The sequence below is a fragment of the Lathyrus oleraceus genome, chromosome 3 (assembly GCF_024323335.1).
Source record: "Lathyrus oleraceus cultivar Zhongwan6 chromosome 3, CAAS_Psat_ZW6_1.0, whole genome shotgun sequence".
Taxonomy (NCBI): domain Eukaryota; kingdom Viridiplantae; phylum Streptophyta; class Magnoliopsida; order Fabales; family Fabaceae; genus Lathyrus; species Lathyrus oleraceus.
This window is the reverse complement of record NC_066581.1, coordinates 281,546,961-281,619,049: the sequence shown is the minus strand read 5'-3', so window position 1 is coordinate 281,619,049 and position 72,089 is coordinate 281,546,961.

Here is a 72,089-nt window from a genome sequence, read left to right as displayed (position 1 = left end):
AATAGAGTGGCTTATATTGCAGAATCTACTTGTTGTGATCAGTTTGCTATGTATGTTCTCCCCAAGTGGAGTGGTCCGTTGCAGAATCTACTTGTTTGATCTGTCCTCCCTCAGTGGTTTGTTCCCCAAGAGAGTAGCCGACAGCTTTTTCCCCAATAGAGTTGCCTATGCAGTTAGATTCTATTTGGATGATATCATTCTCCCTCAGTGGGTTGTTCCCCAACGGAGTTATTTGGTTTTGCTTCTACAGCAGTTCGTGCTTGTGCAAGTGCACCTCTTTGTTCCTCAGTTGACACTGGGATCCCCTGCAGATACCTTGGGACTTCTCTTGTTCCCCTACAGATTTGTCTTGGTGGCTGTTTTGCCTGTTGTGACTTTCTGTACCTGGATTGGTTTGTTTCCTGATATCTCTGATCCTCTGTTTCTTCAGCAGTACCCGCAGATCTTTGCTTTACAGCATGAAGATCTCCGCAGATTGGCTCTCCAGCTGGTTGTTCCCCTGGAAGTATAATACCGGACGTTTGATTCCTGGACCTGTTTGTGTTAGAATTGTCTGTTTTGTCAGCATGCATCAAACATAAATCACGCATATTCATGCATATTCATAAAACATTCAGATATTCAGGTCGCATTTCTTGCCATGTATCTTTTGTTGTCGTGTCTCCTGCTATGGTGATATAGATCTCTTTATTGATCTCCCCAAGCAGATGTCGGGTGTTTAAAATCTCTCCATATAGTGTCAGCCCATAAGCAGAAAATGTGTCTGTCTTTCCTTCTGCAGTTCCCCACTGAGATATATCCTCGTGGATGACGGTTTCTTCCGTTTCCTCCCAACACATATATTGGGATGGATTTTCCTATTTGAGTTATATCCTCATTAGGACGTGTCTTGATTCAGTCCGTCTTTTCGGATAATTCCCGAATTGGCTATTTGTCAAATGTCTTGTGCTTCCCAGTGGGTTGTTCCCCAGCGGAATGTTTTTGGGCCTCTACCCTCATACCGGTAGTTATAAGTCCTACTTTTCCTGGCTTTCTTGACAGAATTTGTGGTTATACACCTTTTATTCTCCAGCCAGAGTTGTTGGTTTTCTACCCTCATACCGGTAGTTGTAAATCCTATTTTCCTGCTCTTCAGCAGTTTGTGGTTTGTTATAAACCCTATTTTGGTTTCCCGTGCGGATTTGTGATTTATTCTATCCCCACGCGGAGTTGTTGGTCTTCTACCCCGAAGTCGATAGATATAAACCCTAATTTTGTGGTCACCTCCACTCTTTTGGCCCTCTGCCTACAAACCAGCAGTCGTAAGTCCTATCTTTGCGGTTTTTTCTACCTGGTTACCGGTAGTCGTAAACCCTGTTTTCTCCACTTGCAGAGTTAACTTTGTTGTTCATCCCAACCGATGACAATTTTTTCCTTATGATTATCTTCATCTAGTTCTTGATGTTGATTTTCCTTTGCTTGGATAAGTTGCTCAGATCCGCACTTATATCCCTAGCAAGTCCTTTGTGGATAATTGCCGTATGCTAGCAATTTTATCCCCAACGGGTCCTTTCACCTTGTGTCAGTGATTGTGTTCCCCGGATCATTGATTTACATCAATGCATCCTCAGCAGGTCGCCTTTCATTCACCCTCTTGTTGGTAATGTCTGTTGCTCCTTTTGATTGGTCATCATTATATACCTATTCTGGTATCCCGATGCCTTTCTTTTCGGATTTTATCCTATAAACAACCTACAACCCGGTTAAGGATAATCTTCCATGCGAGGTTATTATTCACGTTTTGACGGCTATGAATAATATATCTCATGCGCTCTTTAGTTGGAATCCTTTGTTGATCTTCCCCAGTCGAGCAAGATTCGTATTCCTTGCGGAATCGGATGCCCATCCTATAAACAAGTCTGCTGTTCTAGCTTTCTTCAGGATGATGAGTGTCTTGGAACACAAACCAATTCACGTTGTCGGATTTTATCCTATAAACAACCTACAACCCGGTTCAGGATAATCTTCCTTTGTGAGTATTCTATCCACGTTCTGACGGAAATGGATATTATATCTCGTTCACTCTTGGGTCAATCTCTTGATTGTTTTCTCCGCAGAGTAAGATTCATATTCCTTGTGGAATTGAATGTCCATCCTACAAACAAGTCTGCTGTTCTAGCTTTCTTCAGGGTGATGAGTGTCTTGGAACACAAACCAATTCACGATTTCGGATCTTATCCTATAAACAACTTACAACCCGGTTCAGGATAATTTTCCATGCGAGTATATTATCTACGTTTTGACGGCTATAGATAATATATCTCATGCACTCTTGTGTCAAACACTTTGTTTGTTTCCCCAACTAAGTAAGATTTGCATTCTTTACAGAATCAAATATCCATCCTATAAACAAGCTTGCTTTCGCTCTCTTCAGGATGATGAGTGTTTTGGAACACACACCAATTCACGTCTTTGGTCGGTCACCTGTTACATACCTACAACCCGGTATCCTTGGTGTTCCTCCCTGAGTTTGTTACCCTTATACCGGTAACATCTCATTTCTTTGGTGCTTCCTCAGTGAAGATTTCTTGTTGCTTCTCACCAGGAGTCAGCTTGTGTCTCTCCAATGGATTTATTTTCCTTTGGAATTTCTCTTTTCCCCAGTGTGAGTCCTTCACTCCCCAGTGAGGTTTCCAGTCTGTTTTCTGTTATTCCCTGATCAGAGTCGTGTCTTGTTCACGCTGTGTCAGTTTTGTCTTTCCCAACTAGAGTCTTGTAGAGTCTCTGTTCCTGGTGAGTGTATCACTCCGATGGATCGTCTTTTCTTCTGTGTGAATCATATTCCCCACAGAATTTGTGTCTTTTGCATGCATACATTTGCATCATGAGGTCTCTTAGGGACCAAAATTTGTCTCATTACTGTTATTTAAGCCCATTCTACCGCGTCGAGATGAAGATTTCTAAACTTCACTTCTCCGGCTAGAATGACCTTAAATAGGGGCATCTGTAAGACCCCAATTTTGGCCCTAAGATCCCTCATGGCCCATATCATATCATACCATGGCCTCAAGGATCATTGCATGCCCTAGCTTCCCTCCTAGTGGGTAGGTTGCCTTGTGAGTGTGATTCTTGATCACCAAGCATGTTTTGCATTTGTATATCTTTGCTTTTTCATATGTTTACTAACCAAAAAGTACAAAAATATTGTCAGCTAACCTTGTTACTTGCAGCTGAAGCAATCATCAGCAATTAGGTCAAAATCAGTCAAAGTCAGTCATTGCAGTGGATGGTGGCCATTCTTGCAGAATTTGGGCACCATGATCAATAATCAAGAGTTCATATGACTTATGACATCATTTGGAATCAGGATATCAAGGAATTAGGGTTTGGAATTCATCAGAAGGTGCTTCAGTCATCCAAAACCCTAGAAAGTCAAACTTGGTCAACTGTCCATTTAATCAGGGATTTGATGATGGGATTTGGTCTGAGAGGTCTCATTCATGCCTATACAAGCTTCATATATCATGTCAAGCATCCACAGTGAAGAAAATAAAGTCAGACAGGAAATTTCCAGAAATAGAAAGTTGACCTGTAATTCAAATTTGCCAAAAATGGAAACTTCTTGATCTTAAACTTACATCATGATACAAGCTTCAAATGAATTTTTGCCCAACATGAAAGTTGAAGATCTTGTTCTTCCATTTCCAAAAAGTCCAAGAACACTCAATTCCCATGTATGGTTGGCAAGTTATGATCAATTCAATCTCAAAAATTCTTGAACTTCAAAAGGCCATATCTCTCAAACCATTTGGCCAAATTGGGTGGGGTTTTTTCCAACAAGTCACATTTGATCCCCTCTTTCCAAAAATGTCATCATCATGCACCAAAACATTACAAATCAAAATGGCCTTTTTGGACTTGCATAATTTATTTTCAAGTGAGGGTGAAAAGTGAATTTTTAAATTAACCAATTCCAATCCATTTTTCCATTTGGATAAGTTCTGAATTGACATTTTTGACATGTTACAAAGCACATTTCGTGCAGACTTACACCCCATTGCCAAGTTGGTGAAATTTAGCAAAATGACAAAAAATGATTCATTTGAGATAATTGTGTTTAGCACTCCACTTAGTAACCTTAAACAGCAAATATATAGCACCTTTTCTGTCAATTGGAACCCTAGCAGCCTCATTTCCAACAAAAAAAACCTTTGCTCTCAAAAAACACCTTCTTCATTTTTTTCGAAATCCCTCAAAAAACACCAAAGAACCCATTCATTTATTGTTTGTTCATTCACATACAAACCATTTGGAGGCCTTTGCAAGCACCATTCGCCAACTGGAACAACATTTTCGTGTTCTGTTTTTCCAAGTTTCAACAATGGCAAATCACGATTTGGACTATTTCAAGGAGAGCTGAACTTTAAACCTTCCTTCATTCACCTCCTGGACACCTCTTGAACATCTGTTTGAGCTTACAACATCCAAACAACACTGTTTCATTGAGTTCTTCAAATCAAGTGAGTTTTTCGACTTCTTTATTTTTCCAAATCTTGCTATACATCATGTAGGTCTTACTTAGCTGGTTGTTTTAAGCTTTGAATCATGTCAAATGGTTGGCTATTTAGGAAGATATGCTGTTTGTAAGTTTGGTGTATGAACTTGTTCTTGCTCGATTTGCCTTGCTTGAAATGATTTAGTGAAATTGGATGCTACATTCTTGTTGTATGTGGTTTGCTGACTCTATTGGTATGGCTAATTTCAAATTCTGGGCGATTTAATTTTTCATGATTGAATGAAAGTGATGAAGTTATACTGTGGCTGTTGAAACCCTAAGAACCATTTTCCAGATTTCCTTTAAATCATGTTTGGTCTTTGCTTTGGAATGATGTTGCATGAATCTATTGTTTCATTGCCATGCTGTTTATGAAGTTCTGGTTGAAATTTGTTTTATGATGATTTGAATGAACAAGATGAAGGTGCTGTTCTAAAACCCTAAAGTTGCCCAGAATTCGTGAATGCTGTTGGCTGTTGTTGGTATCGTGTGTGCATGAAATCTACTGTTCCATTCGCATGAGACCATTCCCAGCGTGCCACATTACTAGACAATACTCACCGTTTCATTTAATTGGTAGCATATTTACCATATTGCCACCGTGCCTAATTGTTTTTAATTAATCATATGCTATTTCATTTATTTCTTTTTCAATAATCATTCATTTTATTACTCAACTTCTAAAAATCATAATTCACTCAATTCAATTCCAAAATTCATGAAAATTTTTGCACCATGCTCATGTGAATGTCTACTATTTTATCATGATTTTTAATGATTTTTTGGATGGCTGGATTTTTAATGGCATTAGGGTTCTTGACATGTATGCATATTTTGTACCTTTTGCCAATTCAATTGTGAAATGATGAGGATATATCCAATGACCCTGAAATTTTTTGTGGTTAATCTACACTCATTCATGTTTATTTTGATATAGAGTTCTTGAATTTATCTTATCTGGTTGCTGAGTTATGAATTTTTGAAGTAGGGTGTGACAATGTGTGTCACACCAATGATATGCAATTTCATGATTTTTGTTGACATGCTTCCTGACCTCCAATTGATGTGAAATTTTGCATGAACCTTCTCTTATATGTCTAGTTGACTTGTGATTTTTCTTGGAATTAATTATGCCATTTCCTAATTGTTTGAGATTTTTCTCCCCTGTCTAGTCAAATGTTGACTTTGTGTGACACATCTTGCCATTCCATTTGGGAAATTCTCATACTTTATTGGATGATCATGAAACTTTACATGTGCATACTAGACATCTTAAGCTTTGCCATGGTGTTGATCCCATTCATTTCTCATATGTTATCACTGAGTTATGAATTTTTGAAGTTGATACATGTTTGGTTGACTTCTTTGAGCATGCTTAAGCTTGCCTTGCCTTTCTGATTTTCATGGACCATCTTCCCATGATCCAAATGAGCTGAAATTTTATATGCATGTCATGTTATGGATTGTGATTGACCATGATTTATTTGCTGATTTTTGGAATTGCCTATGATTGGTTTTGAGCTAAGTCTTGCTGTTGACTTCTATGAGCTTTCATTTTCCATGCTTTGACTTCCTTTGCTTATGAAATCATGATGATGAATGATATGAATGTGGGACCAATTGAGTTTGCTTCTTGATTGTTTAAACTTGATTTTGGTTAACTATCCCTTGCTGTTTTGACTTTCTCGTTTCATTTTGACCCTAGGCTTGTCCTAGTGGTCTTGTTGCTTATGTTTGAGCTCATTGTTTCAGGTTAAGCAACAATGCTCCAAAGAAATCATACAAATTTGATTAAGCTTGATTGTTTATCATGAGCTAACCTTTGTTTTGTAGGTGGCTTGACTCATATGATTTGAGTCTTGTGCTTTGCACATTTGCCTGTCTGTTTTGATTGTTGGTTTCTACCTCCTTCTGATTTAAACTGTTGAACCGTGTACTGATTTGTTTGACTATTTCAGGTACCATTAGTTGCTTAGTTCTTTGAACTTGCTTTGCTTTGCTTTAATAGCAATTTGCTTTGAGGTATAATCCCTTTTTCTTCATGTAGTCTGGAAGACCTGGACTGTTACTTGGCCAGGCAACTGTCTGAAGTCCTCCTTAAGAGGCAATGCTTGTGTGTGTTTACATTTGTCCCAAGCAGGAAAAGCCCCTTCAAATAAGGCAATTGGTAGATCAAAGAGATAAGCAACCTATCTCCTACTATTCTGTGAGTCTTCTCCTTGCTCCCATTACATGGTTGTAGCATTGAGATCCAAGCCCAAGATCAATCGAGTCAATAATTTGTGGAGAGAGTTCCTACTTTCTGAACTCCCACACCTTCTGATATTCAAATGCTCTCCCTGATCAGGGATAAGAGCAATGAGGCACACCCCTCATATCCTTTCATCTGCTTCACCTTAGCCCCTCAATGGCAAGGTTAAGAGCACCTGTGACCCTATTCCAGTTGGCTTCAATGCCTAACCCTTTTGTATGAGCCTCCTTGTTTGGTTATAGTGTGTGCTGATTGATTGCATTGTTTGATCACTTATTTCATATACACATGTCTGCTTGCATGCTTTGTGCACTCATCATCATTTATTGCTCATTAATGCATAACCATCTCATTTGTCTTTATGACTTATCATTGTTGTTTACCCATTGAGGACAATTGTAAGACCATCCATTGGCCATTGCTCCTAGGATATGGAAGTGAGTATAAGACCATCTCATTGGCCACTCATTTTATCTTTGCTTGTTGCCTTGTTTGATTGTATGTGAGGATGCAATTATAAGTCCCTGTAAGTTGGCATTTGCTTTCCTATGATCACATGTTGCATTGTTTGATTGTATGCGAGGATGCAATTATAAGTCCCTGTAAGTTGGCATTTGCTTTCCTATGATCATATGTTGCATTGATTGATTGTATGCGAGGATACAATTGTAAGTCCCTGCAAGTTGGCATTTGTATTCCTAGGACCATACTGTGGAGGTTAGAGTAAGCCCAGACAGATTGGCATCTGACATCCATGTTTGCTTTTCTTTGTTTATGTGAGGATGCAATTGTAAGTCCCTGCAAGTTGGCATTTGCTTTCCTAGGATCATATGTTGGATATTGGTATAAGTCAAGACAGATTGGCATCCGGTATCCAAGTTTCATTTTGTTAGGAGATTAATATAAGTCCATTGAGTGGCCTCTGATATCCATTTCTGTTTCAGGAGACTGGTGTAAATCCATCTATTGGTATCCGGTATCCACCTTTTATTTCTTTGTTTGAGGAGATTAGTGTAAGACCATTGAGTGGCCTCTGATATCCCGTTCTGTTTTAGGAGATTGGTATAAGCCCAGTGATTGGCATCCGGTATCCGCTTTTCTTTCTTCTTTGTTTGTTTGTTATTATCCATTGCTTATTCCAAAGGACACACTTGAATCATCTTCTATATGATTTCAAGAGGTGAACCTTCTAAGAAGTTTTACAATCCATCTTCATCCATTCATCCTCATTATGTCCTAAACCTTTTCACACATTGATTTCAAACTTGACATAGATATTGTGCAAACATCTTCATGTTTTCAAACTAAAAACCTGGACCTCAAGTCCTTGACTTTTTTTCAAACTCCATTTCATAACACTTCTTTTGAATCAATCTTAATCATACTTTGACTCCACTTTCATAATCACAATCAATTAACTTCACCCATTCACTTGTTTTGGCTTTGTCCATTGTTAATCTTTTCATGCATTAGCCATAGGTTTCAATTATCATTGTGGTTGATGTAAACCTCACTCTATCCTTAGTGAGTCGACAGTAAGACTTCCGTACTGAAAACAGGGTTAACCCCTCTAGTACGTCGAAGCTATCCTCGCATGGTGGATGTTGGTTTTGGTCGAGTGTTCTCCCATTGATAATGAAAAGCCTCAGTGCTTGTGTTTAAAATTGAATCCACCAACTTTTGGAAATCTTTTAGCCGAACTACGGCGTTTTGATCCTTACCTTTGATGGAAGGTACGTAGGCAACGGGTTCATTCGTTCAAACCCAATAAAAATTGTATATTCTTTTCTCATCATCCCAATCATGTTTGCACAATACTTATGTCATAACAAATAACAATTTTTATACAACAAGTGTGAAAAGGGCTCCCTAGGAGTACCTAGGACGTAGTGGGTGCCTAACACCTTCCCATTGCGTAATTTACCCCTTACCCAGACTCTCTGATCTTTTTATTAGTTTTCTACGTGTAAAACTTCTTAGGCTTTTGTTCGCTTTTTAGCCAGTCCTTTGGATAAATAAAAGTGCGGTGGCGACTCGAAAATTCATTGTATCCCTTGCTTATGATTTAATCGATAGATCATATAGCGACGAATACACCGCTACAAGGGTAAATTCAGAAAGGATATAGATCGTAGGACCAAGAATCACCTTGAGGTAGTGTATTCGAATGTGTGTGAACCGATGCAAGTATTTTCCATTGGTGGCAATAGGTACTTTGTCATATTTATCGACGATCATAGTAGAGATATGGACATACCTAATCAAGAGAAAGGATTGGGTATTTTAAGTGTTTAATAAGTTCAAGTCCATTACTGAAAGGAAAAATGTCCAAAAACTCAAAGTGCTCAAAATGGATGGTGGAGGCGAATATGTCTCAAATGACTTTGGGAAGTTTTGTGATCAAAAAGGGATTATACATGAGGCAGTACCACCCTATACACCACAGTAAAATGGTGTAGCAGAAAGAAAGAATCGATCGATCATGAACATGGTAAGAAGCTTGCTAAAGAGGAAGAAGTTTCCGAAAGAGTTATGGGGAGAAGCAGTATCTACAACTGCCTATTTGTTGAATATGTGCCCTACAAAGAAGCTTTAGAATGTGACATCGAAGGAAGCATGGTCGGGATTCAAATCGAATTTGAACCATTTGAGAGTCTTTGGTTCCATAGCCTAGCGACATGTTCCAGACAACTTAGGAAGAAGCTGGATGACAAACGTTAACCAGTTACATGCATGCATTAACCAGTTACTAGAAAGTTGTAATCAGTTACAACTTCAAAATTTCCAATTCTGAAGAAAGTGGAAGAGCAGAGCAACCTATCATCGAAGCCTGAAATGAAGCAAATGTCAGAAGGTCAATAAGGCAACGGGGTTTGCCTCAAAGATTCCAAAATTGTGAGTTGTTCTGAGACAATAAAGTCAATGATAATGGTGATTTCGTCCATTTTGTACTTATGGCCGAATCCAAACCTGTTAATATGGAAGAGGCCTTAAGTAATCCGAATTGGATTTGTGCAATGAATGAAGAGCTGTAATGCATTGAGAAGAATAGTACTTGGGAGTTGGTTGATATACCAAAAGAAAATAAGCCAATTGGTGTGAAGTGGGTGTTCAAAGTGAAAGCAATTCCCAAGGAGCAAGTCCTCTTCCTCTAACCTAACCTGGATTTAAGCCTCATGAACTTTCTCAAAGTCGTTCATGGAGGCAAGCTGCTGGATAAGGAGGAAATGAATTCTCTGGAGCTTCAGAATCAAGCCTTCTCTAAGAATTCTCAGAGCAATGGTGAGGTGAAGGAGGGTAGTGAGATTGGAGACCCTTAGCCATAGAGTGATGTTGAGAAGGAGATGCCTCAAGAGGAAGAATGATTTTTGGTTTTCCCATCCCCTAGTGGCTTTATGTTTCTCTTCCCCTTTTTGGGATATCTATTTACTTATTTTCCCCTTCGGGGTCGTCTATAATTGTAATAAAGGGGTTCCTTTTAATGTTAAGTTCCGTTATCGCTATCTTCTTCTATAATTATATGTGATTTAACCCTTTAGCGCTTAACTGGGGGTGTATATCATTATCGCACCCTTTATAACAATTTGACTGCTCGTTAGGGGATTTAACAAGGATCAATCCTTAAGGATCTAATATTGTGACTACCTCTAAGGGCGGTAGCGATTACACTTAAGTATTCGTAGATTTTTATCATTTCTATAGGATGCAAGGATCCTATGTAAGGATCCATCTAAATTTATTGCCTCAATGGGCGGAAATGACCTCACATAGAGATCTAGTGATTGGTCACCTCAATGTGCGCTAGGGATCCCTCTTGAGGATCCAACTATTTGATTGCCTCTATGGGTGGAAAATATACCACTTAAGGATCCAACAAAATTAATCGCCTCCATGGGAGGCTATGACCTGACATAGAGATTTAGTGATTGATCGCCTCAATGAATGATAAGGATCCCACTCAATGATCCATCAAAATTGATCACCTCCATGGGAGACAAGGACCTTGCATAGATATTCAGCGATTGATCGCCTCAATGGATGGTAATGATCCCACTTAAAGATCCACCATAATTAATCGCCTCTATGGGTGGAAGGGACCTCACATAGAGATCCAGCGGTTGATCTCCTCAATGGGAGGTAAGGATCCCACTTAAGGCTCCAAGAAAATTAATCGCCTACATGGGAGGCATGGACCTCACATAGAGATCCCGTGATTGATTGCCTCACTGGACGACAAGGATCCAACAAAATTGATCGGCTCAATGGGAGGCAAGGATCTCACATAGAGATCCAGCGACTGAACACCTCAATGGACGGTGGATCCCTCTTAAGGGTCCAGCTATTTGATCGTATCAATGGCGATCTTCTCTAGGGATTTTAAGTTTCCTGCAAAGAAAAGAGTAGGCAAACATATGGATTCTCTAAAATAATGAAAAATGAGGTGACTTATTAAAACCCCCCGCCCTATGCAAAAGTGCAGAGGAAAAATAGTGCACCCCATGAAACAACTTGCCTTTACAATCGGTAGAGATGCAATACTCGCCTATAAAATTTTTCAATAAAGTAATCAAACACTAATAATGAAAAATACACGACAACTATGCCGATGTCTCCCGGTGTCATCCCTTATGGGCCTTCAACCTTTAATCTCCTCAAAGGTTGGGGTGGAAGCCTTCTATCATTTGCATATTTCTCCTAGTGGCATTATTTCGGGACTCATCCTTCTGACTTTCCCTCCTAGAGTGTAGATCATCTTCTACTTTAGGCTTTATGTGTAACACTTCATGGAAATTTCCCGATCTCTTTGTATAACTTCCACCCGTCCATTAGGGAGTGGTTTTCAGTACTTCATCACATTTACTGATGATTTCAATAGATAAGGTTATGTGTATTTAATGAAACACAAATCAGAGTCCTTTGAAAAGTTCAAGGAATTCAAGAATGAAGTACAAAAACAACTAGGTAAGAATATTAAAACTCTTCGATCAGATCGAGGTGGTGAGTATTTAAGCCTAGAGTTTGATGACCATCTGAAAGAGTGTGGGATCCTATCCCAGCTTACTCCTCTGGGAACACCCCAATGGAATGGTGTATATGAGAGAAGAAATCGAACCCTGTTAGACATGGTCCGATCCATGATTAGTCACGTCGATCTTCCAAACTCCTTTTGGGGACATGCACTATTGACATCATCTTACACACTTAATCGTGTTCCATCCAAAAAGGTTGAGAAGACACCATATGAGATATGGAGTGGTAAGAAACCACATATGTCTTACATGAAGATTTGGGGTTGCGAAGTTTATGTGAAACGATAAATTTCAACTAAGCTTGAGCCTAAATCTGAGAAATGCTTATTTGTGGGGTATCCTAAAGAAACAAGAGGGTATTACTTCTACAATCCTTCTGAGGGCAAGGTGTTTGTCGCTCGAACTGGAGTTTTCCTAGAAAAGGATTTTATTTCCAAAGGAATCAATCAGAGGAAAGTAGAGCTTGAAGAAATTCAAGAATCACAAAGCATTGATACACATATGGAGGAATTATAGCCGGAAACACAAGTAGTTGTGGAAGAGCAACCTGCTCAAGTAGAACAAGACCATCGTAGGTCAAGCAGGATGCGTCACCTACCTAAGAGATATGGATATCTCATAACTGATCAAGGTGATGTATTACTCATGTATCAAGATGAGATTGTGACCTACCAAGAGGCTATAACTGGTCCCGAGTCTGAGAAGTGGCTAGAAGCCATGAAATTTGAAATGGATTCCATGTACACAAACCAAGTTTGGACCTTGGTAGAGCCTCCTGTAGGAGTTAACCTTATAGGATGCACGTGGGTCTTCAAAAAGAAGACTGACATGTATGGTAAGGTGCATACCTATAAGGCAAGACTGGTTGCAAAAGGATATAAACAAATTCATGGGGTTGACTATGATGAAACCTTTTCACTAGTTGCAATGCTTAATTTTGTTCGGATTTTACTTGCTATCGATGCATATCATGATTATGAAATATGGCAGATGGATGTCAAAACTGCTTTCCTTAATGGGAATCTTCTTGAGGATGTGTACATGACATAGCCTGAAGGATTTGACATACCAGAAAAACCCAAAAGATATGTAAGTTACAAAGATCAATCTATGGATTGAAGCAAGCTCCCAGAAGTTGGAATCTTCCATTTGATGAAACAATAAAACAATATGGATTCATCAAGAACGAAGATGAGCCTTGTGTCTACAAGAAGGTTAATGGGAGCATGATTGTTTTCCTGGTATTATATGTAGATGACATATTACTCATTGGAAATGATGTCCCTACCCTACAACAAGTAAAGTCTTGGTTGGGGAAATGCTTTTCTATGAAGGACCTGAAGCAGCCTATATATTAGGAATCAGGATCTATAGAGATAGATCACAAAAATTGCTTGGCCTAAGTCAGAGTACATACATAGACAAAGTGCTGAGACGCTTTAATATGCATGATTCCAAGAAAGGATTCATACCTATGCAACATGGCCTGTATCTATCAAAAACACAATCCCCTTCAACTAAGGAAGAAAGGGATCACATGAATAAGATTCCATATGTATCTGCAATAGGATCTATCATGTATGCCATGTTATGTACTCGATCAGATGTCTCGTATGCTTTAAGTGCAACGAGTAGGTACCAATCTCGTCCTGATGATGCTCATTGGGTAGATGTCAAGAATATCCTTAAGTATTTGAGAAGGACTAAGGACTCATTCTTGATATATGGAGGTCAGGAAGAGCTTGCTGTAATTAGATACACCGATGCTAGCTTCCAAATAGATAAGGATGACTTTAGATCACAATCTGGTTATGTGTTTTGCTTAAACGGTGGCGTTGTGAGTTGGAAAAGTTCAAAGCAAGATACATTTGCTGATTCTACAACTGAGGCCGAGTATATTGCTGCCTCAAATGCTACAAAGGAAGTTGTTTGGATCAAAAAGTTCATTAGTGAATTTGGCATAGTTCCTAGCATTATGGATCCCATTGGTCTCTATTGTGATAACAATGGTGCTATCGCACAAGCTAAGGAGCCTAGATCTCACCAACGATTTAGGTGTTATCACCTCATTCGAGAGATAATAAATAGAGGAGATGTGAAAATATGCAGAGTACCTACACTTGGCAATATTGCTGACCCACTGACAAAGCCTCTTGCGCAGCAGAAGCATGATGGTCATACTAGACCTATGGCCATTAGGAATATGCCTGATTGGCTCTAGTGCTATTGGGAGATTGTTGGTGTAAGCCCTAGAGGCCAATACTTTTGATACTTATATAGAATTATTTATTAATAATAAAAAAGGCATTTTCTTTATTATGTTTGTTTAATAAAGTCCCTAGAATAGCTAGTCCCTTTAATGTATCAAGTACGACTTAATCATGAGATCACATTAAACATAAGGACATTATTCTTAAAGTATCCATAGTCGAGCTTTATTGTGAAGTGGGATAACATTAGAACATTAAGACTATTATGTATATAGACTGATGATCACATCTCATGGATCATGGATAAGGAGTTATCAAGTCTTAAACATAGGTATGAATATTAAGAGTAATATTTATACTGGATTGACTCGCTATGAGAATACTATATAGAATGTTATGCAAAGTGTCATAAGTTATTCTCACGGTGATAATGGTGTATACCACCCTTCGACCTGAAACAACTATGAATCCTCGATGTAGAGTCGAGTGCCTTATTGCTGATCAAACATTGTCCGTAACTGGGTGACCATAAAGACAGTTGATGCGTACTCCACGAAGCATGCTGAGGGACATGAGTGATCTAGATGGAATTTTCCATCCTGCGTAACAGGATAAATGTCTATAGGCCCAATATTAAACTGGACAAGGATGACACGGTCTATGCCTTGTGTTCGATATAGACATAAGGGCAAAAGGGTAATTGTACACATAAGTATTATCACAAAAGGATTTGTCAGATCACATGACATTTTCGTGTCTTGGGTAGCAGTGATGTGTTGCTAGATACCACTCACTATTTATTATGTTAAATATGTGATTTAATATAATTCCCAATACCGCGAAAACCTACAGGGTCACACCCAAAAGGACGGATTAATGAGAGATAGAGTAACTAAGGAACACCGTAAGGTACGGTGCATTTAAGTGAATTGTAGAACATCGTAAGGTACGGTATACTTAAGTAGAATACGAAATATGGTAAGGTATCTTGCGCTTAAGTGATTTTGGCATATTATAAGATATGGGCCACATACACTTAAGTGGGCTTTTTAGCTTACAGCCCACACAAGTGGTTCTATAAATAGAACCCTTGTGCAGAAGCATTTGTGCAGTTGCAATTTCATTTCTCTCTCTCTCTCTCTCACACACACACACACACACTCAAAGCCTTCATTCATAGCAGCTAGCACTGAGATTGAAGGAATCTGTTTGTGTGGACTGGGTAAAGGCGTTGTCACCGTTCAACATTCGTGATCGCTCTGTAGATCTGCATCAGAGGTTTCAATCGCCACAAGAGGTAACGATTCTATCACTGATCATGCCCATTCGTAAGTATCACTAAAGAAGATTTCTTTTTTAAAATTCCGCTGCGTTTTGGATCGCCCTTCTCCTTCAACCAGGCTCGACTTATTATCAAAGGTTTTACTGAAAAATGATATTCATTATAAATAAACACTTTCACCAATTTTCAAGAAAGATTCAATAATAATTTTTATGACAATTGTAGCTCATTATCACCTTAACTTACATCAAATGAATATAAAGAATCTTCTTATGAATGGAAATTTAGAGGAATATGTTTATATGGATCAACTTGTTGGATTTATCAAAAAGTGAAAAGAATGCATGGTGTGCCAATGAAGAAGTCAATATATGGTCATAAGCAAGGTTCACGCCAATGATATATCAAGTTTAATGATACCATTATGTCCTTTGTGTCTAATGAAACATTGTTGATTGATGTATATATCTAAAGGTTAGTGAGAGTAAGATTATTGTTTTAGTTTTATATGTTAATGACATTTTGATTACAACTAATGATCTAAGTATTACTTAAAACTAATAGTTTCATGCAATTTCCAAATAATAAATTGAAACAAAATTAGATGGAAATGCATTTTTTGTTTCGATTTTGATTACACGTTCAAACATGTGCGAGATTAAATATCAGTTTTGTAGTGTGTATGCTAGATAGATACCCAAATTACCCAAGGATGAATCATTGGAAAGATGCAAAGTAAAGATTAAGATATTTCCAAGGTACAAAAGATTGCATGCTTACTTATAGGAAATGTGATCATCTTGATGAAATTGGATATTCATATTTGGGTTTCGTTGGCTGTGTAGATACAAGAAAGTCAATATTTGGTTATATGTATCTTTTGACTAAAGGATTGATATCATGGAAGAATGTGCAACAACCTGACATTACTACATCCACTATGAAGGCTAAAATTTTGGCATGTTTTGAGATCATAGTTCTGGCTATTTATTTACATAAATTTATTTTAGGATTTGGAATTGTTGATAGTATATCTAGGACACTAAAAATTTATTATGAGAATTTTGCAGGAATTTTATTCTCTAAAAATGATAAATATTCTAAGGGCGCCAAACATATGGAATTGAAATACTTTTCCATTGAAGAAAATGATTAGAAATCTTATGATTGTTGACCTTTTTACAAAAGAGTTACCACCTAAAGTATTTGGTGGCAACCATGTAGAAAACATGAGTATTATACTTATTAATGAATTATTATATTTTATTATTATATGTTGACACTTTGAACTCATTGATGTAATGTATATGATCTTGTTTTCTACTTATGTATTCATTCAATTTCACTATGTGTTGTAATGGTATGAACTTCCGATGCAGCAGAGAGAAAAGTTGATCTGCAAGGTAAGCACTCTAGCGCTTAAGTTAGTAAGAGAATGAGAGATAATGTTTGAATGTAAAAGGATTTGAATACTTAAATAATGACGTGTTTTCCTCTTAAATTAAGGGTGATGGTTGGTAACTACATGTGTGTGAGATGCAGCCAGTCGCTGGATTGGTCTAGAAGATTTCCATGGTATCCTTATGAAGGATACTCTGCAAAGTAGAGGGAAAATAGTTCACCTATTCTTCATGTGGTAGCTTCTTACCTAGCTACCTGGAATTTGCTTCTCAAGCCTTACAGCTAGCCCAAACCAGTTGCCCCCAAGCCTTTATCTCTACTTTGTAGGACGAGGTTTTGTGACATATGATGTGACCTGGATATAAGATCTTAGGCCATGTAAATATCGGATGGAACTTCACTAGTCTCGTGAATAAGCACATTAAGTTCTTATTTCAAGAGTTACAACGTGACACTAGGAGTGTGATACATGCTTTTAATTGCTAGCTAGGATGATGTTTTTCCTTTTTTAAAGGGCTATAATGCTTCTAGACTTTTTTGAGAAGATCCTGACCGTTGGTAATGCCTAGTAGATCATACAGTTTCTGGTGCCTTAATAGAGCATAAAGGGTTTCGAAAGTTCCCTTTTGCCTTTTTTTGTCGCAAGTTATCTATGAAGAGAGTGTTTTTATTTCCTATATCGTTATTCCTTAAGAGTTCTTTGTTTTGGTGTTTAGCAAAACTAACAATTTTGCTTGTCGTTGTTGGATTTGCAAGCTACATCAAGCCTTTCTTTTGTGCTTGAAGTCTAGGTACTTTAAAGTACCCGAGTTTCACTCAAACTTTACTGCATATGCATTGATGCCGTTGGCAATACATATTGTTTAATCATGGTGTAATGTCAATTTCGACATAGAAAGATAATAAGGATATTTCAGGCGATTGAGTGGACCCCAACATACTAGGTGTAGCGATGTATTCGTCACTTTATGATTTATTGATTAAATCAAAAGCAAAGCATACAATGAATCGAGTCGCCACCACACTTCTATTTATCCAAAGGAATGGCTAGAAAGCGAACAAAAGCCTAAGAAGTTTTACACAAAGAAAACTAATAAAAGATCAAAGATCTGGGTAATGGGTTGGTTACACAATGGGAAGGTGTTAGGCACCCAAAACGTCATAGGTACTCCTAGGGAGCCCTTTTCACAACTTGTTGTATAAAATTATTTGTTTATGAAATATTTATTGTGCAAACATTGATTGGGAGGATGAGAGAAGAATGTACAAATTTATTTACATTTTTGTGTTTGGATGGAAGAATCCATTGCCTACGTACCTTTACAGGATCAAAACCTCGTAGTTCGGCTAAAAGATTTCAAAAAAAGTAAGTGGATTGATTTTAAACAAACGCCCTAAGGTCTTTCATTATCCACGGGAGAAAACTCAACCTATACAACCACAAGTCCACCACGTGAGAACATCTTCAACTTGCTAGTGAGGGACCATGCCCTATAATAAGCAAGGAAGTCTTACAATTCAATCACTAAGGACAAAAGGTGAGATTCACATCAACCACTAAGATAATTCAGATCTATAGCTAATGCATGAAAACTTATCAAGAAGTGGACAAAAGCCACCAAAAGCAATTGAGTGAGTGAAATTAACCATTTAGGAGTATTCACAAAAGATAGTCAAAGTTAACATTAAATTCAATTCAGAAGAAGTATTGTGAAAATGAAGTTTAAAAATCAGAGGCTTAAGGCCTAGGTTTCTAGTTTTGAAAACAGGTGAAAATGTTTGCACAAAGTTTTCTGGTTTGGGTTAACATGCAAATGGAGGTTGTAAGGAAACAAAAGGTGGGCGGGTGAGGAAGCAAAACTTCTTAGGTGTTCACCTCTTGAGATCATATGTAGATGATCCAAGTGATTCCTTTGGAAATAGGCAACAAGCAAAGCAAACAAGCAAAGTTCAAAAAGAAATAAAGATGGAAACAGATGGCCAATAAATGGTCTTATATCCAACTCCGCAACAAGAAACAAAATAGGAAACAAGTTGCCAATCAATGGTCTTATACCTGACTCCACAAAATGATCATAGGAAACAGATAGCCAATCAATGGTCTTACATCTGACTCCTCACAAGACAAAATAAAATAGGAAATGGAGTGCCAATCAATGGTCTTATGTCCACCTCCACAAAACAAAGATGGAAACCAGATGCCAATCAATGGACTTACACTAGCCTCACAAAGCAAAGAAAACAAATGCAATAAGCAAGAGGAAACAAGTTGCCAATAAATGGTCTTACACTCGACTCCAAGGAAAAGGAATGCCAATCAATGGTCTTAGTTCCGACTCCTACCAGATCACAGGAAACAAATGCCAATAACTGGACTTACAATTGACTCCTCAATGGACAACATAAAATGTCACAAAGTATGAACAATGATCATGAAATGACATACAATTAATGCTCAAAGATGAAAATGATGCACAGAGGCACACACAAACAATTATGCACAGATGAACAAATAAGCAAACAATCAGTCAGTTATCACACACTATACACAAGCAATGGGCTCAAGCAAGGTTGGGCTTTAGTCAAGGGGTCATATCGACCTTGACAAACAAGCCAAATACTGGAATGGGTAGTCAGGCTCTTAACCTCTAACATTGAGAGTTAGGGTGAGCAGATGAAATGGAGATGAGGGTTATGCCTCATAGCTCTTAACCCGGGCCTGGGTGAACTTGAATTAATAGAAGGTGTGGGAGTCCAGAATGGGGAACTCTAATCCACAAATGACTGACTCTATGTACAAGATTTTTGGTTTTTATTCAAAGTGCATCAACACATGGTGTGAGCAAGATGAAGGACTCAACAGAATAGCAGGGGATGGATTACACATCCCTTGTATCTGCCAATTGCCTCCTAAGAGGACTTAACCTGCTTGGCACAAAATTAAACAAACAAAAGACATGGCCTCTTAAGGAGGGCTTCAGACAGGTGCCTGCCAACATAACATGACAGGTCTTCCAGACTACATGGAGATCAAGGAAAATACCTAAGTGGTATGCCAACCACAAGCAAAGCAAAGCAACTCAAATAATGAGTTAAAGCGGCTAAAGTACCTGTAAGAAAAGCTAAACCAGTCAATATTTACATTCAAACAAGCTAAACAACCAATAACAGTCAGACAACCAATTATCAGACAACAATGGTGCAAGGCATAAGATGCAAGCAAACTAAATTGATTCACCATCCACAAGACCTACGAAATAGCAAGGTTAGTCAACCAAAATAACTTGTATCTCAAGTGATGAGATCATATCAACCAATGTGGCTAATTGCTTTGAAACCTGAAATGCACAGCTCAAAATGTGAGATCAAACCACTAGCTCAAAGGCTAGGGTAAAAAATGAAGCTAAAAGCCAAAACAGAAGCTAAACCTCAACATGAATCATCTTTAATCAATCATGAACATGTCCTAAAAAGGACGAAATCAAAATCATCAAGCAAGGCCATTTCATGTGCAAGAGAAGGCAAAGGCAAATTCAAAGCACATATTTGATCATTGAGAATGAAAATTCCAAATCAAAATAGAAATGATTCAAACAATTCTAGAAATTTTTGTGAGCATACAACATATCCAAACCAATCATCATACCAAAAATCATAAACAGAGAAGCTCATTTGATATGGAAATAAAATTGCACAAGCAAGACATCCAATTGTGTGACACACATTGTCACACCATGCAATCATGTGTATAAAACAGAAATGGCAAATGAGAAAAACGCACAATCAAGCCTCAAGCATCCATCAACATGTCAAGAATCATCATGCAAAATTTCATGGCATTTGGATCAATATCAAGAATTTCTCAATGGAAAGAACAAGGCAATGTCACAAAAGCATACATGTTCAATCATCCTAACATAATTCAAAATCCAGCCATGCACAACTTCAGAAATTTGCATCAAAAAATAGAAGACATTCCAAGGATCAAGTAGCAAAAAACCTGGAATTATTTGGATCATTTTTCAATTTATTATGCATTTTTAAAGTTGGCAAAAAAAAGTTGAATTAAAATGACTAATGCACATGGAATAATGGAGGGAAAGTGAATTGGTGAAATTAATTTGAAAAAGTGGTGCACGCTGGAATCGAAGCCGGTCACAATTCAGAAACGCGCCTAATACGCTGCGTTTCATTAAGTCTAGGTGGCGCTTAGTGGCAGTCCAAGGCTTATGTGGCGAGGGTCAAAGCAACGGAGACCAATCATTTGGACAAATATGCGCTCGCGTGGAAAATACATGGGACCAAGCCCTAGCCGCGTCAGCACGAACCAGGCGGCGGTCCTAGCGGCTGAAACAACCGTCTTCCTCGCGAAGACGGCGGTTGCACAGTAGCATCCAACCAAATTTTTTCCAGAACTTAATAAAACCTATACCGTTCGAAAGCTTATGCAATGGAGATTACAGATCAACCAACATCTAATCCTAATTCATCATGGACAGAGAGAATCGAGCAAAAGAAGTTTGATGCACAAAACTTTAATCACACGTATCTCACTCAATAATGCACCAAATCACATGAATTTTAGCTCAAAATTATCAGCAAGGAAAGATCTACATGAACATGTTAATGAATTGAATAATCATGAGATTCAAAAACTGAACCTCTTGAAGATCAACTTCTGGAAATGCACGATCCAAGGCTTGGCAAGCTTCAAATCTACTCCAGAACACTTGTTATGAAGATTGATGAAGGAATTAAGGCTTGAAACAGCTTAGATCTTGCTTAACAATCAACTTCCATTCTTGAGTTCTTGAGCTTGCACCACACAATTCTTGGCCAAATTCTGCAATTGAGAGCTTGATCCACACCAAATCCAAGTCACAGAACCAGAATATGCAATAAAATTGCAAGGTTATGTGAAGATTTTTGAATTTTTGATTAGGAGAAAATTTTGGAGGGAGAGAGAATTTGGATCTAGAAATGGTCCAAATCCCCAAATTCTGTTATGATTATGGTATTTATATGCTGTACTAATCATGCTGAAAAGGTTAATTAGCAATGGTTAATGGTGATTAGCAAAAATAAGGTGTTTTGCAAAAATATGAAAATTGGTGGTGTGTGAAGCATGCATACGTGAACAGTGCCAATTGCATGGTTAAATGCACTTAAAATCCTTTTTTCAACACAATGGCAATGGTGATTTGTTCCCATGATGCACCAATTTCAAAATTTTCAAGTTTCCCTCCAAAACGGGCATGGAATAGCAAATGATCATGTGATGCAATTCATGCAATGTGATGAATGTTTTGAAAAGTTCATGTCATGAGAAGCATTTTAGAAAAAGAGGCACCAAATTTGGAGTTATGAATCAAAAGTTATGGCCTTTTGAAGTTCCATGCACCCTTGGCAATGATTGGACCATATCTCCTCAATCATTCATCAGATGCTCATGATCTTGGACTTTTTGGAAATGGGAGAGAAATATCTTCAACTTTCATGTTGGACAAAATTCATTTGAAGCTTCTTTGATGTTGGAAAGTTGAGTTGAAGTTGGTCCAAAAACTTTTCATTTTTGGAAACTTGAAATTATAGGTCACTTTCCATTTTTGGAAACTTTTGATTTGACTTCAAATTCTTCAACATTGATGTTTGAAATGATGAATAAGCCTTGTTTGGACATGAATGAGATGAAGAAACTCAATTCCCACACTCAAAGCCTTCAGTTGACTTTCAGCTGACTGCATTGGCCCTTAGTTGACCTGAAAATGTTCTGATGAACTTGAGCTTCAACCACTTGGGGAATTTGCTCCAAAATGAACCTATAGCTCACATAAGCTCCATAAAATGATCAAATGATTCATATCTCAATGGAAACTTCATCTCTTGCACAAAGAATTCACTTGAATTGCCTTGACCTGTTGATTGCTTAAGCTGCAAGTAATAAAGGTTAATGACATATTTTTGTACATTTTTTGTTAGTGATTAAAAGAAAAGCAATGATATACAAATGCAAGTAATGCTTGGTGATCAAGAATCACTCTCACAAAGATATCTCACCCACAGGGAATGAAGCAAGGTGTCCAATGATCCTTGAGGCCATGAGAGATCTTAGGGACAAAATTGGGGTCTTACACTAGGGACTACTTTTGCCTTTGCTCGTGAAGGTGCCTCTGGTCGGGATTTTACTAATGTAGGTCCCAAAATCGATTGGGGGAATCTTTACCCCGGGTAAAGATAAGAGGATATGCAACCAACATAGTAGGTGTGATATCCCTTTTTATAGGAATGCTTATTCTCCATCATAGGGTATTGTCTCCCTTTTAACGAATATAAATTTAGAATATTGAACCATTTGTTGATCGCCTCATCACAGTTACATCATGTGAGTTAGGAATTTATCAAAGTCTTTAAACAGTGGTTGAGTATAAATAAGGTTAGGCATTTGTGACACTATTTTCCCATCTTTTTAAGATTAAAAACTGTAAGAACAAAAATTGTTCTACAACAGATTCCTTGATTTTGATGATAACAAAGGATGAAACCAAAAATGGCACCCTAACGAAAAGTTTCTAAGTGTGCAGGGTTCTAAAGAAAGAAGAAATAAATCTGATGATGTCATCAGATGCACAACAAGATCAGATACAAATTATCAAGTATCAGAAGCATCTAAAGTGGAATCTCGTTTCAAGAAGCTCTGACTCTGGACAAAACTGCAAAGTATCAGAAGCATCTAAACATGAAGTAAAGTCTAGAAGCTCTGACTCTGAACAAATGCCTTCTGTAAACTCTGAAATTTATCAGCGCTATCTGAACTCTCAAGAAATAACATCAGAAGCCAGATCCCAAGATTCTCCAGATACATAAAGACTCTAATCAGATTTGTTAATCATGATGAAGTAACGTTTAAGCCAAGTTAAAGTTCTGCAAATGGATTTCCTCAATTAGAAAGAGACGTTAATCTCCTCTTCCAAGAGAGAAGATACTACTTGTGGTAAGTAGTCACTTCTAAAAGAAAAAGTCTCCTGCAGAAGCTATTTATGGAATGGCGTAATTACATCTCATTATCCAGCAGATTTAACTCTACTTCAACTCCTATATAAATAGAGAAGAAATCAACATTCAGTAAGCAAGAAATCAACTAGCCAAAACTATACTGAATTATTTCACGCTCAAGAAAATCATCTTTGCTCTCAAAGAATTTCACTAAGCTTTTGCTTATTAAGTGAAAAATTTGTTCTTAAGTTTGTAATACTTGCTTTCCTAGAAGCACTCTAGATTACATATCTTGTATCTTTTATTTGATTGATTTCCTCAAGTGACTTTGTGTGGTCTGTAGACTTGAGAGGACTAAGAGATTTTCTTCTCTCTTAGGGGTTGTTTGTAATCTTTCAAGATTAGTGGATTAAGTCCTTGTTGAAGGCGAAATCACCTTGGCCGGGTGGACTGGAGTAGCTTTGTGTTATAAGCGAACCAGTATAAAATCATTGTGTGATTTTCATTTTGGAAAAGCGCTTATTTTTCAAACAATTCAAACCCCCCCTTTCTTGTTTTTCTCACCTTCAATTGGTATCAGAGCTCCGGCTCTGTTATTGATTTTCAAATCAAACACTTAACCGTGTAGAGAGATCCAGTGCGAGAAAAACAAATGGCTCACTCAAATGAAAGAGATTCTTACAATGCTAAACCTCCTGTTTTTGATGGAGAAAAATTTGATTACTGGAAAGACAGAATCGAAAGTTTCTTTCTGGGTTATGATGCTGACCTCTGGGACATTGTCACAGATGGATACAAACCTCCAGTCTCAAATGGAGCTGAAGTTCCCAGAAGCAAAATGTCAGAAGATCAGAAACGTGATTTCAAAAATCACCACAAGGCCAGAACAATACTTCTAAATGCTATATCATACAACGAATACGAAAAGATCACCAACAGAGAGACGGCTAAAGATATACTTGACTCTCTGAAGATGACCCATGAAGGAAACTCCCAAGTCAAGGAGACGAAGGCTCTGGCGCTGATCCAGAAATATGAAGCCTTCAAGATGGAAGATGACGAAGCTATAGAAGCTATGTTTTCCAGATTCCAAACTCTCATTGCAGGTCTTAAAGTGCTAGACAAAGGATACACGACTGCAGATCATGTTAAGAAGATTGTCAGAAGTCTGCCAAAGAAATGGAGACCAATGGTTACTACTCTGAAGTTATCAAAGGATCTGAACAATATCAGCCTTGAAGAACTTGTTAGTTCTCTCAGAAGCCATGAGATAGAACTAGAGGAGGATGAGCCTCAGAAAAGGAACAAGTCAGTGGCGCTGAAGTCCAGACCTGAAAGACGGAAGTCAGACAGAACCAAAGCCCTTCAAGCAGAAACTGCAGACACTGATGACTCTGAATCTGAAGACTCTGATGATGAAGAAGAACTGTCCCTACTAACCAGAAGAGTTAAGCAACTCTGGAAAAGGAGGAACAACAACAACTTCAGAAGATCAAGACCCAGAGGGGATCGATCAGAGTCAACTTCAAAAGGTAAACCTAACAAAGATATTACCTGTTTTGAATGTAAAGAAACAGGTCATTACAGAAATGAATGCCCCAAGCTGAAGAGAGATAACTCTAAGAAAGAAAGCTTCAAGAAAAATACTTTCAGAACAAAGAAGGGATTAATGGCCACCTGGGACGATAGTGAATCCGAATCATCAGAATCTGACTCTGATGAACAGGCCAACGTAGCTCTTATGGCTACCACATCCAGCAGCTCAGATGAAGAATCTGAAGAGGTATTTTCTGAACTTTCTAGATCTGACTTAGAATCATGTTTATCAGAAACTCTTACCTCTCTTCAGAAATTAAAACAAAAAGTTAAAGACATTAAAGGCCTTCTTAAAGCAAAATCTGAAGTATGTAGTAAACTTGAGACAACAATTCTAGCACGAGAAGATACAATCAGATCTTTAACGTTAGAAAGAGATGGAGCTAGAACAAAAAGCTTAGAATTAGAAAAAGCGTTGTCTCAAGCACCACAAACTTCAAACGAAACTATTTATAAATATGAAGAAGCTTTTCAAAAATTTCTGAAGAATGGAATAGATAGGAGTATTATGGCATCCATGATTTATGGAGTAAGTCAGAATAATAAAAGGGGAATTGGGTATGATTCTGAGGAAAATAAAACCTCTACCAGTAACCAGCTTAAATCTCCTTTTTCATATCACTACACACACACACAAGAAAACAAGTTTAAAAATGCTAGAAGACCCAAAGTTATGAGAAACTCTGGGAAAACTAATCTAAAAGGACCCAAGAGATTCTGGGTACCGAAAGATAAGATTATCTATGTTGCAGATATCCTATGCAGCAAAGTTCAGACACCAGTCATGGTACCTGGACTCTGGATGCTCGCGACATATGACGGGAAGAAAGTCTATGTTCCAAAGCCTGGAACTTAAAGACGCTGGATTTGTAGGCTTCGGAGGAGATCAGAAAGGAAGGATCAGAGGCTCCGGAACTATTGGTAATGGTACTCTTCCCTCTATATCTGATGTTCTTTATGTAGAAGGATTAATGCATAACTTGTTATCCATAAGTCAATTAAGTGATAACGGTTATGATGTAATCTTTAATCAAAAAACGTGTAAAGCCATTAGTCAGAACGATGGCTCTGTCCTTTTCACAGGCAAGAGGAAAAACAACATTTATAAAATAAATCTTTCTGATTTAAAAGATCAAAATGTTAAATGTTTAATGTCAGTTCACAAAGAGCAATGGGTATGGCATAGACGCTTAGGCCACATTAGCATGAGAAAGCTTTCTCAGCTAACTAAACTTGAGTTAGTCAGAGGCTTACCTAAACTGAAGTTCTCTTCAGATGCTCTGTGTGAAGCTTGTCAGAAAGGAAAGTTTTCAAAAACATCTTTTAAAAAGAAAAATGTTGTTTCTACCTCTAAGCCTCTGGAGCTTCTTCACATTGACTTATTTGGTCCTGTGAAAACAGCATCAGTCAATGGAAAGAAGTATGGACTAGTAATCGTTGATGATTACAGCCGCTGGACATGGGTAAAATTCCTAAAGCACAAGAGTGAGTCTCACTCTGTATTCACCAGTTTCTGTTCTAAAGTGCAAAAAGAATTTGACTCTAAAATTGTTAGAGTCAGAAGTGATCATGGTGGAGAATTTGAAAATAAAGATTTTGAAGAATTATTTGACTCTAATGGAATATCCCATGATTTCTCCTGCCCTAGAACTCCACAACAAAATGGAGTTGTAGAGAGGAAGAATAGGACACTCCAAGAAATGGCCAGAACCATGATCAATGAAACAAATGTAGCAAAGCACTTTTGGGCAGAAGCTGTAAATACAGCGTGTTATATTCAGAATAGAATCTCTATTAGACCTATTCTGGAAAAGACTCCCTATGAACTGTGTAAGGGAAGAAAACCCAACATTTCATATTTTCATCCTTTTGGATGCATTTGTTTTATATTAAATACTAAAGAACATCTGAACAAGTTTGATTCCAAAGCACAGAAAGGTATTATGTTAGGATACTCAGAACGCTCTAAAGGCTATAGAGTATACAACACAGAAACCAAAATTGTGGAGGAATCAATTCATGTTAGATTTGATGATAAGCTTGACCCTGAAAAGTCAAAGCTAGTTGAAAAGTTTGCAGATTTAGAGATCACTCTGGTAGAATCTGAGAAAACTCCAGAAGCAACTGTCACTCCAGACTCTGAAGAAATTAAATCTCCAGAAATTCCAAGGAAAGTTAAAAGTCGTATTAACGTATCTGAAGATTTGATTTTGGGAAACAAAGATGAACCTGTTAGAACCAGATCTACCTTCAGAACTTCTGAAGATATTCCTCTGGGACTAGTGTCTCTGATTGAGCCTACGTCCTGTGATGAAGCTCTTCAAGATAACGATTGGGTGGCAGCTATGCAAGAAGAGTTAGATCAATTCTCCAAGAATGATGTCTGGGATCTCGTTCCTAAACCTAGAGGCACTCATGTCATTGGAACCAGATGGGTTTTCAGAAACAAACTGAACGAGAAAGGAGAAGTTGTCAGAAACAAGGCTCGACTGGTAGCTCAAGGTTATAGTCAACAAGAAGGTATTGATTATAATGAAACTTTTGCTCCAGTCGCGAGGTTAGAATCTATTCGTCTTCTTGTATCTTTTGCTATTAATCATTCTATCAAATTATACCAAATGGATGTCAAGAGTGCATTTCTTAATGGTTATATTTCAGAAGAAGTGTATGTAAATCAACCTCCAGGTTTTGAAAATTCAAACTTTCCAGAACATGTTTTCAAACTTAAAAAATCTTTATATGGACTAAAACAAGCCCCCAGAGCTTGGTATGAACGTCTAAGCAATTTTCTTCTGGAACAAAATTTTATTAGAGGGAAAGTTGATTCTACACTCTTCTGTAAAAACCATAAAAATGATCTCGTGATATGCCAGATTTATGTTGATGACATTATTTTTGGTTCTGCTAATATCTCTGTTTGCCAAGAATTTTCTAAGTTAATGCAGGCAGAATTTGAAATGAGTTTAATGCAAGAACTAAAGTTCTTTCTGGGAATTCAAATTAATCAAACTCCAGAAGTCACATACATTCATCAAAGCAAGTACATTAAAGACGTTCTGAAGAAGTTTGATATGTCTGAATGCAACTCTGCAAAAACTCCTATGCACCCAACTTGCATTCTGGAAAAGGAAGAGGTAAGCAACAAGGTTTGTCAGAAGCTCTATCGAGGTATGATAGGCTCTCTTCTCTATCTGACTGCTACTCGTCCTGATATTCTCTTTAGCGTCTGTCTGTGTGCCAGATTCCAACCAGATCCTAGAGAATCTCATTTAACAGCTGTTAAGAGAATTCTTAAGTATCTGAAAGGAACTCCTAACCTGGGCCTGATGTATGAGAAAACATCAGAGTATAGGCTTTCTGGTTATTGTGATGCAGATTATGCAGGAGATAGAATAGAACGAAAAAGCACATCTGGAAATTGCCAGCTTCTGGGAAACAATTTGATCTCCTGGGCTAGCAAAAGACAGTCAACTATCGCTCTATCAACTGCAGAAGCAGAGTATATCTCAGCATCACTGTGCACAACTCAGATGCTCTGGATGAAGCATCAGCTAGAAGATCTTCAGATATTTGAGAGTAACATTCCTATCCTTTGTGATAATACTGCTGCTATTTGTTTGAGTAAGAATCCTATTTTACATTCCAGAGCCAAACACATAGAAATTAAACATCATTTTATTAGAGACTATGTTCAGAAAGGGATAGTAACGCTGAAGTTCATTGATACAGAACATCAATGGGCAGATATCTTTACTAAGCCTCTAGCTGAAGATAGATTTCTTTTCATCTTAGAAAATCTGAACATTAAAAATTGTCCTGAATGAAGTATGGCTCTGAAAAATATAAAATAAGATTCTGATAAAAACAAATATGATTCTGCCTCTGACTCTGATACTTCTACATTGTTAAGAAGATATCTGAGTTAGAAATCTTCAGAACCAATCTCTTGGTATTCCTGAAGATCAGATACATTAAACACGTGGAGCTCTGAGCGTCAAACCTTAGAACTTCTAGACAGCTGTCAAGAAATTCAAAAGGCAGACGTTTGAGTTTTCCTCGAGCAGTGTGCAAACTGTGGGATTAGACATTCATTTATGAGCTGTAATCATTTTTCCCCCCAAGCGTGCCATTTTGAGTTTTGTGTCTAACGCTTTCTGAGGTGTCGTTTTGCATGTGTTTACTTAGAGTATATAAACACTTTCTCTCACATTTCACACTTATCACTCTCACTCACTCTAAAACCCTAAACCCTCTCTCGAAGTTTTCTCTGCAACTCTTTCAAATCTTCATCTTCTTCATCTCAATGGATGCTCAACAACAACAACTGTTCAACTACTCACAGCAAATGGAGTCAAGTTCCACCGCTCAAACATCTTCTGTTCCAACTCCAACCGTCACCGGTGTTTCTATAACCCCCGTTTATCAAGAACCTCACATTTTGGACCGTGAACGCCATATTCATCTTGCAACCCCCTTTGAAAGTTTGGATGTACTGTGTGAATCGCTGGTAGATTTTGAAAACTTGAAAAGAAACGGTGTTGATCTTACTGAAGATCTTCGCAAGCAAGGTTGGGAAAACTACTTCAACAGGCTTTATGGTCCCATTTACCCTCTTCTTGTCAAAGAATTCTGGAGACATGCAGATGCAGATGACCAGTTCATTGTTTCTTTTGTTCTGGGAGTGAAGATTGTAATCACTGAAGCTTCAATTGCCTCCCTGCTGAACATGGAGACTACTGGAGGAAAGAGGATTTACAACATTCCTCCTAGGTCAAAACGCATCACTGAGGTTATCAACCCAACTATCTTCAAGCCAAACGCTGAGGGAAACCCTTCTAAGAACAAGGAATTGCATCAGAACCTCCGAGTATGGTTGAAAATAATTCTGGGAACCATTCACCATCGCCCAGCCTCCAACTCCTCTGATTATATAAATGCTGATCAGAAATGCATTTTATATTGCATTCAGAAGGGTATCAAGATCAATCTCCCTGTTCTTCTTTTCAAATATCTGAGGGATTCTGTCAAAGACACCAGAAACAGTTTGAAGCCAAGATCTTATATTCCTCTGGGGAGATTGCTTTCTGACATCTTCATTGAGCATGGCTTGGTAGATGATCTGGAGAAGACCAGATGTATGGATGATCTGGCAATCGATGTAGGGAAGGCTTTAAATGCCAGAAACCTCAAGAGCATGGGAATCATCAAAGAGATTAGAGTCAAGCCAACTTTGATTACATCTTGGGAATCTTTGAAGGATCAGAGGAAGATGCCTCATGGCCTTGACAGGTTCTTCAAGAATGAACCCAGAGATGCCATTGCTATCTACCTTCAGCGTCTGCTGGATGAAGGTATTGATGTTTCTGACTTCAGAATTGAAGACTGTCTGGATTCAGAAGAAGATCTTGTCAGATACAAGAGAGGTCTTTCTGAGAGGAAGATAGCTGATGAAGCAAGAAAGGCAAAGAAAGCCAGACTTGGAGAAACCTCTGGAAACAAATCTCCAGCTCCTCTGCAAATTTCCTCTTCTGGTAAGTCTTTTCCTCCCGCTACTTCTGTACCTATAATGGCTTCTTCTACTCCTCTCCCAACACCTCCCATCTTTACAACCTCTGACATTCCTCCTTCAACCATCAGAACCTCACAACCTCCACCTATTTTAAAAATTGCACGTAATTTTATACCACCCTCTGAACCTAAACAACTATATCACCACAGCCCTTCCTCTTCATCATCCTCAGCACCAGAATCACCCCCATACAATAGTGTTTCATCATCATCATCAGAACCTTCTGACCCTAAATCCCCAACAATAGCTGAAATTTATGCTAGAAAATTCGCCCCACAAACTCAAACACAATCTGAAGTAACCTCAACCCTCCGAACTTCTCTTCCACAACAAACAACCACCATCTCCCTTGAAAATCAAACTTCCCTTCCACCACAAACAACCACCATACCCTCTGAAACTCAACCATCTGATCCCTTCACCTCTAATATCACTCCACCAATTATTCCCGCTGTACCTGGACCAGACTCTGACCCATTAGACCTAAACCCACTCTATGCTTCATCCCCCAGTCTTCAACCAGAAGCAGATTCTGAACTTCAAGCAGAATCTGAACCTCAACCAGAATCAGAAACTGAACCTCCCTCTCTAAATCTCAGCCCTCAAAACTCTCCACCTCATTCACCTGAACCTGAACCTGATCTTACCATACCTACCCTTGAGGAGGCCATTATACAGGTTGCAGAAGCTTCAGTCCAGAAGGTCAAGTCTCTGGCTAAAAACTCTGAAGTTAGTGATGATCCTAAATCTGTTAGGACACACTGGAACAGAGTCATTAGTTGGATGACCTCTGAGTCTTATAGGCTGAAGAGTATCTCTGAACAAGTCAGAAATGGCTACATCAGAGATGCTGAGGAACGGCTCCAAGAGAGATTGGCCAGAGAAGCTGAGGCCAGAAGATTAGAGGAAGAAAGATTGGCTAGGGAAGCTGAAGAAGAAGCAAGAAGGCTAGAAGAAGAAAGACTGGCAAAGGAAGCAGAACTTCTAAGGCTTAAGGAAGCTGAAGCCAAGGCTCAGGCGGATGCAGAAGCCCAAGCTGCTGCTGAAGCTGAAGCTCAGCAGGCTCTGACTCGGGGGGAGTCTTCCTCTGCGATCCCTATGATTCTTCATGCTCTGAAAGAGATCAAGCAAGATCAGAAAGAAATCAAGCAAGATCAGAATGAGCTCCGTGCCAGGATGGACAAGCAAGATGCTTTGAATGAAAACATCCAGAACATGTTTGCCATGTTGCTTCAGAGACTTCCTCAACCTCCAAACCCTTAGGCACTTAGGATTTCTTTTGTTTGCTTGCCTAGTGTCTTTGCTTCTGTCTTTTTTAGCTCTGATATTCTCTTGGATTTGATGTTTTGAATGCCTTTGTGCCTTTGTGCTTCTGATTAATGAAATGTTTTTCTCTTTATTATCTTGTTATTTTTTTTTATATCTACCTTTTTGATTCTGACAAAAAGGGGGAGAAATCATTAAATAGCTCTGATGAAAATTTGTCTAAAACCTTAAGCACTCTGCAACATTTGTAGAAATAGCTCTGATAAAAATAGCTCTGATTAAATAACTCTAACATTAAATTTAAGAATTTGCAGAAAGTTTCAGAAATCTCATTACTTGAAAAGCTCTGGTAAGAACTTCTGAACTCCCTAGCACTAACTCAGGGGGAGCTTCTGTCTATCTGATCTTATTTTATTCATGTTTCATCTGCTATTTTAAGTTGTTTTGTCATCATCAAAAAGGGGGAGATTGTAAGAACAAAAATTGTTCTACAACAGATTCCTTGATTTTGATGATAACAAAGGATGAAACCAAAAATGGCACCCTAACGAAAAGTTTCTAAGTGTGCAGGGTTCTAAAGAAAGAAGAAATAAATCTGATGATGTCATCAGATGCACAACAAGATCAGATACAAATTATCAAGTATCAGAAGCATCTAAAGTGGAATCTCGTTTCAAGAAGCTCTGACTCTGGACAAAACTGCAAAGTATCAGAAGCATCTAAACATGAAGTAAAGTCTAGAAGCTCTGACTCTGAACAAATGCCTTCTGTAAACTCTGAAATTTATCAGCGCTATCTGAACTCTCAAGAAATAACATCAGAAGCCAGATCCCAAGATTCTCCAGATACATAAAGACTCTAATCAGATTTGTTAATCATGATGAAGTAACGTTTAAGCCAAGTTAAAGTTCTGCAAATGGATTTCCTCAATTAGAAAGAGACGTTAATCTCCTCTTCCAAGAGAGAAGATACTACTTGTGGTAAGTAGTCACTTCTAAAAGAAAAAGTCTCCTGCAGAAGCTATTTATGGAATGGCGTAATTACATCTCATTATCCAGCAGATTTAACTCTACTTCAACTCCTATATAAATAGAGAAGAAATCAACATTCAGTAAGCAAGAAATCAACTAGCCAAAACTATACTGAATTATTTCACGCTCAAGAAAATCATCTTTGCTCTCAAAGAATTTCACTAAGCTTTTGCTTATTAAGTGAAAAATCTGTTCTTAAGTTTGTAATACTTGCTTTCCTAGAAGCACTCTAGATTACATATCTTGTATCTTTTATTTGATTGATTTCCTCAAGTGACTTTGTGTGGTCTGTAGACTTGAGAGGACTAAGAGATTTTCTTCTCTCTTAGGGGTTGTTTGTAATCTTTCAAGATTAGTGGATTAAGTCCTTGTTGAAGGCGAAATCACCTTGGCCGGGTGGACTGGAGTAGCTTTGTGTTATAAGCGAACCAGTATAAAATCATTGTGTGATTTTCATTTTGGAAAAGCGCTTATTTTTCAAACAATTCAAACCCCCCCTTTCTTGTTTTTCTCACCTTCAAAAACATCCCTAAATATGAACATTGTTCTGGTTTGTTTTCCTTGAGGTAACCTATCTAGTATTTTGAGGCTTATTATGAAAGAATGAAGTTTTTGACAGTATTCTTTTCCTAGTTACTCCTTTGATCAAGGAAGCACACACGAAGATCTTCCTCTTGGTCTTAGATTCTCCCTCTTCTTTCTCAGATACCTTCCATAAGTATTGGACTCAAATACATTACCTGACGGGGGTTGCTTTGTATACTTACGAGGAAGATGACCTATCCTTAAAGGAGTTGTACATAAAAAGTCAATTGTTGGTTTTCTACAAGGAGCTTAGTTGTGTCTGTGGTGCTTCAAGAAACTATCTAAAGAAGTGCATATAGGCTAGGTGGATGATGGATGCCAAATCATATGGAAAGAGGAAAATAATCTTTAGTGAGTGGTGCTAGGATCTTATTTTCCTTGTTCCTTTTTTCTTGAACCTCTGTTGATGCTTATTTTCTTTAGTGCAAATGTGATGAAGAATAAGGACTCCATGCGATAATTGAGGAAAGAGATTCGAGTAACTACTAGTTTGGTAGAAATCCCAAATACCCATTTTGTTGGGGGAGCCTGTACCTTAGGCATGCCTAACTGAACACCTTCGGGAAGTTACTCCTTCCTCTCGAGCGGAGTTCGAGATTTCTCTGCTCGAAAAGCGGTTGGAAGGTTTTTTCCTGTTGGTGTAAGCCCTAGAGGCCAATACTTTTGGTACTTGTATCAAATTATTTATTAATAATAAAAGCCTTTTTCTTTATTATGTTTGTTTAATAAAGTCCCCAGAATAGTTAGTCTGTTTAATATATCAAGTGTGACTTAATCATGAGATCCCATTGAACATAAGGACATTATTCTTAAAGTATCCGTAGTCGAAATTTATTGTGAAATGGGATAACATTAAAGCATTAAGACTATTATGTATATAGACTGATGATCACATCTCATGGATCATGGATAAGGAGTTATCAAGTCTTAAACATAGGTATGAATATTAAGAGTAATATTTATACTGGATTGACCCGCTATGAGAATACTATATAGAATTTTACGCAAAGTGTCATAAGTTATTCTCATGGTGATAATGATGTATACCACCCTTCGACCTGAAACCATTATGGACCCTAGATGTAGAGTCGAGTGCCTTATTGCTGATCAAATGTTGTCTATAACTGGATGACCATAAAGACAGTTGATGGGTACTCCACGAAGCATGCTGAAGGACATGAGTGACCTAAATGGAATTTGCCCATCCTACGTAACAGGATAAATATCTATGGGCCCAATATTGAACTGGACAAGGATGACACAGTCTATGCCTTGTGTTCAATATAGACATAAGGGCAAAAGGGTAATTGTACACATAAGTATTATCACAAAAGGATTTGTTAGATCACATGACATTTTCGTGTCTTGGGTAGCAGTGATGTGTTGCTAGATACCGCCCATTGTTTATTATGTTAAATACATGATTTAATATAGTTGCCAATGCCGCGAAAACCTACAGGGTCACACACAAAAGGACGGATTGATGAGAGATAGAGCAACTAAGGAACACCGTAAGGTACAGTGCACTTAAGTGAATTGAAGAATATCATAAGGTACAGTGTACTTAAGTAGAATATGAAATATGGTAAGGTACCATGCGCTTAAGTGATTTTGGCATATTATCAGATATGGGCCACATATACTTAAGTGGGCTTTTTAGCTTGCAGCCCACACAAGTGGTTCTATAAATAGAACCCTTGTGCAGAAGCATTCGTGCAGTTGTAATTTCGTTTCTCTCTCTCTCTCTCTTTCTCTCTCTCTCTCTCTCTCTCTCTCTCACACACACACACACACACACACACACACACACACACACACACACACACACACACACACACACACACACACTCAAAGCCTTCATCCGTAGCAGCTAGCACTAATATTAAAGGAATCCTTTCGTGTGGATTGAGTAGAGGCATTGTCACCATTCAACGTTCGTGATCATTCCGTAGATCTGCATCAAAGGTTTCAATTTCCACAAGAGGTAACGATTCTATCACTGATCATGCCCATTCGTAAGGATCACTAAAGGAGAAATTTTTTAAATTCCGATGCGTTTTGGATCGCAATTCTCCTTCAGTGGTATCAGAGCCACTTACGAAACCATGCATCTGATAGCTGTTTATTTTCTGTATTTTCTGTATTAATAAGATTAAAAGACGGAATGAATCAAAGAATAAACGAGTAATTAAACTTGGCATCATGTGTGTATGATTTGGATGATTGATGTTGACTATGCTTCGGAATCCGATGTTAGTATGGTGAAGCAACGATACATCGATCGTCCATAAGTTACGTAATTGAGATCGATCAAGTTATATATATGATATAAGTAAGCTTGATGCAAAATATTGTATATATGATATATTGTTTTTGTTTCGTTCATTCAAACACTTAATGGTTGTTTTCCTTTGAGCAATCAATGGTCATTTGCTTCTTGATCCGACATTAGTATGGTGAAGCAATGACATATTGATCAATCATACTGAATTAACAATCGAGATGTGTTTGACGGTCTGAAATTGGTGCATTAGGGTTCATGATGGCACAAGGGTTGTGCTGTCAAAGAGTTATGCGATTAGGGTTGTGACTGCGCAAGAGTTGTGCTTTAAAGTATCAAGTGTTGATGCGAAAAATGACTTTGATCTCAAATGAATTGTTCATTAAAATTTTGCCTTAGTTTGGTCGCCGAAATTTAATTTGTTTTTAATTAATTAACAGAATTTAAATTAATAATAATAATGTGTTTATTATTATTGTCTTGTGGTGATCGATTATGGCCTTAGTTTTCCTTTATTTTGTTTTGGGATTTTAAAATACGACCTGCGTGTCGTTCCTCTCTTTTAATCTCTTAATGTGACTTCTTTTCTCATATCACTCCCTCGTATGTAAAACGAGTTTTTTTATGTAATGTAATATTATGAAGAAAGAGAAGAATACAATATCAAAGGAGGACAACCTTGAAGATCTTGCTTGGAGAAGCTTAGATCGTTATTAGGTTAGCTCAAGTTCTCTCCTTGGCTTGGGAGAACAATTGCGCTAGGGGCCATAACTGTTTCATTATGTATGTTGATGCATGTGAATGTATGTTGATGCATGTGAGAGACGAATTATATGATAAATAAACCGGTGAGATCAGAATAATTGCAAATTCTCTCAAATTAAATATTAAGTTTATGGTTTCCATGTTTTAGCACTCATCAAAACTAGTATCGAATAATGTAGGTTTCGCCTACGCGAGGTGCATATTCTATATTAGTAAGGTGCGATGGGATAATTGTAATATCCAATTGCTAAAACAATGGGTCAAACTTAACTAAACAAATTATAATAAGATTATATTTGTTTAGAAGCAAGAGTTGAAAATGATCCATGTGATGGATTGGAATAAGGAGTTATTCACCTAACTAAAATATTCGAGAGTTGTATTAGATACAATTGGAAAGAGTTCCTACCTAAATAACCTAGTTTTGTGTAATCCGCCTACGCGGACTTAAAACAAAGTGAAATGTGGATCTCGATCCACTAGAAAATCTTCCAATGGGATTTTCCTAATCAAATGGTGAGGGTCATTTGTTTTGAGTAAAATAGTGGGAGCATATTTAATTAAAGGCCTAATTAAATATGTTATTGATACTTATATTTTCATTATTTTCATGTAGATTACCATGACAACAAACACCTCTAACAACATTTTACGATCAATCCTTGACAAGTAAAAAATGTCCGGGACAAATTTTCTGGATTGACACCGAAATCTGAGGATTATCTTCAAACATGATAGAAAGATGTATGTCTTGGAGAAACCTATTCCTGAAGAGGAACCTCCTAGTTCTGCACCTAAGGCAGAAAGAGATGCTTATAAGAAGTATGTTGATGATGCCAATGAAACTGCTTGCCTCATGCTAGCTACCATGAACTCAGAGTTGCAAAAGCAACATGAGAACATGACAGCGTTCGATATGATCGAACACCTGAAGATGCTCTATCAAGAGCAAGCAGGGCATGAAAGGTTTGAAGTTTCAAAAGCCCTTTTTCAAGGCAAGTTAGCTGAGGGAGCCCTGTCATACCCCAATTTTGTCCGAGCATATTTAAATTTTCGTAAAAATTGATTTCATTTTTATTTTGCATCATATGCACAGCGTGACATGCATTCCATCATGAATAACCTGAAATATCAGTCGGAATAAATTATTGAAAATACAGACAATCAGTTAAATAATTTCTAAAAAAAACGTGCAAAACTCAGCGAGTAAAAAGTTTCAAAACTAAAATTGTAGACGCCAGTATTATTAATCTACGGTTCACGTAGTTTAACCTGGTGTGCTCGTCATATTTTTTAGTGATTGTTTCAGTTGCGTTTTGACCCGCCTGAGTCTTTTAACCGATGAAAATTTATTTCAAAATTTAAAGAAACGCTGTATTTTTTCAATAAGTATATTTTGTGCTGATTATTTTAAAGCGTCCGATTTAATTTTTTGATCAAAATTAGCGCCTGACTTTTATGCACATTTAGTTGTTTTAGTTTTTGTTTCTTTGTCTAAATATTCAAATATTATTAATTAGGATTTTTTATTATGTAGTGTGAATATTGATTAGGGTTTTAAATAAACATACTTTCTTTGATAAATAAAATAATAAATAGTAGTTTCAAAATAAAGGAAATAAAAAAAACTCTCTAAAGATTCCACCCAACGGTCATACTCTCACACTAACGCCACACTCTCTTTCAAAAACCCACGCGTCTCCCTCGGAGACGTTTCCCTCGTCTCCCACTTGCTCTCTCTCACAGGAGGTACAAAAAAGCAAGAGAAAAAATCATAAAAATCTCCACACTTCACTCACGTCTCCCACCCACCCCTCTTTTAATAACCTCTCATGTCTCTCTCTCTCCCACTCTCACTGACTGACACCAATCCTCTCTCATCTTACAATCCCCTCACACACGTCACTCAGAAAATCTCTCTCACCTTACCTATCTTCACTCTCAATCTCTGTAACAAAAAAGAAAAATAGAAAACGAAAGAGGAGGATTTCTCCTTCACTCCCTCTCACGCCGTCATCACCATCTCTCCACCACCAAATAACAACCAACACCCACTGCCGTTTCTCTCATTGTCTTCTCCACCCTCTTCACGTACACCCAAATCCTCAACCACCTCCGGCGCACTCTGTCACAATCACTGGTGACACCTGCTTAACCGCTGCATCTCCGACCTTCACCGTTCCTCCTCCGCGCCCTCAATCACCAAGCTCTCCACCTTCGGTGCACTCCGTCACAACCACCAGCGACACCCGCTTAACCGCTACATCTCCGACCTTCGCCGATCCACACGCCGTCAACAACGCACCTCCTCCGCGATCTATGTTTTTGACATTCACCGTCGATCTTCACCAACAATCTCGCCTTCTGGATGTGCACAAGATGAGAAGGCCATAGATTCGTCGGTACGAGAAAGGTTGGAGTAACACGTTATTTTTTATTTTGTTTCGTATTCATTCCGTGACAAATAATTTGGTTTGATGTTATTTATTTATTTTGAATTGAATTTCTTATGCAAGTTGTGGTTGTTACAGAGATGTACTTTGAGTTGTTTCCATTGACATGTTATTTCCGGTTTCTCCTCGGTTTCATTCCGTGTCAATAATCTAGTTTGATTTTGTTTTGGAAATGCAAGTTGCTGTTGTTATAAGAGCTAGATTTTGAGTTGTTTCTATTGACGAGTTATTTTAACTGATGTGTTAATTTATAAGAGTTGCATATGCACACATCGATTCGCCGCTGGAAAACCATTCTACCTGCATAAAACTTGCATTAGATTTGGATTTGTTTTGGGTGCACATGAATATTGTTTATATGTTGAAGAGAATATGTGTATTAATAAGTTAGTTTTCTGTCATGAATGTTCAAGTAGCATATCAGTTTTAGAGTCGTATCTGATTTTGTTTTAGAAATGCATCCTCTTGGTTTAGTCTTCTAGTTATTATTAATTTACTTTTATTTTAGTGGTAAGGTTTCATTATTTTGGCTGGGTCGTAAGGACCATATTTGACATGTTTGATCTCTAAAAGTTTCCATTTTTCTTTTGTTCTAATTGATTAATTAATAGTTACCTTTATTAATTGGATTTGTTAATTACATTTGATTATATTATTAATAATCGATTTAGCTTGTTGATCAAATAGCCTTGATACTCACTTTTAATTATCTTAATTAGTTAATTTGATTACATATTCACCTTACTCATTTAAATTGTTTGTTAATCTTGCATCTTGTCTAATATCATATGTGTATCATAACTTAAGCATGGCATCTTGGATTATTTTTATGATTAGAGCAATAATGCGACTTAAAGTAAAAAGTCTTGAAGTTCAAAATCTTGGTCCAACATCGAGTATTTTATCATTCAAACCAATTTTGAAAATAAATCACATATTTCTCGATTCAAAGTCGAGCCTATTTTCAAACACCTTTGTAAGTCGATCGCTTTTAAAGCATCGCCATCAACCTCACATAGTTTATTCTTGGGCTTTCTTACAATGACACCTATTCGATTTTAAATCGAGTAGATGATTGATTCACTAAATAATCCAATTTATTCACAAAACACAAGTTCAAAACCTCGATCCAATGTCGAGTATTTTATCCAAATCAAATTAAAATAGCCAATCACAATCAAATACCATTTCATTTGGAAATGAAAAGGGGGATGGATTTGAGTTTTCAACTCCTCCCCTCGATTATTCGAATACGAGTTCTCTTACTCGGTTAGTCAAATAGTCGTCATTTCTATCCAGCTAAGCACAAATAATTCAAATCATTTTATAATAAGAAACGAAAAGGGAGATGACTTTGAGTCTTCAATTTCTCTCCTCGATTATTTGAATACAAGTTCTCTTACTTGGTTAGTCAAATAATTGTCGTTCCTCTACAAACTTCCAAATCCAGATTAAATCAAACTATTTCACAATAAACTATACGAAAAAGGAGATGGTCTTGAGTCTTTGATTCCTCTCCTCAAATGCTTGGATATGAGTCGTCTTACTCAGCCATTCGAGTATTTGTCATTCATTCTAAAACATATCAACCATATGAAAACCTATTTTCATAATCGCTTAGATGAAAAAGAAAGCGGTCTAGAGTCTTCTATTCCCTTTCCCGATTATTAGGATACAAGTTGTCTTACTTGATTATCCGAGTATTCGTCATCCATTCAAAACACTTTAATCATCATTAAAATCCTTTCACAATTAAGGATGAAAAAGAAAGCGGTCTAGAGTCTTCTATTCCCTTTCCTGATTATTAGGATACGAGTTGTCTTACTCGATTATCCGAGTATTTGTCATCCATTCAAAACACCTTAATTATCATTAAAATCCTTTCACAATTAAGGATGAAAAAGAAAGCGGTCTAGAGTCTTCTATTCCCTTTCCTGGCTATTAGGATACGAGTTGTCTTACTCGACTATCCGAGTAATCGTCATCAAACCAAAAATATCTCAACACATCAGACATATCCTTATCTCTCCCTCGTACGATCGAAACCAATCAAAACATCAAACACATAGATTCAACTTGTCACCCCGTGTGACCAAAATTCTTTTCAAAAAGAACCCTGTTAATCCTTTCTAATGCACACAACAAACTAGTGCTAGAGCATCCACCGAGAGTAGACAAGCCAACGTTTAGCCGTTAGAACGCCGACCTACATAGTCGTTCATCAAACAAAACACACCAAATATTCATAGTAGCCCGAACTACGAATGCTCTAATTTCCTTATTGCACCATAAGGATACGTAGGCAGGAGATTGTTGTATCTTCGCGAGCACACTAATAAAAATCCTCCCTTTTCTCCCTTCTGAGGTCTTCATCCATATTTATTATCAACTCTAATTACTCGAAGAAAACAAACAACATAAGTTAACACTCAAATCGCAAAATTGAACTAAAAGGTTCCCGTTGAGTACAACGAACGTGAGGGGTGCTAATACCTTCCCCTTGCGTAATCTACTCCCGAACCCGAATATGGTTGCGACGACCATTATTCTATCTTTCAAAGGTTTTATCGATATTTTCCTATTCCTTCATTGGAATGAATAAAGTTCGGTGGTGACTCTGTTCGAACATAACATTTTTCTGCGTCTATCGCGAGGGATTGCATTTTTTTCGAGGTGCGACAGACTGACGACTCTACTGGGGACCCATAGCTCCAAGCAAGAGAGAGTGAAGCCTAGCTTAGTTCAATATATGTATTGAATGTTAATCTTGTTTGTTTGTTTGTTATCTTTATTCTGTTATTGTTATTCTATGTAATTATTATTGTGGTTTATTTCTTATGATACTATTAGGCTTCTCTGATTGTTGGTACTTTGTGAGATAGGCTCTCTACCCGAGTTTGATAGAAACCATAAGTTTAAGTTGGTGTTTGCGTAGTGGACGCCCATAAGGATTCTTCCTTGTTGGGAAGACAGGAAGACCCCGGCTAGAAGAGATTCTCTTGAGATACTATTGTCCGACGAGTCTTCGTCACGGCGATGGTGTTTCAAGTTGGATTAATGACTCTAGGGACCTTTTAACCCACTATACCTGGTGGTTATGTAGTATTAACCTACGAAGTTTCATACTTGTTGGGTTAATATGAAAGCCCCAATCAGATGAGATCCCTTGGACGTATTATTACCTTACAGTAATATTTCCAACCTCGACCTATGACTCTGAAAACCTTGTTAGAACCTTGGACTCGAGAGTCGTGTAGTAGAATCCCCATGGAGTCTTCCTTGTTGGGACAATACAAAGACCTCTCCTAAGATGATATTATCTTAGGGGTATTACTGTCCGACGAGTCTTCGTCACGGCAGTGACGCTCTCAACGAGAATTAATGACTATGGGAACCTATTAACTTTAGAGCCTACCCTTGGGAATTTCAGTAATCAGAGACACCTATTACTTACTCTTTTATCTTGATATACACGACGCATGATAGATCTTGAATATTGGTATTCCTTTTCCAAAAAACATGGCAAAATTTCATGCATTTGCATATAATAAACAAGCATTGCATATCATCTTCTAGAAACAAAAACTCACACCATATCCTACCCTTTGTTCAGTAACACTGACTACTCGACACCGGTACGAGACACGCTGCAACTACAAGATGACACTCGAACAAATTGAAGCAAACCAAGTTTCGATGAGGAAAGACATTGAATCCATGCAGGCTAAGATGGATCGTTTACTTGAGACCATGTTGCTCCTAGCTCAGAAAGAAAAGGATGTTGAGACTAGCACCAAAGCCAGAAAAGCTGCTACTCAGTTTGGATCACCATCGCTTAGCATCCCCGGAGTGACTGGCCTCAATGGTAATCCTGCCCATCCTAGAGGAGGACCGATCCCTATTCCTGTCCCAATGGACAATGTAAACCCCCATGAGCATTCTGCTACATCTGCTTGACATGGATCCATGATGGGTAATGAAGATCCGTATGACGCTTTCTTCATGCCACAACCCGCCAAACCCGTCGTTGGAGGTCTCCTAGACCCATCCGTTGAGAGACTCCATGCTTTGGAGGAAAAATTCAAGTCTTTGGAGGTTCACACTACTCCCTTTTTGGACGCCGTTGATATGTGCTTGGTGCCAGGCCTCGTGATTCCCCAAAAATTCAAAGTCCCGGACTTTGACAAGGACAAAGGGATCAGCTGCCCGAGAACTCACCTCTGAGCTTATTGCCGTAAGATGGATGCCCATATCAGTAATGATCAACTCTTGATTCATTACTTCCAAGATAGCCTTAGTGGGGCATCCTTGGAATGGTATATGCAACTAGAGAGAGGACAGGTCCAGTCATGGAGAGACCTTGCTGAAGCTTTCCTTAGGCATTATCAGTACAATACTGATCTAGCACCCAATCGCACACAGCTGCAAGACATGACTCAATGCAACAATGAGTCATTCAAGGAATACACCCAACGTTGGAGGGAGTTAGCGGCTCGTGTCCAACCTCATCTCCTTGATAAGGAGTTGATTGATATGTTTATGGGAACTCTGCATACCCAGTACATGGAGAAAATGGTAGGATCCAGCTTCCCAACTTTTGCCGAGGTTGTCTCCGTGAGAGAACGAATCGAGAGCCAGATCAAGAAGGGAAAGCTACCTTGCGCTGCCAATACTTCAAATGGGATGAAGAAATCTTATCCTAATCTCCCAAAGAAGCCCGAAGGTCATGCCAATTCCATAATGGGAGGAGGAGGATATAGGGCACCTCCATATGTTCCTATGCCTTATCACCAGACTGTCGCGGCCATCCCAACGCCATATCAACCACCATATCAGCAACCCTATCAACAACAATATCAGCAGCCGTATCAATAGCCTGCTAAAGGATGGATCAGTTATTTTGAAGGAGCTAACACCTGCAACTCCACCTTATCCACCAGGCTATGACGCCAATGCTCACTGCGAGTACCATATGGGTGCCCCAGGGCACACAGTGGAGATTCGCAAGGCCTTCAAACACAAGGTCCAAGATTTGATTGACAGTACGGCAGTTACATTCACGCCAGTTAGGCCAAATGTTGCAACAAACCCCATGTCGTCGCATGCGGAGCATAGTGAAGCTCGAAGATAGAGCTCCTCATCGGCCTGAGCAAGTAGAATAACTCCCAACCAAGAATCAAGATATGAAGTCCCTTTATTCGAATGAAGGCAATCATTATGCCATTTTTGACCATTTCGCACTTTTGTAATTTGTTCTTGTTTGTTTAAGTATTGTATGCTTTAAACATTGTTATTTGTATTTGGTCTTATTAATGGGATAATTATGCATGCTTTGAATAAATCTTTCATATTCATTAATCTATCGCATTTGCAAATCACAAACACATACTCTTCCACTTCACCTTCTTTATCACTATTGTTAGTAAATGTTGGAAGCAGGATGACAAAAACAAAATACTCATAATTGTTGATTGTATGCTTTCAGATAAAATCCTACTAATGATGTACATGCATTGTTTTAAATCCCCAAACACTGGAGAGATAAGGAGTTAATCCCTAGTCAACCACTTCGAGCGTAGAAGTAGGATTTTCTTTCGGATCTAAAAAACCCTTACGCTTAACTTGGGCCAGGGTAGTGTTTAGTTGATCTGACTACACATTCGGACTATAAAGATGAGATCTCCTATATACAAGGATCAATCACATGATATTCTTTGCACACATCATGAAGTGTCGAAGGAGCCATACAAATCAAAAAATTTATGCCGGTCGTTCTTCAATAACCAATAACTTGGCAGTCACAATTTTCAAAAAAATCAAATAAAAAAAAAGAGCCCGCTAAGTCCAACACCCTAAAAAGAGACTTAGGCAAAAAAAACTGGGACAATCCCGATTGATTAAAGCTTCAACAAGCGGTCCATGCAAAATTAGGGATCAAAGCAAAAATCAAAAGAGACAATGAAAGTCCTCAACAAAACAAAACAAGAGTCAGTGACCACCATACCCAAATCAAAGGGTCACCAATATTCATAAAGATAAAAATACGATGACTATCGTTTCAAGGGATCTTACACTGCTGAACTATCACAAAAGTAAGTGCGTGTTGACTTAACTGAATGTAGGATTGGAGATCATCATGAAGAAGGGGTGGGTTAAAATAAACTTTGAGCCTTATATCCTTTTGTTTCAATAACCATGAACCAAGCCATGTTACAACCCTCAAAAGACCTAATTGAAGTAGGATTTATTCTGAAGACATACTACAGCAAGGTTGCATAAACTGACTCCTAGAGATTTGCTAATATTCTATTCTCACTATCACTCACACGCTAGCTAAAATCAGCACCGCGATTGGACTCATGGTCCACTCATCACACACTACCATAAAACTCCAAATGAATGATTGTTCTTTCAAAACATGCATAACTATTGTATTAAAATCACCCTTTCGGATAACAATTCTTAATTGTCAATCAGTACTTGACATCGAGAAAATTCCAACAAGGGGCAATTCAAGAGGCACTTGATTGTTGGCGCTGACACGAGTCAAAACCATCTCATAATTCTATAGATCAGGGGCATGGCATCTCTTGATCATGTTGTCTTAAGAAGTAGTTAGTATAAGATAAATCTCCAAGAATCAGTTGATCAGGGAGGGAAAGACACTTCAATACTCAGTATGTCTGGGGCAAGTCCTTCAAAGGCTAATCAGGGGCAGACCATGGCCAAATTTAGACACTGGAAAAACAAACTCAGACCATGCCATGGGATAATCACTCCTAAAGGTTTCCTTTCAAGGAGAATTCCTTTGAACACCCTACAGACTGCGGCAAGACCAGTTGCAGGAGGCAAGTTCCCTTCATATCTTCAAGTTAGTCAAGCAGATTGCGTCAGACACTGGAAACTGCTTGAATTCACAACAAAAACGTCAGAAGTCCATACTAGTACGACATCATATCTTGACAAGAATCCTCATGGCACATCAAAGGCATAATCATCACGTGTTGATCATGTTGCTATGCTCAGTTACAGGCTGGCCAAATGCATCAGAAGAAGAAATCGAGATCTTCTCGAAGACAAATACACAATATATCAGTAAGAGATCAAACTTGGGGCACCAGGAGTATCCACATCCATTGTGTGTTCATTGCATCATCAACTACTGAGTGTCGGGAAGTCAGATACTCCCACCAACCAAAAGCCCAATCCACATCGACAATTACAAAAAAAAAACTCAAAGTCCACCTTGCTGGCATCCACATAAAACCAAATCCAACCAGCATTGGTTTCAAAAAATACATTTCCTTTGAAAAAGGGGGGCCAATCCCCAACGAACCAATCATCCTTTGCATTCAAACATGCATCACCTCATACATAATGCATACATGACATTTATGCATATAGCACGAATCAAGATCCAAGGTTTAGTCGTAGGTATCCAGGCCAACCCTCAGTTGAGTCATTGTCATTTCCTCTGAGTAAGCTCCTACCTTACTATCGGGCGTTCCCCATTGAGCTACATCCTTCAACCTCTTGTTGATAAGACATTATCCTTAGCTAAGTCAAACATTGTTTCTTTAAGCACCTACCTTGTTTCATGTTGAGCGTCCCTCAATGATTTGATTCCTTTAACCTTTCAATGACGGAAATTACATCCCCTAGAGAATATTTGTTGTGCAACCTTTTGTTGTTGATACCCCAAGCAAGTCTTACCCAGTAATGTTCCAATACTACCCTACCAATCGGGTTTACTAAACTTTGACAGTAGCCCTATTTTTCCAAATATTTTTCTCACTATCATCCTTTTGGTGAAAGTCCATTGAAGAATAATATTAATCATCACCCTGTTTACGATAATCGTTATCCTTTTGATAATGGTAAATCCTTGACAATTGTGATCTTACTGTCATCCTTTTGGTGTCGAAGATCCTTGAAGTTTTGGTCCAACCTTCATCCTTTTGGTGAATGGAGACCTCTCATTATTAAAGCTTATTGTCATCCTTTTGGTGGTAACAAGTGTTGTCGTTTGATCTTATCGCCATCCTTTTGATGCTGATGATCTTTGAAGTTTTGGCCTAACCTTCATCCTTTTGGTGAATGGTGACCTCTGCAATTATTACCGCTTATCGTCATCCTTTTGGTGTCGGCGATCCTTGTGGTGATAAGGATCCTTGTCATTTTGGTTCAATCGTCATCCTTTTGGTGATAACGTCCAGTTCGATCTAAACATCATCCTTTTGGTGATAAAGATTATGGAGTCTGGTTTAGGCTACCATCCTTTTGGCGATTGTGACCTTGGGAGAGTTCAATCTTACTACCATCCTTTTTGGTATTGGCAATATTTGAAGTTGTTATAACTTATTATCATCCTTTTGGTGGTAACAAGTTTCGACGTTATGATCTCATCTTCATCCTTTTGGTGATGGTGATTGTTGATTCATTATCATCCTTTTGGTGATAACGAGTCCTGTTGTTTATAGTACCTTCATCCTTTTGGTGATGGTGACTGTTGACTCATTATCATCCTTTTGGTGATAACAAGTTTTGTTATTCGATCATACCTTCATCCTTTTGGTGACGGTGATCAGTAAAACTTATCAACTTATTATCATCCTTTTGGTGGTAACGAGTTTTGTTGTTTAATCCTACCTTCATCCTTTTGGTGACGGTGACCATTTGAGTTATGGACTCATTATCATTCTTTTGGTGATAACGGGTTTTGTTTTAATCTTACTCTCATCCTTTTGGTGATGGAGATCATTAAGTTTGTTTTGGCTTATTATCATCCTTTTGGTAATAACAAGTTTTGAAGTTCTGTCCTTATTATCATCCTTTTGGTGATAGCAAGTTCTGTTTGTTTGATCTTACTGCCATCCTTTTGGTGTCAGTGATATTTAAGGTTATTTACTTATTATCATCATTTTGGTGATAACGAGTTTTGTTTTTGATCTTACCTTCATCCTTTTGGTGATGGTGATCATTTGAGTTGTTGACTTATTATCGTCCTTTTGGTGGTAACAAGTTCTGTTTGTTTGATCTTACTGTCATCCTTTTGGTGTCAGTGATATTTAAGGTTATTAACTTATTATCATCCTTTTGGTGGTAACAAGTTCTGTTGTTGATCTTACCTTCATCTTTTTGGTGATGGTGATCGTTTGAGTTTATTTTGACTTATTATCGTCCTTTTGGTGATAACAAGTCCTGTTTTAATTTTATCTTCATCCTTTTGGTGATGGTGATTGTTTTGACTTATTATCATCCTTTTGATGGTAAAAAGTTTTGTCTTGTAACTTACCTTCATCCTTTTGGTGATGGTGATCATTGAGTTTCGACTTATTATCATCCTTTTGGTGATAAAAAGTTTGTTGTGTGACTTTACCTTCATCCTTTTGGTGACGGTGATCAATGGTGATCGTTGACTTATTGTCATCCTTTTGGTGATAACAAGTTTTGTTGTTGAATCTTACCCTCATCCTTTTGGTGACGGTGACCTTTGAAGTTGATGAGTTAATTATCATCCTTTTGATGATAGCATTGATGTTATACTCTCGGTAATGGGAAACTTTATCAGAATAAACATCATCCTTTTGGTGATGGAAATCTTTGAATTTTTTTATGTCAAATTTTCATCCTTTTGGTGACAGCAAGTTTGGTTATTAATCTTACCATCATCCTTTTGGTGATGACTACCTTTGAAGCTCAGCTTATCCATCATCCTTTTGGTGAGGACGATCCTGAAAATGATGGCGATTAATTCTACTGCCATCATTTTGGTGCCAGAAAACCTGTTCAGTTTGTGTCTCATATCAAATAACGACCTTGGCAAGATTTAAATGTCGACTCGAGGGTTGGCATTGATTCGTACGTTCTACCCTTATTACCGTGGTGCTGTTTGAATTCATTGCATTTTTTCTGCATTTCTCCATTGCATTCCAAAGGACAAAATTCGGGTCTTTTCGTATATAATTACCTTTCACCACGAATGTATGAAGACTGTTGTCATTCTTACCTTCTAGTTCAAGATAATTAAATAGGGGCAGCTGTCATACCCCAATTTTGTCCGGGCATATTGAAATTTTCGTAAAAATTGATTTCATTTTTAATTTGCATCATATGCACAGCGTGACATGCATTCCATCATGAATAACCTGAAATATCAGTCAGAATAAATTATTAAAAATACAGACAATCGGTTAAATAATTTCTCAAAAAAAAACGTGCAAAACTCAGCGGGTAAAAAGTTTCAAAATTAAAATTGTAGACGCCAGTATTATTAATCTACGGTTCACGTAGTTTAACCTGGTGTGCTCGTCATATTTTTTAGTGACTGTTTCGGTTGAGTTTTGACCCGCCTGAGCCTTTTAACCGATGAAAGTTTATTTCAAAATTTAAAGAAACGCTGTATTTTTTCAATAAGTATATTTTGTGTTGATTATTTTAAAGCGTCTGATTTAATTTTTCGATCAAAATTAGCGCCTGACTTTTATGCACATTTAGTTGTTTTATTTTTTGTTTCTTTGTCTAAATATTCAAATATTATTAATTAGGATTTTTTATTATGTAGTGTGAATATTGATTAGGGTTTTAAATAAATATACTTTCTTTGATAAATAAAATAATAAATAGTAGTTTCAAAATAAAGGAAATAAAAAAAACTCTCTAAAGATTCCACCCAACGGTCATACTCTCACACTAACACCACACTCTCTTTCTGAAACCCACGCGTCTCCCTCGGACACGTTTCCCTCGTCTCTCACTTGCTCTCTCTCTCACAGGCGGTACAAAAAAGCAAGAGAAAAAATCATAAAAATCTCCACACGCGTCACTCACCCTCTCTTCAACTCTCTCTCTCTCTCTCTCAACTTCACTCACGTCTCCCACCCACCCCTCATTTAATAACCTCTCACGTCTCGCTCTCCCACTCTCACTGACTGACACCAATCCTCTCTCAGCTTACAATCCCCTCACACGCGTCACTCAGAAAATATCTCTCACCTTACCTATCTTCACTCTCAATCTCTGTAACAAAAAAGAAAAAAAGAAAATGAAAGAGGAGGGATTCTCCTTCACTCCCTCTCACGCCGTCATCACCATCTCTCCACCACCAAATAGCAACCAACACCCACCGCCGTTTCTCTCTCTGTCTTCTCCATCCTCTTCGCGCACACCTAAATCCTCAACCACCTCCGGCGCACTCCGTCACAATCACCGGCGACACCTACTTAACCGCTACATCTCCGACCTTCGCCGCTCCTCCTCCGCGCCCTCAATCACCAAGCTCTCCACCTCCGGTGCACTCCGTCACAACCACCGGCGACACCCGCTTAACCGCTACATCTCCGACCTTCGCTGATCCACACGCTGCCAACAACGCACCTCCTTCGTGATCTATGTTTCTGACATTCACCGTCGATCTTCACCAACAATCTCGCCTTCTGGATGTGCACAAGATGAGAAGGCCATAGATTTGTCGGTACGAGAAAGGTTGGAGTAACACGTTATTTTCGATTTTGTTATGTATTCGTTCCGTGACAAATAATTTGGTTTGATATTTTTTTTTTGAATTGAATTTCTTATGCAAGTTGTGGTTGTTATAGAGCTGTACTTTGAGTTGTTTCCATTGACATGTTATTTCCGGTTTCTCCTCGGTTTCATTCCGTGTCAATAATCTAGTTTGATTTTGTTTTGGAAATGCAAGTTGCTGTTGTTACAAGAGCTGGATTTTGAGTTGTTTCTTTTGACGAGTTATTTTAACTGATGTGTTAATTTGTAAGAGTTGCATATGCACACATCAATTCGCCGCTGGAAAAACGTTCTACCTGCATAAAACTTGCATTAGATTTGAATTTGTTTTGGATGCACATGAATATTGTTTTTATGTTGAAGAGAATACGTGTATTAATAAGTTAGTTTTCTGTCATGAATGTTCAAGTAGCATATCAATTTTAGAGCCGTAACTGATTTTGTTTTAGAAATGCATCCTCTTGGTTTAGTCTTCTAGTTATTATTAATTTACTTTTATTTAATGGTAAGGTTTCCATTTTTTTGTTCTAATTGATTAATTAATAGTTACCTTTATTAATTGGATTTGTTAATTACATTTGATTATATTATTAATAATCGATTTAGCTTGTTGATCAAATAGCCTTGATACTCACTTTTAATTATCTTAATTAGTTAATTTGATTACATATTCACCTTACTCATTTAAATTGTTTGTTAATCTTGCATCTTGTCTAATATCATATGTGTATCATAACTTAAGCATGGCATCTTGGATTATTTTTATGATTAGAGCAATACTGCGACTTAAAGTAAAAAGTCTTGAAGTTCAAAATCTTGGTCAAACATCGAGTATTTTATCATTCAAACCAATTTCGAAAATAAATCACATATTTCTCGATTCAAAGTCAAGCCCATTTTCAAACACCTTTGTAAGTCGATCGCTTTTAAAGCATCGCCATCAACCTCACATAGCTTACTCTTGGGCTTTCTTACAATGACACCTATTCGATTTTAAATTGAGTAGATGATTGATTCACTAAATAATCCAATTTATTCACAAAACACAAATTCAAAACCTCGATCTAATGTCGAGTATTTTATCCAAATCAAACTAAAATACCCAATCACAATCAAATACCATTTCATTTGGAAATGAAAAGGGGGATGGCTTTGAGTTTTCAACTCCTTCCCTCGATTATTCGAATACGAGTTCTCTTACTCGATTAGTCAAATAGTCGTCATTTCTATCCACCTGAGCACAAACAATTCGAATCATTTTATAATAAGAAACGAAAAGGGAGATGACTTTGAGTCTTCAATTTCTCTCCTCGATTATTTGAATACAAGTTCTCTTACTTGGTTAGTCAAATAATTGTCGTTCCTCTACAAACTTCCAAACCCAGATTAAATCAAACTATTTCATAATAACGAAAAGAAAAAGGAGATGACTTTGAGTTTTCAACTTCTCTCCTCAATTGTTTGAATACGAGTTCTCTTATTCGGTTAGTCGAACAATTGTCATTTTTCCGCAGACTCATACCGTAAGCCAAATCATTTTCACAATAAACTATACGAAAAAGGAGATGGTCTTGAGTCTTCGATTCCTCTCCTCAAATGCTTGGATATGAGTCGTCTTACTCAGCCATTCGAGTATTTGTCATTCATTCTAAAACATATCAACCATACGAAAACCTATTTTCATAATCGCTCAGATGAAAAAGAAAGCGGTCTAGAGTCTTCTATTCCCTTTCCCGATTATTAGGATACGAGTTGTCTTACTCGATTATCCAAGTATTCGTCATCCATTCAAAACACCTTAATCATCATTAAAATCCTTTCACAATTAAGGATGTAAAAGAAAGCGGTCTGAAGTCTTCTATTCCCTTTCCCGATTATTAGGATACGAGTTGTCTTACTCGATTATCCGAGTATTTGTCATCCATTCAAAACACCTTAATCATCATTAAAATCCTTTCACAATTAAGGATGAAAAAGAAAGCGGTCTAGAGTCTTCTATTCCCTTTCTTGGCTATTAGGATACGAGTTGTCTTACTCGACTATCCGAGTAATCGTCATCAAACCAAAAATATCTCAACACATCAAACATATCCTTATCTCGCCCTCCTACGATTGAAACCAATCAAAACATCAAACACATCGATACAACTTGTCACCCCGTGTGACCAAAACTCTTTTCAAAAAGAACACTGTTAATCCTTTCTAATGCGCGCAACAAACTAGTGCTAGAGCCTCCACCAAGACTAGACAAGCCAACGTTTATCCGTTAGAACGCCGATCTACACAGTCGTTCATCAAGCAAAACACACCAAATATTCATAGTATCCCGAACTACAAATGCTCTGATTTCCTTATTACACCATAAGGATACGTAGGCAGGAGATTGTTGTATCTTCGCGAGCACACTAATAAAAAGCCTCCCTTTTCTCCCTTCTGAGGTCTTCATCCATATCTATTATCAACTCTAATTACTCGAAGAAAACAAACAACATAAGTTAACACTCAAATTGCAAAATTGAACTAAAAGGTTCCCGTTGAGTACAACGAACTTGAGGGGTGCTAATACCTTCCCCTTGCGTAATCCACTCCCGAACCCGAATATGGTTGCGACGACCATTATTCTGTCTTTCAAAGGTTTTATCGATATTTTCCTATTCCTTCATTAGAATGAATAAAGTTTGGTAGCGACTCTGTTCGAACATAACATTTTTCCGTGTCTATCGCGAGGGATCGCATTTTTTTCGAGGTGCGACAAGCCCCTGTAGGTACCCATGTGCTCAAGATGATTGGGTATGTGGAGAACCTTGAGAGGTTTGGTTTTTCCCTCGGAAAGGAACTTGCGACTGATTTGATCTTGCAATCGTTGCTAGATAGATTCAGTTAATTTGTCCTTAATTTCAATATGAATGATATGGACAAATCTCTTCCTGAACTGCTAGCCATGTTAAGAACTGCTGAGCAGAATCTGAAGTCAAAAGGGAAGTCCATTATGATGATCGAAAATGGAAAGAGACAGAACAAAAGACCCACCAAGCAGGCTGATATAGGGAAAGGCAAGGAAGTTGCCAAACCCACTGCTCCTGCTTTGAAGCCTAGTGGAGGCAGAGAAAAGGAAGGCACCTGCTTCCATTGCGGTAAGACCAAACATTGGAAGAGAAACTACCCAAAGTACCTGGAAGATAAGAAGAATGGAGTAAAGACTTCAACTTCAGGTATTTTTGTTATTGAAATTAATTTATCTACTTCTGCATCATGGGTATTAGATACTAGATGCGGTTCTCACATTTGTACCAATGTGCAGGAGCTAAAAAGGAGTAGAGATTTGGCAAAAGATGAATTTGACCTACGAGTTGGCAATGGAGCAAAGGTTGCTGCTTTAGCCATAGGAACTTATGTATTGAGTTTACCTAGTGGTTTAATAATTCAGTTAGAGAATTGTTATTATGTACCAGCAATTAGCAGGAATATTATTTCCGTTTCTTGTTTGGACAAGTTTGGTTTTTCATTTATAATAAAGAACAATCGTAGCTCAATTTATTTGAATGATATATTTTATGATACTGCACAAATGAACAATGGACTATATGTCCTTGATCTTGAAATGCCTATTTATAACATTAATACTAAAAGGATGAAACCTAATGAGTTAAATCCAAAATACCTTTAGCATTGTCGATTAGGCCATATAAATGAGAAACGCATTTCCAAACTCTATAAAGATGGACTCTTGGACTCTTTTAATTATGAATCATATGAGACATGCAGATCTTGTTTAACTGGAAAGATGACAAAGTCTCCATTCACAGGAAACGATGAAAGAGCTAATGATATTTTGGCCCTCATACATACTGATGTATGTGGACCAATGAACATACCAGCCATAGGAGGTTTTCAGTATTTCATCACATTTACTGATGATTTCAGTAGATATGATTATATGTATTTAATGAAACACAAATTAGAGTCCTTTGGAAAGTTCAAGGAAGTCAAGAATGAAGTACAAAACCAACTAGGTAAGAATATTAAAACTCTTCGATCAAATCGAGGTGGTGAGTATTTAAGCCTAGAGTTTGATGACCATCTGAAAGAGTGTGGGATCATATCCCAACTTACTCCTCCTGGAACACCCCAATGGAACGGTGTATCTGAGAGAAGAAATCGAACCTTGTTAGACATGGTACGATCCATGATGAGTGACACCGATCTTCCAAACTCCTTTTGGGAACATGCACTATTAACAACAACTTACACACTTAACTGTGTTCCATCCAAAAAGGTTGAGAAGACACCATATGAGATATGGAGTGGTAAGAAACCACATATGTCTTACATGAAGATTTGGGGTTTGCGTAGTTTATGTGAAACGACAAGTTTCAACTAAGCTTGAGCCCAAATCTGACAAATGCTTATTTGTGGGGTATCCTAAAGAAACAAGAGGGTATTACTTCTACAATCCTTCTGAGGGAAAAGTGTTTGTCGCTCGAACTGGAGTTTTCCTAGAAAAGGATTTTATTTCCAAAGGAATCAGTGAGAGGAAAGTAGAGCTTGAAGAAATTCAAGAATCACAAAGCATTGATACACCTATGGAGGAATTAGAGCAGGAAACACAAGTAGTTGTGGAAGAGCAACCTGCTCAAGTAGAACAAGACCAGCGTAGGTCAAGCAGGATACGTCACCTACCTGAGAGATATAGATATCTCATAACTAATCAAGGTGATGTATTACTCATGGATCAAGATGAGCATGTGGCCTACCAAGAAGCCATAACTGGTCCCGAGTCTGAGAAGTGGCTAGAAGCCATGAAATATGAAATGGATTCCATGTACACAAACCAGGTTTGGACCTTGGTAGAGCCTCTTGTAGGATTTAACCCTATAGGATGCAAGTGGGTCTTCAAAAAGAAGACTGACGTGGATGGTAAGGTACATACCTATAAGGCAAGACTTGTTGCAAAAGGATATAAGCAAATTCACAGGGTTGACTATGATGAAACCTTTTCACTAGTTGCAATGCTTAAATCTGTTTGGATTTTACTTGCTATCGCTGTATATCATGATTATGAAATATGGAAGATGGATGTCAAAACTACTTTCCTTAATGGGAATCTTATTGAGGATGTGTACATGACACAACCTGAAGGATTTGACATACTAGAAGAAGCCCAAAAGATATGTAAGTTACAAAGATCAATCTAGGGATTGAAGCAAGCTTCCAGAAGCTAAAATCTTCGTTTTGATGAAATAGTAAAACAATATGGATTCATCAAGAACGAAGATGAGTCTTGTGTCTACAAGAAGGTTAGTGGGAGCATGATTATTTTCCTGGTATTATATGTAGATGACATATTACTCATTGGAAACGGTGTCCCTACCCTGCAACATGTAAAGTCTTGGTTGGGGAAATGCTTTTCTATGACGGACCTAGGTGAAGCAGCCTATGTATTAGGAATCAGGATCTATAGAGACAAATCACAGAAATTGTTTGGCCTAAGTTAGAGTACATACATAGACAAAATGCTGAGACACTTTAATATGCATGATTCCAAGAAAGGATTCATACTTATGCAACATGGCTTGTGTCTATCAAAAACACAATCCCCTTCAACTAAGGAAGAAAGGGATCGCATGAATAAGATTCCATATGCATCTGCAATAGGATATATCATGTATGCCATGTTATATACTCGATCAGATGTCTCGTATGCTTTAAGTGCAACGAGTAGGTACCAATCTGATCCCGATAATGCTTATTAGGTAGCTGTCAAGAATATCCTTAAGTATTTAAGAAGGACTAAGGATTCATTCTTGATATGTGGAGGTCAGGAAGAGCTTGCTGTAATTGGATACACCAATGCTAGCTTCCATACAGATAAGGATGACTTTAGATCACAATCTGGTTATGTGTTTTGCTTAAACGGTGGCGCTGTGAGCTAGAAAAGTTCAAAACAAGATACAATTGCTGATTCTACAACTGAGGTCGAGTATATTGCTGCCTCAAGTGCAAAAAAGGAAGTTGTTTGGATCAAAAAGTTAATTAGTGAACTTGGCATAGTTCCTAGCATTGTGGATCCCATTGGTCTCTATTGTGATAACAATGGTGCTATCGCACAAGCTAAGGAGCCTAGATCTCACCAACAATCCAAACACACACTTAGGCATTATCACCACATTCGAGAGATAATATATAGAGGAGATGTGAAAATATGCAGAGTACCTACGCTTGACAATATTGTTGATCTACTGACAAAGCCTCTTGCACAACAGAAGCATGATTTCCATACTAGATCTATGGGCATTAGGGGTATGCCTGATTGTCTCTAGTGCTAGTGGGAGATTGTTGGTGTAATCCCCAAAGGCCAATACTTTTGGTACTTGTATCGAATTATTTATTAATAATAAAAGGCTTTTTATTTATTATGTTTGTTTAATAAAGTCCTTAGAATAGTTAGTCCGTTTAATGTATCAAGTGTGACTTAATCATGAGATCCCATTAGACATAAGGACACTATTCTTAAAGTATCCGTAGTCGAGCTTTATTGTAACATTAAAGCATTAAGACTATTATGTATATAGACTGATGATCACATATCATGGATCATGGATAAGGAGTTATCAAGTCTGAAACATAGGTATGAATATTAAGAGTAATATTTATACTGGATTGAACCGCTATGAGAATACTATATAAAATGTTATGCAAAGTGTCATAAGTTATTCTAATGGTGATAATGGTGTATACCACCCTTCGACCTGAAACCACTATGGATCCTAGATGTAGAGTCGAGTGCCTTATTGCTGATCAAACATTGTCTCTAACTGGATAACCATAAAGACATTTGATGGGTACTCCACAAAGCATGCTGAGGGACATGACTGACCTAGATGGAATTTGCCCATCCTACGTAACAGGATAAATGTCTACGGTTCCAATATTGAACTGGACAAGGATGACACGGTCTATGCCTTGTGTTCAATATAGACATAAGGGCAAAAGGGTAATTGTACACATAAGTATTATCACAAAAGGATTTGTTAGATCACATGACATTTTTCTGTCTTGGGTAGCAGTGATATGTTGCTAGATACCGTTCACTATTTATTATGTTAAATACGTGATTTAATATAATTACCAATGCCGCAAAAACCTATAGGGTCACACACAAAAGAACGGATAGATGAGAGATAGAGTAACTAAGGAACACTATAAGGTACGGTGCACTTAAGTGAATTGAAGAATATCGTAAGGCACGATGTACTTAAGTAGAATATGAAATATGGTAAGGTACCACACACTTAAGTGATTTTGGCATATTATAAGATATAGACCACATACACTTAAGTGGGCTTTTTAGCTTGCAGTCCACACAAGTAGTTCTATAAATATAACCCTTGTGCAGAAGCATTCGTGCAGTTGTAATTTTCAAAAAACTTAGAATTTTTTAAGTTTGGTGATATCTCATCATCGTGTACCCCCAAGTTTTTATATTGACAATGTCTCTGAAGAGATGTCAAATGAGATTGACTTACCTTTAATTTTGACCAAATACTCTCATCTCTCCTTGGATATTTTATAACCTGAAGCAATATGGGATAACTCATTTCCTCTTGATTCTCCAGCCGAGGTATATGATCAATATCAACATAGTCGAAATGTTTCGGTAAAGAGTTGGCTATAACGATGTACATCATCAAATTCTCTTTGATGCACTTATATTATTTTTTCAAACATCATACAACCAACTATGAGTCACCTTTTATTTCGCCATCCTTTGCTCCCAAGTCCTACAAAATCTGAAGTCTTGTTATCAGGGCCTCATATTCAGCCTCATTGTTTGAACAAAGGCCTTCGATTCTAAATTTGAACTTGGTTGGTATATCCTCTAGATAAATTATAAAAACTCTAACTCCATTTTTGTTTTTATGTTAGGAACCATCTAAGTATAATTTCCAAGGCCCTGTCTCTACATAAATTTCGATTAGCTTCGACCACTGAATGATCAACAATGAAGTCTGCAATAATCTGGCCTTTTATTTCTTTTAGAGGATAATAAGTTAGTAAATATTCAATGAATTCTAATGCCCACTTCCCAATTTTACTGTGAAGTATAGGTTTTGACAACATGTGTTTGACCACATCGAAATGAGAATACGCACAAACATCAACAAGCTTTATATAATACTTTAGTTTTGTACATGAAAAGTATAAACAAAGACACAATTTTTCGATTGCATTATACCAAGTTTCAGAATCATTCAGGATCCGACAGAGATAATAAATGGCTCTTTTGACGCCATTCTCGTCCTCTTGGGTTAGCATACTTCCTATGGTCGAATCCAAAGCAGATGTGTACAACTTCATGTTCTTATTTCTACTTGGAGGTAACAAGATAGAAGACTTAATCAGATAGTTCTTGATTTTGTCGAAGGCCTCTTGTTACTCGCTCCCCCATCTGAAATCACTTTATTTATTGATTCATAGTAATGGTGAGAAATCCTGATTCTTTCCACTTAAGTTGGATATGAACCTTCTCAGAAAGTTTATTTTTCCCAACAAAAATATTGGAGATGCTTCTTTGTCAAAGGAGGCTTGAGATCTAAGATCGATTTTGTTTTATTTTGATTGATCTTGATGCATTTTTTGCGCACTACGAATTCCAATAAGTCTCCTGCATGGACACAAAAAGCACGCTTTAATGGATTCGTTTTTAATCCATATTTCTTCACCCTCTCAAAAGATTGTCGAGGATGGCCTGTGACCATTTTCTTATGAGGACTTTATAACTATGTCATCGATGTAGACTTGCATGAATGTTTCAATGAAGTCATGGCACATCGAATTCATAGCTCTTTGATATGTTACACCAACATTTTTTTAAACCAAAAGGTATTATTACCCACTCGTAGGTTGCTAAAGCGCATGAGCATCGAAACATCGTTTTAGGCACGTCTTCTTCAACTATAAAAATATGGTTATGCCATGAATATCCATTTAACATACTTAGATATGAAAAGCCTATAACTGAATATACTAACATTTCTTCCTCATGCATTGGGTACTCATGTTTAGGTGTAGCATTATTCAAGTCTATGAAATATATACATACTATTAGAGTTCCATTTTTATTAATAACATGCATAATATTTTCTAACCATTCGACGTGTCTCGCCGTTCTAATGAACTTTCTCCTCAACACCCTTTCGATATCCTCTTTGATCTTCGACATGATTTTTGGTGTAAACATCCTAGGAAATTTCTTCACCATATTTTTACCAAGTCGAATTAGTAGCTTTAACTCCACCATGTTTCGAATCAATCCTAGCATCTCGTTGCAATCCCAAACGAAACAACCTTTGAATTCCTTAAGTAAATCGACCACCTTTTTCTTCATGCTTGGTTTGATTTTAGCACTGATGTAGGTTGGTTTTTTTACTGCTCCACCAACAAGATCTATTTCCTTCAAGGGATCTTGGGCCTACATCTTCTTTGTAGAATCTATTAGGTCTTTTTCAAACCCCAAAGGCTTATTATCATAAATACAATCAAGCCTTCGGATTTTCGAAGCTGTTGTTTGGCCAAAATGGCCGTCTCCAATTTTCTCAGAATCTTCTACAATGATCTCAAAAGCCATATTTTGTAATGTTTTTGCCTCAAGGGTTAATTTTAGTATGTTTTTAGACATATAGGCCAAAATATGAGCCAAAGTGTTCAACTCGGTAGTCATGGTCATCGACCATCATCCATCCAGTGGGTGAGACGCTTCCATCTTTGATTGTGTGATCTCATATGTCTTCCTTATCCCAAATAAATCCATGATTGGGATGTAAGTTCAAAAAGTATGTATCATCTTTTTGGGGAGTGTAAGTATCCTCTACTGCGTAGAATGGAGGGATTTTGGCTAAGTTCCTGTGAAGTGATTCTTGCCAACCTTGTTAACTTCAACCATATAGTAACTCTGATCAGCTTCAATATTCTCCATTATACCACATGGGTGCCATATGGAAATACTTTAGTGCAAAGTTGAAGAAACTGCACAAATTCCATGTATCTATTTGTTTCCCAACAACAAATTATAGTTTGCATTAGACGTAGTCACCATAAACAATGTTGGCCTGGATGTAGTGCCAACTGATATTTTGACCTGTATCACTCCCAGGATATGGCTGGTCTTGCCTTCATAGTTTGACAAGACCATGTTATGAGATTAAATATTTGCATATGACTTCCCTATTTTCTTAAATAAGGAGTGCGTCATCAGGTTTATATCCGCTCCTCCGTAAATAAAGACTTTATTGACAATCATGTTGTCTACCTTTTCCCTTATGAACAAAGGTTTTAGATGGTACATCATTCTAGCATCTAGTTTTTCAAATATGGCTTGTTGTTCATCCACAACGCCATTATTCATGACATAATAACACAATGACTTCTGGTTCGCCACCTCATCTTGCATGTGGCCTTCTTATATTTCTGATACTTTCGATGCACAATCATATTTCGCTGGTAACAATGAGATTATGTGGCAGTTTATTAAGAGATCATCTTCAGACTCTGAGTCGAAGTTGTCATTTACCATTTCGTCATCTGGTTGAGGAACGTACTCGAGAGGCTTTTCCTCTAGTTACTCAAGAGACTTTTCCTTTGGTTGAGGAACATACTCAAGAGACTTTATCCCTGACTTAACACCATCTTTACCCGGAGGCACAATTCTTAGGGATAGTTTGTGATCAATTATCTTTTTTTCTTATTCACTCAACCTCCTTGTGAAATGTTTCTTTGGATAATTCTACCTAGAAGCTTCACGCTTCGACCCAGAGGCTTCATGCTCACCCTTCTTTTTCCTCTAATGACACCTCTATTGAGTCTGTGTTATAGGATTTTCTCCCTTATAGTTTTAAGGGATATGTGGATAACCCTTAGACACATTAAGATTTTTATAGTTAGGCAATCCTATCTTTAGATGACCTGCCTTCCATTTTGGTTGATTCGATCCCCTCTAGTTCATAGGTTTCACCCACTTCCCCTAGGGTACACTAGCAGAAGGACAGTAAGTCCTCTGGTGAGGCTGTCGAAACTGCCTTCGGTACTCTTCATTCCTATGTGGGACTCCTTGTTTTTCGAAGGTGATCCTTGCAATCGAAACCCCTCTCTTTCCCTTCCTCGGATCATGCATTCTGGTTTCTTCAAGCATTTTCGCTGCCTCCTCATCAAAAACCTCACTACACCTAAGGCATAGCATAATTTTTTAGTTTATTAACTTATATCTCGCAAAGATATTAATAATTCTCTCTTTATCCTGAGGGTACACCAATTTCATTTCTTCATCAGCAATTGCAGAATTCTATTAAGCTTTTTCGACATCCATGTCGAAGCCGTCAGCAACTTCAACCATGAGAACCTCTACAGGCTCTGCATAGTGTGCTTCTTCAGTATGGAGTGGATCAAGATCCACTTTCATGGAAGCTTTTGTATTTTTTTCCAAACTTCAACCTTCCTTCTTTTAGTGCCTTCAACACCAAATCCTTGAAAAGCACACACTGAGAAGTTTTATGACATAAGAAATTGTGGTACGTATAAAAACCTCTCTTTTTTCTTTGTTCTAATGGGGAGTTTTCAGGCCTGGAGGCACTATAATCTACCCATTAGTAACCAATAAATCAAATATTTCTTCATATTTATCTATATCAAAAGTGTATATTTTTGTGACAAATTTATCATTCTTTCTAGGTTCGACAAGATTTTTCTCGCTCGATGGTTTCAACAATTTACACACATACGAAGGAGTTCTTGTCTTAAGTTCTTCCATGTTGACCTCAATCTCTTCGACATACTCGTCACCTAAATTTGAGAGATACTCATATGTCTCTACATATGTGACCTTTTCTTTTTTATGGTGCATATTTTTTCTGGATTTCTCAGCTTTCAAGCGCTCGACCTGACAAACTCTATATGCCAATTGTGCCATGTCCCTGAGTTTTTTAGTATCTAATTTCTTCCTAGTGGAATAATCTAGGCCTCCTATATCCATTTCGACTAACTCATGTCCAGGGACTTATGTAAAGCACTATGCCTTAAGAAGTATGAACCTATTCAAATAATCATCAATTAACTCAGGTACTTTTCGCCTAACACGCTAGTTCCTTAAGGATTATTTTTTACTGGCCCATGTAGAATTGTTCATGGAACAATCTCTCTACTTGACTCTAAGTTTATATGGAGTGTGGAGGGAGTATGGTAAAACAATTGAAAGCATTTTTCATTAGAGAGTTAGGAAAATACTTCATTTTCAAATTCTCATTGTTTGCTATGTTTCTAACCTCAGTCTAATACCTAGCGACATGTTCGACCGTAGACTCACTAGTGTCACCAGCGAAATTGGGAACTTTCCAGCCCCTAGGAAGTTCTGTTTGTCGAACATATTATGACAAAGGGGATATGAAATTGGGTCTATGGAGACCAATATTAAAGCCATTTTGGGCAAAAATTTGTTTGACCACATTAGTTATGTTGTTATGCCCCCCCCCCCCCCCCAAAGTTATTTTATTGGACATTCTGAAGCACTCGGTCGGCATCCTGATTTCACTAGACCATTACAGGCCTAGGATTATGCTGACCTATGTATTCTTTATTCTCCCTATTTGGGGTAGGTTCTGGTGGTCGAAAACCTGGATGTTAGCCTAAGTTTACTTGGGTAATCCTATTTTCATGGGTTTCGGCTTGCCTAACATTTGATATTTGAGGGGTTGGTCGGACCTAAACCTGAGGGGTGCCAAAAAATCAGATATTTGACCCATTTGATTGGCCAACAATGGATATATTTTCTTAGTATTTGTAATTAGAGGATTGAATATTGTACCCATTTGTTGGGTCAATGTATTAACCATTTCAAGATTTCTTTCACCCATTTGTTGCCTCATAGCTATCATAGACGTCGTATTTAATGATGCTGTCGCTTGAGGGATATAACATATCTCTCCTGGTCGAACCATATTATTTATGTTCAAAGAAGAAGCATTATGGGGATTATATGATGGCCTAGTGGCCATTGCACTATCACTATATGTCAACATGTTAGTGTGAAGGTCATCCATCATCGACGTTGGCATGACATAAAGGTACTCCCTATTATTCATTGGCATCGAAAACCTAAACACAAGTCCTGTAACCATAAGGTTAAAAGGGGAACTCCATGGTTGTGATGGGGGTATTTCCCCATGCGACTGTATCGGTGCAACTAGCATTGATGATACCACATGAGCGATTATTCTAACAAGTGTTAAAATACATGCCTCTTCAATCATCGATTCGACTGATTGTTCTACTACATTTTGAGGATTATTCTGTGAAATAGAAATAGAATTATCCATATAAGGACACATCATTTTTGGTAAATATTTTCCACTTCTTAAACGCATGCAAATATTCAAAACAGTTCATGTACGCAGAATTTAGTAAACAAAGTCCCACCGGGCATGCCAATTTGTAATAATATAGAAAAAGTGTTAGCACATAGTCCCACTGGGCATGTCAATTTGTTTACTGTGAAATTTAGTAAACAAACACTAGTCTCTTATAAAAGGTTGCTTTTAGGATCAACTAGATAATCCTAGGACATAGTGCTTAAAATATTTCTAAGTTTTGTGTAAGAAAATAAAGGACTTAGAAGTGGTCAAAATCTTTAAGTAAAAATAATGTAAAAAGGTATATTGTTTGGAAATACAAAGGGTTTGACTATGACAAAGTGACAAACTTTGTAAAAGGATAATGTAAAGTTACAAGAAAATAACAAAGAAATGAAAGCAAGAATGCAAAGAAGATAAGTTAAAGTGAAAACTTTGCATTTAATGAAATGGTGTTCTAAATCATACATTTCACTCAGTTAAACTTGTTTATCGCTTCGCTTGGGTACTTTGAGTTTGTGAGTTTTTATAGTGAATTCAACACAATACCCTGAATCCTAACACTAGAACTCCTATTTATACTAATGTAAAATAATTGCTTGTAACATTATTCTATTCAACATTTGACACGTAATCACTGTATGCTTTTTTCCTCTGAAATGTATTCCACGTGTCCTTTTGTATAAGAATAAAAAGTAGTTACTCTTTTTAAAAACGTTTTCTTCGCGTTAAACATTGTTGTTAGACGTATCTCATCGATTGTTGACGTCGAAATCTCAAGCAATGATGTTGTCAAAATGTTGGACGAAATCCCTTTTTTTTAGAAAAAATACTAAGTCCCAATATTTATCCTAACATTTGAGGTTTCAACTTCCTTCGTTAGAAAACTAAGTTGAAATGTCTTTTTAACCTCCCATCATTTAAGTTTCCGTTATTGTGTTGAGATTTAATCTTGTCGAAAATCCCAGCAAACAAAGGTTGAGCATGATCGGTATTTAGAAGTAATCTAAGGTGCTTAATTTAAGTTTTCAACCTCCCATCATTTAAGTTTTCCTTTTGAGCATGATCGGTATTTAGAAGTAGTCAGAGGTGCTTCCTAAAAGTTCCTGGCGAGAGGTTGTTATGGAATTTTTGAAGTATCCTAGTATTCTTGTAGAAAACATATAGTGGCTTTCCCGGGAGATGCCCGAGAAAAATGAAGTTTTGGCCTCTGTCTCGACATCTTTTTCTAAGGCAGGGGATGTGTATGTTACTCCAAATTGGATTGGAGAACTAGATAGGTCTCTAGAAGAATCCTAAGAAAATTAGAATAAGGCTAAGGATGGTCTTCGTGTGATGCACCAAGAGAACCTCGACCTTTCTAAAAAGTAGGCTAAATCGTTACAAGAGGACTTTTTTTGTCGTCGAAGGCGCTTTGGATAGTGCATTGAAGCAAGTGGATAATTTTTATCCCGAAGTTCGTATCTCTCAAGATTGATTTTGTGTTAATCAAGCTATTTAGGATGGGAATATGGTATCTTTGACGAACTAGTTTCTTTTTTTTTTGTACTCGTGTATGACGCATTTGTAGCTTTGACGTTTTTTCCTGCAATGCATATATGTACTTTAGTTATTTATTCATATTTTACTTGCTTTGTGGCATTTATTCTTGGTTCCGAGATCAATTTTTTTGGACTTAGCTTTCATTCTGAATTTTGCTCAAAGTTTATTAGACGTCTCTTGGTATTATGCCCGACCAAGGGTCGATACCCCTTCCCATGCCCCCAGGTGAGAACCTAGTTCGAGATCGACACATTGGCGAACTCGCCACTACATATGGAATGACTATCTATGAAGAAAGGGTGCACCAATTATTTTCCATTTTTTAGGCTTGTTATCTTTCTTTTTTTTTGTGTGTTGGCATCATGGAGTTTTGATTGCTTTAGTCATACGCCTATATAGTTTGTAACAACACCCTTGATTCTTTGCGATGGGGCTTCAATCTCTCTGATCGTACCCCAACATCGCCGCTACCTTTCATAATCACAAAGGAAAGAGATAATTTAGTGAGGGAAAACTCTTTTCTTATTTAATTGAATGATTGTAATACATCTCAACTTTACAAAAAGATTAAATAAATTTAACATAAAAGAGCGACATAACTACTGCATGTTAGCCGTGGGGTTTATGGTAATTTCTCTTGTATAGATTAGTCAGGGTCAGTCACTTTTTCTTGTCTAGCCTAAGCGACTTGCCTTACTTGGTGGAGGCTTGATAACCATGTCTTTCAGTAGTCAGATCAAAAAGGCCACATAAATGATTTTAGCTTCACCTTTTTTCTAGTCATGATGTAAGGCCTTGTAGATCCTCTTTGCTCTAGAAAGATTGGAATTGATTATATCCAACTCGTCGTAAACATTATGGTTGGCAGTGGATTCAGAGTTACTGTGAAGGGATGACCTAGGATGAAGTTGTAAATGCTCCTGCAAGGAACGTCCATTAATTAGGAGTTGACAGTCATGGTATATCTTGTTGATGGCCATCAGCTCAATGATCTTTCTTTTAAACATACCCTTATAAAAACTGTTTACTCTTGGGGCACCTCATGTAATGAAAGAAATGTATTGGAATTCTCCCTTATGCCCCTCATCTTCTCTACTATTAGGCTCCTTGCCTCTGTTCCTTGACACAACTTCCACAATTTTCTTAGGGGATTTCTTCCTCTTGGGGGAATCCTTTCGGCTCCTTTTTCGGTCCATGGTGTACTCAGACATCCATCCTTTCTTGAGTAGACCCTTAATTACATCCTTCAGTTGAATGCAATTGTCGGTGTTATGGTAGTGACTCTTATAGAAACAACAGTACTTGGACCAGTCAGTTTGTACAAATTCCCTTACCAGATACAAGCTCTTATCTCGGCCTCCTTAAATTTAGTGTTGGCGCACCCCTTTAAGACTCTCTCCCTCGAAGTGTTCAAGGGAGTGTACACGTCGAACCTTGGACAGGGTTTGTGCTCGTTCTCTTACTTGGACCACCCACAATCTTTATCTGATGGTCGGCTAGACTTTGTATTACCCGAAACTTGGCTTCCTCTGCTAGCCACAAAATTTATTCATAGTTGATGTAGGGTTGAACCGTACTCAACAAATCCTTCAGATTATCAACCTTTTAGCTTAACTTCTCATAGAATGCACAATCTGGTCTAAGGCCCTTCTCAAAAACCAACATTTAAAGGTCACATCTAAGCCTTCAACAACTACCACCACCTTGATAAAGCAGTCAATATATCCCCATATGGTTTCTTTCTTACCTTGAGTGACTCCACTAAATACAACCAAGGTGGTTGGCTGCCTCTTCCTGGTGATGAAATGAACGGTAAAAGCTTCACACAGGTCAAACCATGAATATATGCTCCCGTCTGCAAGGGAGTTGTACTTAGCTAGGGTCGACTCATTTAGGATCAGTGCAAAGAGCATGTCCTTTGCAACGACACTGTAATAGTTCAGTTGATCATCTACATGCTTGTAATACCCCAAAATTTACCCTTCATTTTTCCTGGAAGCATACGCTTTACACCTCATGCAGTCACCATTTATGCTAGACATTCCACTATTTAACCGTAAATAAGTCAGGTAAACTGTGTAAACTGAAGCATTTTTAGTTAGATATAAGCTCAATTCTATAATATTAAGTGTGTTGTTACTTATGAGTTTCTTGAGGATATTTTACACTTTTTGGTATGTTAGCAGGTAAAAAAACTAGTTTAGAAGCTCAGGGAATCAAACGTCAGATGCGAAATTGAACCCGAGCAAGAAAACGGAAGAAAAAAATCATTTTTTGGAGAACCTGCTGTCCATACGCGTATGGCCTTACATGATACGCGTATGGACCTACCCAGTACGCGTAGCATACGCATATGACCAGAGGGATGGAAAATCAAGCAAAATAGAAAGCCTCTGGTGATACGCGTATGGGACTGGGCAGTACGCGTACCAGCCTGGGCAATACGCGTACCAGCCTGGGCAATACGCGTATCAGAGGCTGTCTTACGTGCAGTACGCGTTTGAGACTAGGCAGTACGCGTATGGAGCACAAAATCAGGAAAAGTCCAACTGAATAGCTATTAAGAGGGCAGAACACGATTTTCCGGGGGTTGGACGATTTGGAGAGAAAAGAGACGCGTTTTGAGAGCTGGAGACTCTACGATTATCAGAGGATTCATATGTTCAAGAGTTTTCCGACGATTGAAGATTGATTCCTCACGAAATTTTGTAATGACAACAATGTTAATCTTTGTTTTTATTTCGATTATGAGTAGCTAAACCCCCCATTGCTAGGGGGGTGACCCTGATTCTGAATGTGACAGATTTTATGTTTATGAGTGCATTGACTATTTCTTCTTTTCCATTGATTTGTTCTTATTACCGTTCTTTATGCTTTATTCGTCGGAACAACGAATGATGATTAATATGAATAGTTTAAGCTGGACAGCGATTATTCAATGATCTGGATATGAACTTTGGATAGTAAAAATAACCTAGGACTAGGGATTTTCTCTCTGACCGGTAATTCTTGATATTTGAATGCTTGAGTATGAACTTAATTATTTATGGACATAGTAATTAGGTTACATAATCAAAGGTCTTTTCACTAAGGAATTAGGAATAGATACCCTTGAGGACCGGAATTAATTGAACAGGAATATTGTCTAAGCCTTCATAAATTATATCTGTTACAGGAAGTTTCATTCACCGAACCCTACCAATCTTCTCTCATTTGTCTCTTGTTCAACCTTTTTACTTGTTTTATTTATTTGCAATTGGTAGTATAATTACTCACAACACAAAAACCAAAGGCTTTTGTCTAATTGAAACAATCGATAAACTCTGTATCGTCAAGCAGTCCTTGAGATCGACAAACGGGGAATTTCCCTTTTATTACTACAGTGAGAAAAATAGTACACTTGCTATTTTCCCATCACATGTCCTTTGCAACGACACTGTAATAGTTCAGTTGATCATCTACATGCTTGTAATACCCCAAAATTTACCCTTCATTTTTCCTGGAAGCATACGCTTTACACCTCATGCATGCATTCATTTTTAGGTCATTTAGCATTTGCATTTCATCATGGCAATCGGAGTCGGATCCAAGAAGCTTGAACATCATCCAGGACACTTTGTGGGCTCTATTTAGATGATCAGTCAACACAAGGGAAAGACTTGAGTTACTTCCAACAGGGGTCTATTCGTCAGTCAAAACGTTAATCTTGAAGGAGCAAAGGTTTGTTCATGAGCTGTCATGCTCGCTAGGCGAAGCCCACGTGTTTTGAATAAATAAATAAATAAATAAAAGAAAAAATCTTGGACTTGGACCTCTCTCATTTGAGCCCACAGGTCCACAAAAATCAGGTTATAAATTCAGAGTTTCAGTGAAACAAAAGGGATTCATTCTATTCCTATTACCCTGTCTGGGAAAAAGATAGTGAGAGAAGAGCTAACAGAGTTCAGAGCAACCTCCAGGCAACTCTGAAAGGTTCATTCTGACTCACACACTTTCAACTCAAGCAAACCCTAACATTGGTTTGCAAATCCAGTCGTGCCATTTGATTTCAACCGATCTCTCCAATCAGGTTTGCCCTATATCCATCATCTTTATGCCTTTAATTTGAATGCTCTAAATGTATGAGGTATTATGGGTGAATTTGATACCCTTTTGATGCATGTGTTTGACAAGAGGTTTAGGCCTCCTACCCTTGGTTGCTTTTTGTGAGCATTTTGTGAATTTTAATGGCATGATTCATGTGGTTACATTTTGATTTGGGGGAAACTCTTGGTTACCCTATTTTGTTTCTCTAACCTGTTTGTTGAGTTTTGTTTTGTGAGGGCTCATATGACTCTTGCAGAGATGGTTTTCCTGGTGTTCCACTTTATTTGTGGGATACCACCTGGAGGTTTCATTCCGATTACCTGTACTGACTCACTTTCTTTGATGGTGTTAGCTTGGAAGGATCTCAGGGTTTCCTTGTTCCGTTAATTACTATTACTTCGGATCTTTATCCGTGTGGTACTTTTACATTTTCCCGTATTTTTACCGCTTTCTTAGCTGGAATACCTCGATAGGAGGCAATGTCTTGTGTGTTTACTTTATGCGGGTTCCTTCGTCTAGGATTTCCCTTTTGCACGAGCATCCCTAACCCTACCAACTCATTGATTTTTCTTCTCCTAAGAACACGTTAACTCCTTCTACTACAGGCGAGTAAGTCTCCAAAAGTCGAGCATCCGGTAGATTGCGTAGTAACGTCGTTCGTCCAAAATCCAATCCATAACCCCGTAGTTAGCCGAACTACGGCTTGCTCTGATTCTCATTCCAGATGAGATACGTGGGCATAAGACGCGATGTGTTAGCGAGCACAATTACCCTTAACCCCTAGGTAGCCGAGCTACGAAGACTCTGATTCTCATATTCAGATTAGATACGTATGCAGTGGATGCGACATCCGTGCGAGTCATTTTCTTTTGACCCTTTTTTTTTAGTAAATAACACATTAGATAAACCCACACCCTTTAGACAAGAACTACAAAAGTGGATCCCGTAGAGTACTACGGATGCGTAGGGGTTCTAATACATTCCCTTCGCATAATCGACTCCCGAACCCAAGATTTGGTTGCGAGACCCTGTCTTGTCCTTTCCTTTTTCCAGGTTTACTTCGAGCGTTTCCTTTCCCTCCTTTGGGATAAATAACGCACGGTGGCGACTCTCCTGTCTTTCTTCGCCGGTTGTTTTTTTTTCGCACACTGTATTTTTCAGGTTGCGACAATGCTCGACGTGTTCGTCCGGATCACCAGTTTCGTTATAACTCTGGAGTTCCTGAGACTTTTCCAATGACTTCAAGAACCCGTTGTCCATGATAAGAATGGAAATGAGGTTTTTCTTCCGCAGTTGCGAATGAGGTATCTTCTTCATATCTTCTCTCGTTCTAGGGCGACAAACTTCAAGAGAAGTTTGGCTACCCCCTTCATCCTTCGGGATCAGAGGAATGAGTATGACGTCTGTGTTGCCGACGACTTAGAGATTTTTCGACCTCTTTTAGGTCCTTTCTTAGCTCACACGCAACGATTATGACTCTTATTAGTTGTATTCTTTATTATGATGTTTGATGAAACCAATGCAATTATGACTCGTTGATATGCATTCTGATTGATGTATAATTAAGTTTACGTGACTCGTGTGAAAGGATACATGAAATAAAAAGGTGCAAACGAATTCTATAAATATTTTGTGATACGATAGAAGTTACTAACTAATGTAAAAAAGAGTTATGTCTTTAGGATAAAGTTTCTTTACTAATTTCACTATTTTACCATCAAGAATGCATCGAGAAACAATAGAACAATAGAACTAAAGGAAAAAAGATAAAATGAAATTCGGAGAATTATCTCTAACATTATTATCATATCATCATAGATGAATGAATGTATGTCATTTAATCTTGTTAGTATGTGAGAATCATAAACTCCAAAATCCTTATAATGTTGGTTCTATAGAATTTAAATATCATTGTAAAAACTATACTAATATGTACAGATATCTGATTTGAAGTAGACAAAGTATCCATCAATACATCAATGGTGTCGTAGGTCGAGGTACAACAAGCACATCAAAGGCGTTCCTTCATAATTTTGGAACACATTCACACATGTACATACTATAAAGTATAAACAACCGAAAAACAAATATCAGCAGGACACATGTACATGTTAATAAACAACCGAAAAAGAAATTTCACCATAAAACATGTACATGTTATAAACAACCAACATTTCTTTTATGAATAAACAAGCAACATCATTTATTCATACCTTCACCACACCAATATAAAACAAACATTTCGGTCTACACCTAAATTCCTCCTCATCCAAACATTACAATACGTGAGGTAA